This window comes from Protomyctophum bolini (genome assembly GCF_963924005.1).
Source record: "Protomyctophum bolini genome assembly, chromosome: 11".
Taxonomy (NCBI): domain Eukaryota; kingdom Metazoa; phylum Chordata; class Actinopteri; order Myctophiformes; family Myctophidae; genus Protomyctophum; species Protomyctophum bolini.
The window spans coordinates 14230093-14291040 of record NC_137872.1 but is presented as its reverse complement, the minus strand read 5'-3'; the positions used below and the strand labels follow the sequence as shown (position 1 = coordinate 14291040).

At 42.1% G+C, this 60948-nt stretch overlaps 4 protein-coding genes and 1 long non-coding RNA gene across 5 annotated transcripts; 3 read left to right on the top strand and 2 right to left on the bottom strand.

The window, feature by feature from the left end:
• The first annotated feature begins 620 nt into the window (after nt 1–620).
• Nucleotides 621–3650, top strand: alyref (Aly/REF export factor). The gene is made up of 6 exons (XM_080776854.1): nt 621–997; nt 2414–2554; nt 2668–2815; nt 2900–2966; nt 3076–3265; nt 3396–3650. Exons 1-6 carry the CDS (start codon nt 752–754, stop codon nt 3408–3410), a joined length of 807 nt encoding a protein of 268 aa, XP_080632980.1. The 5' UTR covers nt 621–751; the 3' UTR covers nt 3411–3650.
• Nucleotides 3651–5012: 1362 nt separating this feature from the next.
• Nucleotides 5013–29911, top strand: LOC308324130 (rho GDP-dissociation inhibitor 1-like). The gene is made up of 6 exons (XM_080776061.1): nt 5013–5093; nt 17602–17804; nt 19862–19948; nt 21079–21155; nt 21430–21493; nt 27314–29911. The coding sequence occupies exons 2-6, from the start codon at nt 17612–17614 to the stop codon at nt 27511–27513; spliced, it is 621 nt and encodes a 206-aa protein (XP_080632187.1). The 5' UTR covers nt 5013–5093; nt 17602–17611; the 3' UTR covers nt 27514–29911.
• On the top strand, nt 24692–27064 carry LOC308324131. The gene is made up of 3 exons (XR_013964888.1): nt 24692–24780; nt 26629–26885; nt 26928–27064. It is a non-coding gene; the product is annotated as an uncharacterized lncRNA (long non-coding RNA).
• Nucleotides 29912–33039: 3128 nt separating the features above from the next.
• Nucleotides 33040–38007, bottom strand: mcrip1 (MAPK regulated corepressor interacting protein 1). Its single transcript, XM_080775893.1, has 5 exons — nt 37900–38007; nt 35576–35658; nt 34979–35097; nt 34509–34613; nt 33040–33923 (listed from the first exon to the last, which is right to left on the bottom strand). The coding sequence occupies exons 2-5, from the start codon at nt 35581–35583 to the stop codon at nt 33859–33861; spliced, it is 297 nt and encodes a 98-aa protein (XP_080632019.1). The 5' UTR covers nt 35584–35658; nt 37900–38007; the 3' UTR covers nt 33040–33858.
• A 2115-nt stretch (nt 38008–40122) lies between these two features.
• Nucleotides 40123–44775, bottom strand: ppp1r27a (protein phosphatase 1, regulatory subunit 27a). Its single transcript, XM_080775772.1, has 3 exons — nt 43883–44775; nt 43451–43601; nt 40123–41357 (listed from the first exon to the last, which is right to left on the bottom strand). Exons 1-3 carry the CDS (start codon nt 44388–44390, stop codon nt 41234–41236), a joined length of 783 nt encoding a protein of 260 aa, XP_080631898.1. The 5' UTR covers nt 44391–44775; the 3' UTR covers nt 40123–41233.
• Nucleotides 44776–60948: the final 16173 nt, after the last annotated feature.

Genomic DNA, 60948 nt, shown 5'->3' with positions numbered 1-60948 from the left:
GCACTTACTACCAGTAAGACGCGCAAACGCGGGAAGCGAACGCAGCTGAGACCCTGCAGATCCTGTCTGTCTGTCCCGCTAGCCTGTTACTGTATATGTGGACCTGGCCCCTTTTGTGCCCATATATGGAGCTGAGTGATTGCTGATGCAACACACTCCATTTTTGGACGTATAGCGGGACAGACGCACACACAGACAGAAGTTAAAAACTTAACTTAAAAATATATCTTAAAAAAACCCAAATATGTACGATCTGCGTTCGCTTCCCGCGTCCCAATAGACTAGTTCTGATCCATAGCCCTAATGTGCAAAACATTAGAGCTATGGAACAGAACTACCCATAGGCCTACATGGGGAAAGCACCCATATATTGCTGATATATTTGGCCCAGGTCTCGTGACATCAATATGACATCATCAGGGATGATAGTAAATCATTCTCATATAAATTATAATAAAGTATATTGATGATCGGTGACGTTAGGATGATGTGATCATCTGACTGGGATGATACGACACGGAGGCGGAGCCGCACGACATTGCGGGATGGCGTCACAGCTACGCACCTCCCTCTATATAAGCCAGCTGGCGCGCGTCTGCCATCTATTCTCAATCTCTCCATTGTGGTTTTCCCAGGCAGATCGTTCAGTGAGAGACAGGGTTTCGTGTAGTTAGGGACAAAGTTAGAGTCTAGGTTGTACTTTGAAATTTTCTTTTTCATTCTAAGTTTAGCGTTATTAGGCTCGGGCATAATGGCCGATAAAATGGATATGTCCTTAGACGACATTATCAAACAGAACAGGTCGCAGAGAGGAGGAGGCCGCGGAGGCAGAGGCCGCGGTGGTGGCCGTGGCGGCGGCCGCGGAGCTGGCGGCGGTGTCGGCCGTCTTGGAGGAGCCACCGGGGGAGGATTTGTCGGCCGGGGCGGCGGATCCGGCCCCATGAGGAGCCGAGGCAACCTCAACCGAGGTCGAGGCAGACCTACACCGTACAGCAGGGTATGAGAAAAGTTAGAGGAATGGGCAGAAATTCCAGAAAACGGGAGAGAGCCCGTGGCAACCTGAGAAATGCCTGGGCGACATCCTGCTAATCTTCAATAGCTACAACTGGCTAGCATGCTAGTCAACCGAGTGTTTGTCCTCCCATATAAAGAGGAAAGCTCTCTAGAATTGCTTTTAAAGCATTAAATGGAAGTTGTATGCATACTAGTATGTCCTCTCCCCCAAACCCGTTTGTGTTTTCATCCTTTTTTGGAGAAGAGGCTTTTGGAAGCGAGCTAGCTTGTCGGCCATGTTGGCTAACATGCTAACGTTGGATCGTCTGCTAATCTACACAAGGCCGTTGGCGGCGCCATTTTGAATCCTCAGCTCTTGTGGTAGTCCTCAGCGGTCAGAAAGCGGTGCTTTCACCCCTACCAAGTGAAGCGATGGCAGAAGGAGAAGCACCTCACCGAGAAATGCATCTACAAAACCGAAGACCTACCTCCTTTATTGGAGCGTAGCGTTTGGGCCTGGTTGTCCCGACCTGGCGGCCTTTGTTTGGGAGTGGCTGGCGGGTTTACACGACACGGCCCGTCGGGTGGCTTTCAACCGGTGTGGCTGTTAATTGTGGATGGAGCAGTGGACTTTTAACCCTCCTGATAGTGCTTTATTTAAACATACCGACACTACTAAAGTGTGAATTGGTCACTCCAGCTCCCAACCAAAATGGCGTGGCTTCAAAATGGACGCTCGCATAACCTGCCATTGCATAGTACGGATAGATGACCCTTTCCTAGCTTTATTTCGCTCCATCCTCACTCACGGACACTTCTTCCATTCGGAGCCTTTTTATGGCTGTAAATGAACTCTTGGGCAGGCCAGGGACACCTCGAGCAACGCCGGAGGCAACGCTGAGGACAACCAGTGTCTACCTGAGGATCATCTCCCTCGAGATGGCCGTCTAAAGAGGCGCAGATGGCAAGAGAAGAGTGGGCAAATTGGTAGATGGGTGGGCAGTTAGTCGTTTTGTATATGCCTAGAAACTGTGGGGCCTTTGCCATAAGTAACATGGGGATTCTGCCATAAGTAATGTGAATATGTCGTGCTTAGTGTTGGATGTTGACAACATTTGCCACCTAAACCGTTTTAATGGAACCATACATGATGCATAGCCTGCCCTATTTAATAAGAACTGTACTGTTTTAGTTAATTCCTGTGTATTTAATTTCCTGACGTACTGATTTACCTGCATGTAGTAGTGATTGGGTGGGCAGAGAACATTGGGGGGCCTTCATGGGGGAGGGGGAGATGTACACCGGCCCTGTTAGAAGTGGAGCTCCTGCTTGCCCCAACACCTGGCCGTGTGGACTCTGTGATTGACAGAGACAGGCGGGTCCTGAAGTCAGCAGGTGCGTTCTCTTTCATCTGTTGCAGCCTAAACAGCTTCCGGACAAGTGGCAGCATGACATGTTTGACAATGGCTACAATGCCGGCGGTGGAGGAGCTGGCGTGGAAACTGGAGGGAAGCTCCTTGTCTCAAACCTGGACTTTGGTGTCTCTGATGCAGATATCCAGGTACTGAAAGAGCCATTTCAGATTTGCACATCTTGGCTCTATACCTAACTAAAAAAGTGAGCATTGTTTTGTTGAAATGTTATGATCATGACGTGGCTTGTCTTCTTTCATAGGAACTTTTTGCAGAGTTCGGTACACTGAAGAAGGCCGCTGTCCATTATGACCGCTCTGGAAGGAGTTTGGGGACTGCAGATGTCCACTTTGAAAGGAGGGCAGATGCCCTGAAGGCCATGAAACAGTACAACGGCGTGCCACTTGATGGTATGTCTAATTTTCATAATGCATGTCCACATGCTTTGGCCCCATACTTGACAAGGGAATCATTATTTGTCTCGTCTGTTTCAGGGCGCCCCATGAACATACAGCTCGTCACCTCACAGATTGATAACCAGCGACGGCCTCCCATGCAGGGGTATGTGGCACCAACTTTAACCTATTAATTAAAAGCTAAGCTAAGCTCACTGGTTTTCTTGATGGTTGTGTTGTGTAATTTACGGTTGTTTTTCCCCCTTTCTCCCCAGTCTGAACAGAGGTGGAGGTGGTATGAATAGGCGTGTTGGTGGCTTTGGGGGCATGCAGAGGGGACGCGGAGGCCGCGGCGCAGGCGGTGCCAGAGGCCGGGGGAGAGGCGGGCGTGGTGCTGGTGGTGCCAACAAACAGCCACTTTCTGCAGAGGAGCTTGATGCCCAGCTAGATGCATACAATGCCAGGGTATGTTCAGTGGTGAATGGCACAATTTCTTATTAAATTGACTGTATAAAGAACTGTGAAGTGAAAAAGTGAAAGTGTTTTGTGTCCCTTTTCAGAAACTTAATTTGTCTTTCTTTTTTTGTCTCCTCAGATGGACACCGCTTAAGTGGTAGAGCTTATTGTCCACGGTTGTTTTCCCTTCCCGTCTGCACAGAAGGGCAGTTTGTTTGAAAAGTGCAGGATATTGTGTACCTTGTTTTTCTCATTTTAAATGCTCAGTGTTTTTTACCAATTTATGTTTTTGAACAAAAAACTGGTTTTGACTGTAGGTTGGGGGTGGGATTTCCCTTTGCCTGTTCCTTTCCCCTGTAGTTTGTAATAAAACCTGCAGTACATATTAACCATACATATATTGACTCTGCCTGTTTGTGTATTTAATCTTCAGTTAAATAATTTAATATATTGTTGCCCACTTAGTGTGCAACAAAGTCCTTGACCTTCCTGTTCCATGAGTAATGTTTAATGTATGTTGACATGAGTATTGATGGGATGAATGCTGGTCTTCAAAAAGCTGGCTCTTTTAAGCTAAAATATAGATAAAAACCAAATGGCTGGGAGAGTTTATGAAACTGCATATGTGATGCTTAATTTGTAAGTCCAACTTCAGTAATACAAATTGGGTGGAAATGGGCAATTGAGTATTGTATTGTATAGATTTTGAGTGGTGCAACCACTCCTACAACAGCAATGTCCGTGTACACTTATTTGGCAGTGGTCATGAGCATTAGTATATGACTGATTTATTTATTTTTAAATTGTAACTGATACAATTACCATTGATAAACCATACACTACAAAACTGAATGTCCACTCAATACAGAATATTGGTTGTATTTCAGTATGGTATATCTTATAACCACTAGATGGCATCCTACTTCTAAATTGAGTTGGGCTGTGATATTGGACACTAAGTTTAGAATAATGAGTTTAGCTCATATATGTCGTTAGTCGTTACTATTATGATCTCGTTTATCCGTAAAATGTCTGCACAGTAACGTCTCATAAGTTATTCCAATTACAAGGTTGTGTGATGACTGGAAATTTGAATGGCAATGTTCTTGAGCCTAAATTGATTAAATAAAATGTATCGATTTTCCAATGATGTATGTCTAGGTGGCAAACAAACTGCTTTGGTTATTGATATTCCTGGAAGCTAATAGGGCTGTGCTAGTCTCCCGTTACCAGACTGTTGCCTCGCAGATTGTGGAATAGTTGTCTGCTTACAAAAAGTTCTCTAAAGTTACCAGCAAGTTGCAGCAACAACGTTTCCTTCCTGTGTGGCACTGGTATGTTTAAAGCACTTCCACGTCCTAAATTACAATTTGTTATTCTTAGAGAAGGTGGAAGTCTAATTCTAAATTAAATGTAAGTAATCGGATTCCTAACCAGCATAGCATCCCGTTCCATTTGGGTGATCTGGTCACTGACCGTCACTGGTCAGATAATGAAGAAGAATGTGACTGTCAATTTGACTTTATCTTGCAATCTTGGTGAACCTGATTGACACCTGTCAACCTGTGTATACGATTTTCATGCGAATTGAATTGAATTTAAATCTGTCTCGATGTGGAAATGTAATTCATATTACCACGTTTTCTTTAAAATGAGTTAAATACCGGTACATATATCTAGGTTGCAAGATATGTGTGCTTTTACTGTGAAAGTAATCCACCGGAAATGGTTGTACTAATTATGTGAGACTTGACACAGCAGCTTGGGGCTCCTCACATTCACATCGCCATTCAGAACATTTCAGAGGCGCCTATTCCAGCAGCATACTACAGCAACGGTAAGAGCCGAAATCATCGTTTAACCACACTCTTCAAAACTATGACTTTATGTTTTACGGTTTTAGGAGTTGAGTTTCGCCTAGGCAGTTTGGATGGCCATTATAAGTAGTACATATGTGGTCATAAATAATAAGACAGTGTTTGTGAGGTGCCACACAAATTGACACCCAACGAGGAACTTCCAACTCCGATGGTTTCCTCAACTGCTGTCGCATGTTGCTCTACAAAAACTTTCATTTCCGTTACACAGTAAATTTTACTCTGTAACTTTTTTATCACCATCATTCATTTTATCTTAGTATTTTCTGCGAAGTTGGATAGCAGTTGAACTTGAACAGCAGCCAACGTGAGCTATTACCTAGGTTTGATCTGTGAGATATGATCCGCCTGCATAGTGCTTGGAACATCAATTGAGCCTTGGCCGCCCTATTGCTCAAGTATTTATTTAAACCAATTACAAACACATTGATAGTTGATAGGGGACGATGATTATTAACCAAGTTATTTGAGAAGTTTGGTTTATTCATAACATTTCTGACTAGAGTTTATCATGGCGGCTATCACATTTTCTCTCGCACTTCCTGGAACTGACAACGCTTTTCCATGCGTTCCATCCATCGGTGGAGGAGTTTGAATGTTGGATTTCTAGATGATGGCTCCACACCCAGTCTGCCAAATCTAATCAATCATTTACTCTTGAAATAAAAGACTCGTTCAGGCACTGTTGAAAATGCTTGTGACTGCAACTTTCTCTTGCCCGATATCCATTGGTGTGGCGGTGTGTCTGGAGAAATGAGCATATAATCTATCTAAAAATCTCATTAGTGACCTGTGTAACAAACAATTGCACAAACGGTGACACATAGCCTACTCCGTCCGAATGCTGTTAAAATGTTCATGTTGGCAGGTCATGATACTAGTGTTTGCAAAGTTCAAAGACTTCTGCTGCGGCTAATGTTTGTTCATAAGTCCCACACTGAAGGTACAGAGGGTTCTTTCTTTCTTTCTTTTTGAAGGAATTTATCGTACCGAATGACCAACCTAGAGTTTATGTGACTACCATTACTTTATACGCTGTGCATATCGCGATTGATTGGATTATCCACACATTTCATGTAAACTTTACACACTAGACTGTGTGTGTGTGTGTGTGTGTGTGTGTGTGTGTGTGTGTGTGTGCGCCAATATGTCTTGATGTATGATGACTATTAATTCCAATAGTGGAAATTAACAAACAAACATCCAAATACAGATGTGTATTTTTTTTAAGAAGACTAAAAAGTATCAATGTACTCAATGTGCTGCCGGTGCTACAAGTGTGCTATGCTATTTGGTTGTCACTGCTCTGTAACATTGGCTTACTGGAATCCTTTGTCTTTACTTGTTTCCATTCGCCTCAACGTATTTCCAAATGGCTGTGCTGCAAGAAAAGTGCAGGTTGTTTTGTGTTTTATTATTGTTTTCATTTTTGAGGGGCCTATATACAGGTTTAATGTTTGTTTTTAGTTCAAGGTTTGTTTTAAAAACGCCATTGACAATGAAGGGAAACTTTACGTCATATTGTCCCTCATTACGTCATATTGTCTCTTTATTGTTAATGGCATTTAATGTTTGTGTTGGCACCGTTTGTTTTACATCACCATTACATCACCTAATCAACATGAGTTAGACTTTAATATATTAGCGCCCCTCACTTCACACAGGTGTGATTTATTTTGTTGAGAGGAGGAGTATGCACACAATTGGAAATTATATTTAAATATGTATATTTGTGGGTTGTGACAACACTTAAATATAAATAAAAATAATACAATGTATATACCTTAGTATACCCTCCACTACACTGACCTTAAGTTAATGTTACAATATATTATAAACTATTGCACAACAGTTTACACAAGCCCGCTCTACACATAGCCTCCCTTTCCTTCCGTTGTGTGATGAATGACACAGATTCATAGTAGTATATCAAATGGTTCCATAACCACTTAAGCCCTATTTTATACTTCTAAACATTAAAAAACTTTGCCTATAATGATATTTAAAGTAGTAAATACAAAAGTGAAGGCTGTGCTTTTTTTTCTCATGATCTTTGCATTTGACAGCTAAAGAACGATGGCTGTGAAATTCCAGCATACAAACCAATGCTGTATTTCCGCATTGTACTTAAAGTTTGTATTGCTACAAGCTACTGATGGCATATAAAGTGCAAAAGTAAAAAAACCACAGCACACAAAATATTATATTATTGTTAAATTGCTATGACAATATAAGTGTCGTGACTATTTTCTTTGATCAGATGAGGACTAGTCTAGATCTGGTGCAATCAACACTTGTCTTCAAGTTGCCGTGGGAAGATAAGGAAGGACTCCTTGTGGAATATTCATACAGCTATTTAGTCTAATCATTCATGGACAGTGCTGGGACCATATGCCCATGAGGCATTGCGACTTTTATTTATTTATTATTTTAAAGTTATTTTGGGGACATTTTCCAGCCTTTAGTTTATTCAATAGCGAAAGTGGAGAGATACAGGAAATGGCTGAACAGAAAGATGAGGAACAACAAGGCTGTAAGGTTGTACAAGGACTAGCCTTAATGCTATGCACTCTTACCAGATGAGCCACTTAGGCATTTATTTAGACTCTTAATGAAGACAAAAGCTCACTCCTCTGCTTCTGGGGGAGAAAATGCCAGAGGAATCATTTCTATTCTACGAAAGCCAACCATAGTTTTTTTTCCTTTTTTGTTCACCTGTCATGAAGTGGCACATCAGTGGTCCACAGGGGAATACACGTAGCATGCCTTTGTACGAGGTATTTTATTGTTACAACTCCTTATACAAGACGGTACAAAGGGACTTTTACAATTATTTGGGTTTCGACTCAACATTTCAACAACATGAAATAAGTATAAATAACATTAAATAGCATAGCGAGCAGCTATTACACTGTGGTCCATAGCCAGCACATCAGTCAATCTGCCAGTTCCCTCCATTAAAAATATAGTGAAAAAAAAGCTTACATTGGTCTTCATTAGGCTCGGTCCCAGCCTTACTCGTATCATCTGTGAAGAGAAAAGCCAGTGCTCACAATATAAGGCAGAGATTGCATAGCCGGAAGTGTTGGTCCGGAACATCCGTCAGATGAACATTTACGCCGGATAAGATATTTTTGAACAATCACAACACTTGTTTCATGTAAACAGATTTGTAAATTGTCAACGTCATTTCCTTGAGCAGTACTTCCATCAAAATCCCTCTACTTCTGTCAAATTCCAGCAATGCACTTTACGGTGTAGGTCTTGCCCAGCGTGGGCCTTCATTAGCTCTGGTCCATGGCGTTAGAACGGCTTCTCCATAATGCTATGGGACTTTCGAGCCTCTGTGCACGCTTTACAGGCTGCACAGCCTCTCGTCTTCAGTAAAAAATAAAAGTACACTTTCGCTACTCGGTACTCACCAAAACAAAGACGCTTTTGTGGAGTTGAAAGCCTACTTTGCTTAAGTTAGTGGCAACACTCTGTGCCCCCCACCTCACAGCTAAAATATACTTTTTGGCCAAAATGTAAAATATGCCACTGGGTGGAGACACCACTTTGTAAATCTTCAGCGGCGCCATCACAGCGCCACCTTGCTACTGCCCGACAAGTCAGAGGGCCGCATTACACCTTGAGTTACTGGAAATCTGCGCCATGCTCATTGGTTATTCGGCTCTGCAACGTGGGATTCGCCGTTGCATTAAAACATCACTCAACCAGGAAGAGTGTCCCCGTCAGGTGGATTATTTTACATTTTGGCCATAAAGTGTATTGTAGACATGCGATAGGGGGCTCAGGGTGTTCCCACTAAGGAAAGTAGGCTTTCAGCTCCATAAAACCGTCTTTGTTTTGGTGAGTAGTGAAGTGTACTTTTTATTTTTACAGAAGCCGAGAGGCTGTGAAGCGTGCAGTCCCATAGCGTTAAGGAGAAATCCTTCTAACGCTATGGACCAGAGGTCTTCATTACACACACACTAGCCTGTTAATATACCGGTACCTACCCAGGCTAAATATAGCAGATTTGTTTACACCTTTAAAATGTAGTTTCATCATCATTGTATTATTATAGGATATGCTTTTATCCAGCCTGCTGGATAATGGATAATGGAAAAAATGCTATATTTTTGGATAATGGATAATGGAAAAAATGCCATATTTTTGTCCTGCATTGTTCAGTTCTTCCTGTACCTCTACAGAGGCTGTTCCTGGGGGAGGCAGTCAGACTGACGGAATGGAAGCATGTTTCTGAGTAGGGCTGGGCGATATTCAAATCAATATTGTGGATTATTTCAGACTTTTACCTCTATTACGATTAAACGATTATATATATATATAAAATAGCAGACCACCTACTTAAGTTGTGATCTTGTAGTTCGGCTATTTTCACTATAAAGTATATTACAATGCAGTGTTGTCATTAATCAATCGTTGACAATATGACACAAGGGAGAAGCTACTTCTTTAAAAAAAAAAATTAAATAACCCTCATAAGAAGAATTGGTTATATCTTCTAAATATCAGTTTTATCAATATATTTTCAGTTGATTGCCCAGCCCCAAGAGAGACAATTAATATCCTTTTATCATTAAGCTAAATGTTTTTAAAAGCTGCTTTAAAGACCTTAACAAATACAACATTTTGAAAAACGTTATCAAATGATTCTCACCATTTACCTATAAAGTTAAACATGTGGACTAAAAGCCACCTCTCTGAATAGCCACTGTCTTTTTATCCACAATAACTCTGGTTTCTTACTTTGTGTTTCTCTCAAAAAGAGGCACTTACTCTTAACCCATGTGTACAATTACAAGTCAAATTCACTTTCAACAACATCCAAATCAGAAAACACTGTCTCCCTTCCTCGATAATGGAGTGCCCTGTATAATTGCACCTAGCCTGGTTAACTCTTGAAAACATTTCATTTTCAAGAGGGAGTATTATTAGTATTGCCTCCCTCTTAAGAGGGAGTAGTACCAGGCTATATTGCACCAGCTTTGCCAACAGTTTCTGGTGCAAGGCACTTTATCTTTGTGCAGTACGACAGTAACCAGGAACCTGCCCTATTGACCCAGCATTTTCTCTTTCCATTTATAGAACCACAAAATCCCCAGAACACACTTCAAGTGTAAAATCATGCACATCTGTCCTCGCAAATCAAGTGCACCTCTTTGGAGTGAAAAACCCTTTTTCTGCACCATTACAATGTATGTGAGGTTAAACACTCTAGTCTATAGGATGTGAGTCACCAGTGTCTCACCAGAAAAAGGAAGCACCTCTTGAACGAAATCACAGCCTGACTGAACGGCTTCCGGCCAGCAGCGCTAAGATAACATAAATGAAAGACCGGTACCAATGCGCTCACGGTGTATAGCATCAATCCACACATTATAACGACCCAAAGGATGAATCCAGTGCAGACAAATGGGAAGAACTGCAAAGGTTTAGGGCTTTAGGCATTCTCAAGAGAGCCTGACTGACGGGGAGGACACTGTGCATCTGTGTGAGAGGGACATCTGCAGCACAGTGCTAATGCCAAGAGACTGTTGGCACTGTGTAGGGACCAATGACTGCCAACTCAATGCAGGGTTTTGAGCAAGTCTCACGCAAGTTTATATTTCAGACAACGTTGTCTACATCTGCACAGGGGTGCAACAATTAATTCAACTAACTGGTTTAATAATTTTAACAAAATACTAATCAATTTGAATGAAATAATCAATTTGGGAGAAAAATGGGAACTTTCAACCTGGCATTCCTATTTTGGGCATGTCATAGGTGAAAGCCTTCAAAAAGTACAGTAGCTAAAATAATATCAATCTCAAAGTTGTACGCCTATCTCAAAGTTTTACATCGTTAATTAGACTAATCCCTTAAGTTGAGTATGAAAGAATCTAATGTTTTCCATCGATTTGCAATCGATCGAATAATCATCAAGAAAATAATCTATTAGTTATGGCCGTAAACTGGTGTAAAGGGTTTTCCAAATGTATTATTTCCTTTACACAAGATCCTGAAAAGTCCCTGTGCTAGTGTAGACAAGACCACTCACTGTATACTGTTTACTAAGAATTGTCATCATCATTCATCTCTGTCTTGGAGGGGCACACTGAACTCGGTAATTGATGCCTTCAGCTTCCTGAGGGCACAGAAATGGCCAATCCACAAGCTTGTGTTTTTGGCGCCATCGCACAACTAAATGTACAGTAAATTAGGCTTAAGAGGTTTCATCTGGGGAATCCTTGATTTGTGACCACTGACACTTCTAAACAGCCCCAATAAGCCTCGTTAGACGTAATCCCGACCTCTGTACTTTTCTTGTAGTGTTGCTAAGAAACAAGTCGCCTAATCTCCCGTCTCAGCTCCTCCAAAACCCCTGGTGTTTTTTAATGGTGAGCTCTTGAGCCATGGAGCAGATTATCTCGCCCTCAATGCTCACCGGAGGTAGGCCTGTCACAATTATTACATAATCGGCTGACCACAATTATTCGAGCTAATTGCAATTATAATCAATTGTTTCCATTTGAAAAACGGCTGGATGAAATAAATTAAACCAAATATCACACTTGCATCTTTATTTCTATTTTGCTGTCCTGGCTCATAAAAAAACCAAAACACTTTAAAGCTGGTGTCGCTCTTTTGGGCATTTAAGGTGAAGAACATTCAAATGTCATTTTTTGACAGCCCTAACCGGACGCAGCATTGAGCGTTGACGTGGAGAGCCATGATGTTGAGAGGTTCAACAGGAGGTGTTTCTATTTTTAAATCATTGTGAGGATGATTACCCGCTGGGTCTTCCTCCTGGAAGTGGTGCAGTTGAACAATGGCAAGGCCCATGCATGGCTCTGTCAGCCTAGCATGCAGCAAGTTTGTTTGTTTGAGCTGCCTGACCCTTAAGGAGGAATGTATTTAGCCACCGAGTCCGTAATGTCCATATTGTTCAAACTAATCTGTTTTATTGACCTATCGGCGATGTCCATGCTTGGTTAAGCGAGTGAATACGCCTCATTCATTCTTTGCTTGACTGTCTAGGTGTTGACTTGGCTGTAGAACAGATCCTAGCCCTATGGCCACACTAAAGGTTGGCTAATTGTAACCTTGTTACTCAATACATGATGACAGTCATGTGACAATTGAAAGGGACACGTGCTGAAGTAGTACACATTAGCAACAGCAAGCATGATGTCATCATGCACAACGGCGAGCAGGTCCCACAGTTATTTGCGTAGGGCAGGCTATAGTCTATTGTCTTGCTCTGAATGTGCGGTCCTGTTGTCTGTACCAGACTAAACTGATATTGGATGACTTTGGGGGGGCGTGGATCTGTTGTGTTTGTGAACATGTATTTGCTCAAATCTCTGCTGCCGTTATTGCTGTGTTTGTGTTAAACCCACATTTAAACATGTATTTTATTGTCCCCGTTGAACACTTGATTCGGTCCATTGTGGTGGTGTGTAAAACTGGCCATCAAGGTCAACATTTAAACCAGTTCCTGACCTGTATGGTGCCGGGTGGTGATGTGGTGATGTGGTGGTGAGGTTCTCATGACGAAGCTCCTTTTGTAAGCTTACAGACTTTATGATTTTGACAGTCTATTAGGTTTGTTGTTGCAAACCTGTAGACTATGTAATGTGATTCCTGCTTAATATCAGCCCTATCGCACTGTGTACTAGTGTGTAGTATATAACCTTTCCACTGTCACTGTGTGACAGGTGACGGTGCTCCCTGGAATAGCTTTGTGGCAGCTGTCAGATTATACAATTAGGCCCCAAATCTGGACTACAGCCAGAGCTGCAGCGTCTGTGATAGTTCATAGTTTGGCATCCTTGAAAGCTTTGGGATCACTCTATTAGACTTGTATTCTGTCCCTCCATCCATGATGTGCCCATAAGTGATGATGACACAGCTCAGATTCACACATTTATACCAGTGATCAATGTCCAGTGTTCTCCCAGCAGCTCCCCTGCCGTAACCTAGCCTCGGTCCCAAGTTTATCTGCGAAAAGAAAAGGCTGGTCACAACGTAAGGCAGAGAAGCTATCGGCGGATGTGTCGTCCGGAACATCCGTCGGATGTATTTCCCCCGGATTTGATATTTTCCCGACCAATCGCAACACTCGCGGAGAATGTAAACTGATTTGTAAAGCATCAACATAATCTCCTTGGGCGATACTTCCGCTAAAATCCCGCAACTTCCACCCAAACAAATGATAGCCTCTACAGCGTCTTGCCCAGGGTGGCCTTAAGCCTTAACCCCACATTTATTCGCTGTTTCGGCGCCAAATATAGCAGATTTACAAGCTTGCGTGTCAGAGACTTGTAGTGACATAATTCATTTAGCATTACTTAGTCGGGGTGATTCAGCGACTGCGTTCGGGTTTTTATAGGTTTTTGAATGCTAATGATTTGTATACAGTACATGGCAGAAACGAGTACAACCTGTGCAATAACCACTTAAATTTAAAGTTGTATAATCTTATTGCAGTAATTGAATCTTATGTACAATAGGATAACAGTTTAGTAAACTAAAAATGTACTATATTAACAATCACCCCTGTGTGAAGTGAGGGGCGCGCTCTTATCATCGTACCGGTACATCATCATAAAAGTTGAGCTAAGTTCGGCCATAGCCACTTGCCCAAATGTGGTGACCTCATTACATTTGTGACGACGGCTATGGCCGTGGTTTTTAGCCGAAGGATTGTTTTTTGTGCAAAACTAATGCTTGCAATTGTTTCAGAATCATGAATAACCCATAGTTTGACATGGCACATGCTACTTAAAGCATTATTAAAATTAGATTTATTTTGCCTTATATTGGTTTTGTACCCCAACTTTCAACCCCTGAATTTACCATAATCCACAATGTTTCAATAGGTTATTTGGATGACCCTAAGGATCATAATAAAACCTTGAACAATTACTATTGCAATTTATTTTGGGTCAAACCTTAGATTGACTAGCCTATTATAGTTATAGTGGCCAGTGTGAATGGCCCTTTAGGCTGCTCAACAGTGCCACTTTACGTCACCCAGTGGTATTGCAGCTGTTTGCCAGTCATTAGAGTGGTTGGGCACCGCTCAGAAAGGTGTTCCGTTGGATACTTGGATTCCAGTCAGGTGACATTCTTGGCCAGGTCATAGCCCATTTCTCACTATTTTCTTCCTTGGAGGCTCTAACTTGATTATTGGCAGTGTGTTTTGGATCTGTATCATGCAGAAGCCAGAATATTCCTCTTCTGCTTGTGGCTTGTGGTTATCTTGTCGATGTCGGTCAGTATTTTGGCTCCATGGGCATTCATCTATATGTGTCATCTCCCGCCCTCTGATTTATATCACCACACCACTCCTTGACTCCACGCCCTCAGTGAAGGCTTGAAATGTGGCTGGCCATTCCACATACTTTAGGATGGGAGTAGGCCTGTTACCCCAAGGACGGGGAGAGAGTGGTAGAACGGTACCCTAGATGGAGGCCGGGAGAAAGATAGGATAGCCTTATCTGCTCACCCTCCCATGCGCCCTTGTCTCTCTGACATGGAGCCTCATTCTCTGAGAGTGGCATGCGTTCGCACACGCAGCTGAGTTGCCAAAACAGCGTACTGCTGCCGGAACAGGAATTTCAGCTTTTATGAGAACACACGTAGGCCCCGTTTCGGAAAAGGAAAAAAAAGAAGCTTGTTCTCTGCACTCTGTCCACAGGCCTGCCACCTCACCTGCAGGGCTGAAAGCAGTTGTATGCACTCCAGTGTGTTTGCACTGGTGTGATTTACTGGAGCTGTTGCTAGGATGGCTGATAGCAAGCTGGTTTTCTTGTGGGACTGTAGTAGCATTTGTGTACTGTACACCATAGTCACACTAGGGATAATGTGATGAAATGAATTGCCAATAAATGTGAGGATATATGACAAATGTATCTTTAAAAACTCAACACAAACGTATTTTGTCTCAAAGGCCTTTAATGGCCCAAAGAGAGAAACTGATATCGACTGTCCTTAGACCCTGGGCACAGAAAAACTCCATGACACTCACTCACTCACTCCGGCAACTGGGTCAAAAATATAGAGGATAAAGTGCTTTTCCCTGGTCATTTGATATCTGCGATACATTGTCCCGTTCATTTACGGTACATACACATACATTGTAGCACATTTCATATGGCCGGCGTAGTGTACTAGACTCGTATGTGCTTCTATTAGTTGTAACTTGTAATGTTCATGTCCCATGTTTGATAACATGGACTTCCTGTTTCATTGTTGGGTAGGCACTGGGCAGCTTCCTTTTGACCACGTCCTGCACATTCTTACATTGTCCTGGCGTGTGCATTGTTTTAGCTGCTCTGGGGAAGCCAAGACAGGAGGACAGAGCTGGACCATGTGATGAATGATGAGCTCATATGAACATGTGGCATTAGGCTGCGCTCATAGTACTATTGACAGGCGTTTAGCCAGAAAAATAGCATTTGCAGACTAAATGATTGAGATTGAAGTCCCTGTTGGCAGCATATGAACATATTGCTAAAGTTGCAATTATAAGACCTTATACCTTTTTTTTAGAAGACCAAATATTTAAGAAAGAGGCAAACATTGTGAAAATAGCTGATATGCTACTAGGTAATTGAGTTTGTAGTTCGGCTATTTTCAAAATATGTATCTGTGAAACCGAGTCAAACTAAATGTAATGCCTTCAATTACAAATGCTTGTCAGGGTGAGGTCTCCCCGGTTCAAATAGGATTATTTTTGAGGGAATGGCACTGACAAGTTTAGGAGACCACCAGTACCACTGAGTCAAATGAAAGCACTTTCTTTTGCCATCATCGATAAACATTTTATATAGACTTGGCCCGTACCCTTGTAGACCAGATGTTATTTATAATAGCCTGTGTTTTACACAGCATATCTTCATTATTTATATTTATGAGAAATAGAGCGAGCACCATGCGAGATCCACAGCTTTGTAAACCATTCCATCAATACTGACTGATTGATGGGGCTTATCCCATCAAGACTGGGAAAGCATCTGACTTTTGGCTATTAAAAAAATATGTTAATATTAAAATATTAAAATATTAAAAATGTTGCGTCATTACCTGTTGTCTAATTATCTTAAGTCCAATAAAAAGGCTGTAGACAGAAACTCAATGGAACCTTAAGAAATGGCATATTTAATGACAAAATGGGACCAGGTGACGTCTCTTCATATGACTATGAACAGCACTTGAACATGAATAAAAGCATGATACGACGTTATATTGCGAATCTAACTATATTCGCTCCATATCAGTCCGTTGGTAAGGGTGCCCCTCGAAGTGCAGGCCAGCACTGTCCTGGAGAGCTCTGAGGTGTCTCTTGGTTACCTATATAGAAGCTTGTATAGAAGCTATATAGCTTGTGATCTGCCATCTTTGAAAAATCGTGTGCGTGTAATTTTCTTCTTTAAAAAAAAAAACTCAAATCCTTGCTTCTGGGGGTTCCAAAATATTTAGAGATGGGGTCCATGGCCAAATACATATTATGGTGGTCCTTGACATGAAAAAGTTTGAGCACCACTGATTTAGCAACATAATTTTTTCAGAAAACTGTAAGAAATTAGAAGACATTTGTAGAATCGACCTCAGATCCTAATGCGTTAATTAATGCTGCTGTCCCTCCTGTCCATGTTCAGCATCAAGCGTCCCTCTGTGCTAATCGCTAGTGACTGCTAATGGACTGCAGCCGGGTGCCGACATCCACATTAGCGCCGCTGTGGCTTCCTGTTGGCCCGCAAGCCGAGGATGGGGCGGCCGGTGGCCAAGGAGAAATGACAGGCAATGCAGAAGGAGCACTTCTCAGATAATGAATCTGTTTTGATCTCTCTCTCCAGCTGTGGTTTACCTCTACAGTTCACAGCATGCCATGGTTGTCTTCTTCTGTCTGTCTGACTAGCTCTCTGTCTGACTGACCATCTCTCTGTCTAGCTCTCTCTATTTTAGCCATGGCCTCATGTAGCCCTAGACTTCATGTGCCAGCCAGGCTTATCACATACCCTGGGCTGGATCATGGTGTTTGTGTACACAGAGGTATTGACAGCCAGAGCCCTGCCCTGGGTCAAAGTTCACAGAGGTCACCCTCTGGACAAAGAAGTAAATCCGCATATAATCATGCTGCAGAGCCATCGCTGACACACAACATGTGGAGAACGGATTTCATTAAAGCTCACTAGTCACCATAATGGTTTCATTAAAGCTCACTAGTCACCATAATGGTTTCATTAAAGCTCACTAGTTACCATAATGATTTCATTAAAGCTCACTAGTCACCATAATGGTTTCATTAAAGCTCACTAGTTACCATAATGGTTTCATTAAAGCTCACTAGTCACCATAATGCGAAGTGATCTTTCTGCGCGGATCACCGACCAACAACTACAATTGATCACTTTCACATCTCTCTCCATTTATCCTATCCCTCTCCTCCTCCTTATTCTGCTCTTCTAGAATCTAGACCATGGGTGATGAGCCGGATCCCACACCAGAGCAGCTGGCGGCCATCGCAGCAGCCAATGACGATGCCGATAGCGGGATCAACTACAAACCGCCCGCCCAGAAGAGCTTACAGGAGATCCAGGAGTTGGACAAAGAAGACGAAAGCCTCCAAAAGTACAAGGAAGCCCTGCTGGGCAAAGTAGACGTCTGTAAAGGTGTGTGCATTCATTTTTATGGCATAGCCGTGGGCCAGTCCATGCTGCTAAGTGCAAACAACTTCAGACAGCCATGAAATCTCTCTAATGCCTGATGTAGTAGAAGTGAAAGTGAAACTTTATGAGGGGAAACTTGTGATGTTGAGTTGTAGTTAAATCTGCAGACTCGGCATGTACAAAACACCAACATTCTTCTTATCGTCTGTGGGGTAGAAACCTCACATGTCCTAAACTGTTACTGTTAGTAACTCAAAGCAGCCATAGCCACTTGCCCAAATGTGCCCAAAATGTGCTGACCTCATCACAATTGGCATGACGTCTATGGCCGAATTTAGCCCAAGGATTCAGAATCATGAAAACACCCTAGTTTGACATGTCACATGCTACTTAAAGCACAAGGAAAGGATTTTTTTTTTTACATTTTTGCCTGCCATAGGATGTTAATGGTAGGGTCACAAGAAACCCCTATAAAATTTGTCCAATAGTGACAGCCGGTCAGCAAGTGGATTCATGAATGTATGTATATAGACAATATTTTAGGCCAATAAAAAAAGACTATATACCAAATTTCCCACCCCATAACCCCACCTGCCGGATTACAGGGGTCTTCAATGTTTTTCAGGACCCCTTTGCTGAGACTGGGACCCCCACTACATATTGTATAAAATGTGTTGCACTTTCTTTTTTCTTTTGTAAATTCATGCATCTGGAGATTTAACCACTTAAACCATCAAAACATGGTAAACTTGACCTTTCAGCTTCAATCTGTACTTGGCCTTTTTCCCTCTACTCTACACCAAACGTACGCCAAAAATAGACAAACTACAACATTAATTTAGGCTTAGTAACCAATGCCAACCAATACCAATGGCCTGTTAGTACATGTTCATGTTATATAATAATTGTGACAGGCTAGTCTGGGCACTGAAGAAAAAAAAAACAGGTCATGCCATCGTCAGGGTTCCTCTCAGAGCTGCACTGTCAGAGACTGTGGCAGATTGATGATTTCCAGCATAGATCTGTTGACTTGATGCGGTGAGCCCACGGCCCCGCAGACAATTAAAGCGCTGCTGTTGGGCAGAAATCCTCCCATCTCCACATTCTAACCAAGTGTTTTTTTTTCGTGAATTTACACCCTACTGCCTCGATCACACTACAGTGTCACACACAAAGCTTGCAGCGTTTGGAATTTGAATCCTGAGAAGCAACCGTTTTGGACGTTTGATCTTTCCACCCGACAGACAATATGTATGCAGTTTGATAGATGCTCATAACGTATTGTAATTTCTCCTTGTTCAGAGCAGGGAAGGAACAGAAAAATGCTGTACGGTACCCCAAGGGGCCTTTGCACTCCAACCATACACAGTGACCTGAATATTTGACTCTTTTTCTTTTTTAACTGACCAGATTATGACTGGATTGGTCACCCACCTAAGCAGGCAGCCTGTTCAACATTAAACAAGGAATGTGTTTTGTTTCACGCGCGACGCACGCATGCTTTTTTATTAGGAGTGAATAAGTGTTGCAGCAGTACAACACGGTGTGTGTTCAAGTTAGAATCAGGGAACCAGCTTAGTTAATTGTGCCACAGTCTGATTAATAAATAACTTTGAGAGGAAGGTCAAGGAGGAACTAGGAACACATTAAAACGGGGAAAGCATCTGTCTTTTTAGATTATTTTTTTTGAGTGGTGCAACCACTCCTACAACCAGCAATGTCCGTGTGTCTGTGTTCACCCACCTATGTGACGTTAATGAGCACCAGTATGTACGTTAATGAGCACCAGTAGGGGTGCTAGAAACAGAGAGAGTGATAGTGCTGCACTGTTGCCTGCTAATGAGAGAGAGGAGGGGGGGGGGGGGGGGGGAGTTGCACCACTCGGTTCACACAGGTGTGATTATGTTTTATAGCAGATATACAAATAGCAGATATACAAGCTATCTTTGAACATTTTTGAAATTGTTGATTTTAGAAGGTCTTAATGGGTTTTACACCGATTTATTTCGTAAGCTGACATAAATTAATACAGATTTGACCCTTTGTTTGTTCCTGTGTAGTGGACCCCACAGCTCCTAATGTCAAGGTGACACGACTGACCCTGATGTGTGAGACGGCACCAGGTCCCCTGACCCTCGACCTAGAGGGTGAGTAGTAGTCAATGCTGTATTGTAAACTAAATACATTTACTCAAGTCCACAGCTCAAGTAAACTTTGGGGTACGTTTACTTGAGTATTTCCTTTATAATCTGAGGCAAGTATAGTATTTTTTTACTCCACTGCAATTAAAACGGCAAAAGTTTAGTTAATGTAGCATCATGATCATTTTAACCTATTTATACATGGCTATTCTGACTGCATTAAACAACATTAAACTCACTTTGACACTATTTGCCACTCACTTTATGCATGCACAATTGCACATACTCTCTAGCTCTCCCTAAGCCTCCACTCTTGAGCATATTGAATGGCTGTAGAATAAGGGGTTGTTTTTGGTGTAAAGATAATTTGGCTCCCGTAATATTTTCCATGCGAACACACGGGAGTGAATGCAAGGAAGGGGGAGGGGGTATTTATTTTTCCTCTGCAAGCAGGCATACTAAAATAATGGAAATTATCAGCAATAATTGTTTTCCTCCAAACATGGCAGGAGTTATTCATTAACAGGCCAATTAGTACTGACAATGATGACTTTAAGTGGGTTATGGAGACTTGGTTGATGAGGCTGCCATGCAAACTACTAGGCCAGATAAGACACTCTGCCACCTGGTGGACAGATCTGTTAATACCCCATCCCTTTTAAAACTGTTCCAACTTTGGTGAAGCTGTACCTTCAATCTTCTTGTTCTGTCTTCACACAAGAATAATAGCTGGATCTGCCCCAATTGCAACATCATCCATCCAGGCTTATACTTATTTTACATCCGTTTATGCTATATTGTTCGTTGTGTGTTTTTTGGGAAACGTGCTATTTTTATTCATACAAAAAGTAATTGAAATGTATTGTTTCAACTGTATGCCCACAGTTCCCAAAGTGGGGTATGCAGACCCCCAATTCAGATTTTTTTATTTTATTTTTTTTGCCAGTGAATTTTGGTAAATGTGATATGTGAGTTTACCATAATCACAGTAATCCTTAATCATATTCCATCATTCAAGGGCTTTTGGATAGAAATGAAACGGCCTCTGCAGTACGTTAACTGAAAGTGACTGGAGTCTGAGTGTGTAGATACATTACTTGGTCTATTTTCTTCCCTCTTTTGCTCTGCTCTGTCAGGCGACCTGGAGTCTTACAAGAAGCAGTCATTTGTGTTGAAGGAAGGAGTGGAGTACAGGATCAAAATCAGCTTCAAGGTGAGGTGCTTGCATGTGCATGATACACAACATTCTTAGGGCTGTATTTTGCGTGTCTTAAGTACCAGGTCTTATTACCTAACTTGAGTAAAATAAAGACCTGGAGGCGTGATCAATGCTCTTTGGCCACTCAGAATAGCCAGCAAATACACAGCAAATGTTTATTTTTACTTTTATTTATTTTTACACTGTATGTGCTTGTTCCACCGTGCTGGCATTGGACTATTTCAGAACAGGATGTGACATCACAGCTGGCCTTTTGTTTCTCCTATAGGTCAACAGAGACATCGTGTCGGGCCTGAAATATGTGCAGCAGACCTTCAGGAAAGGAATGAAACGTAAGGGCCTTTATCTTCCATGCATTCTTTCTGTCCAGTGTTATGTCCTAACCTAGCCTGGGCACCATTTCATTTAAGGTATATGATCCTGTCGGGAGCGGATGATATCGTTACCCATGTCCCGATGTTTAGAGTACCAATAGGGGGTGCTGTTGCACCACTCGCTTCAGACTGGTCTGATTTTTCTTCTTTGCTTGGGGGGGGGGGCTCTGGAACAATTTAATTTGGCATGGGTTCACCGCGACCAAATAAATATCAAAGGCTTCACTCACACCTAAGACACACTTGTGTCCTGTGTGTTCTGTGTGTCATGGCAGCTTCAATGCATTTCCAATGGGAGTCACATGGTTGCATGGCTGTCTTCTGCCCTGCCTGGTGAGGTGACCACCGAACTACAACATGACGTCACAAGCTGCGGTGAAGAGCAAACCACCGACCCAGTCCTTTTCTCCGCTCAATGTTATTTCAGCTCCGGTGGCCTTAAGACACTTTTAGAATGGGCCTCGGGTCTAAACAGTCTGTATGGTAGAGTTTGTCATGTCCATTATAACTAGTACATCTGAAGTGTTTGGAGCCTGGAAGTGATCTCCCTACACTTCCATTGAGTGTCGGGTATGACACCTACTGGTGTAAAAGTAGTACTGCTGCTTGTCACTCCCCGACTCTTGTGTTATCTAATTTAACATTTGTGGAGTTGGTCACCTGACCAAAAGCGGTTGACAGAAACTGGTCGACATGTTCTGTTGCCCCAACAGGGGCAGAAACAAGGCCACAACCACGCTATTTACACACACTACAACTCGCTTACAATTCGCAAACCTGGCAACACTGCCCTGTGTTCATGCTGTTGTCAGAGGCCCGCCCCCGGCTCACACGTCACTATTTTCTCCGTCTCTCAGCTCGCAATCGGCAGCCATCTTGCTTTTTATTTATATGGCCGAGTCGATCGGATCGGATCGGCCGTGCAAAATCCACCGATCCGCGAAACCGATCTCCAAAGCAAAAATCTGCGCCGTTTACATCCAAATATAATGTGTCACTTTCTCGGTTCTGCACCGCTTAATGGAGAAGTATAGCACTGGCAGCGCAACGAATACCCCCCCCCCCCCACACACACACACACACACCAGGGAGGGAGGGGGGAGAGAGAGAGAAAAGAGAGAGAGAGCGAGAAAGAGCACGCACGTCTTCACCCCAGCGAGGGAGGGAGACGGAGAGAAAGGGACAGAGCTCATCATCTCCAGTCCAGTAGTTAGCAAAGGGAGCTAAGTGCTAACTATAATCCCAATTGTTAGACAAGTAGTGTGCCCTGGCCTGACACAACTTTCTTAGAAATGTGCATGTTGCAGCCAGCCAGTAAGATGAGCCTATGCAATTCACGGTTTTCGGGAGGGCGGGGGGGCAGTCGGTTTGGGGGGGGTTCCCGACGGCTGCGCGTCGCTTCCTCCTCTGACAGAGGGGAGGCGAGTAAGCGACACAGTCAGAAGCCCCCTTTGTTCAATCGAAGGCCCCCTCACTCAGACACACAACGTGTGTTGTTACATGTGAATGCTACAGAATTCTATAAGTCACCACTTTTGGTGTGACACACAGTTTCTGTTTACAATGCGTTGTCAACACGTGTTGAGTTGACAAAGATTGACATATTTCGGATAAGACTGATAGTTTCTCCGTTAGTAATTAGGCTGAGGCACACAGAATCACACTACTTTTGGATTTATTGGGATTGGCTTTTTGGGGAAAAGAGGGGGAGGAGGTGATCAAGCAGCTCCACAAGACCACAACATATTTGGTAGGCTCAAGGCTGCATTTATTTTCCTTTTTTTTTCTCTCGAGGGTGCATGGGATGATGGGAGCCCCTCCAGCAGGCTAGGGAGCTCCGCTCAGGCTAGCGGAAAATGACCGCGGGCGCGGGTTGCCAGGTTTTTTTATAAGTAAAATAAAAAATAAAAATAAATAAATACAATTAAATTAAAAAAAATATTACAAAAGATCGGGATCGGGATCGGAATCGGCCGATCTTTAAAAAAAACCAGGGTTGCCACATACCGTGGATGTGAGAGTGAAACAAGCAACCAGGTCTATACAAATGTTAAGAGGCCAGTTCAAAGTAGGTAAATCAGAAATGGTCCGGAAATTAGTCTTAAAATAATCTATTATCGTGTTGACTGTCAAACTTTGTTGTCTAATGTTGTTTCAGAGCAGTGGAACTCAAACATTTCCATGTCAAGGACTACCAATAGCCAAAGTAGCTTATAATGATCAGACTTGGCAACACTGTCTCTAGGTTGAACGTTCTACTTTACAAGCTCACACATATGAAATATGTTTTTTTTAATCTTCAAACTGAGACATATTTTATGATAATACTGTTAGCACAGTCATCATACTCCAAGAGCATACAAATGGAACCAAATGGACCCTGATTTTCCCAGAGAGCAAATGGTAGCAAATGGGGGTCTGTGGCCTAATGCATTTCAAACTGGGGGTTCTTGGTATTATATTCTCTGCATATCTTATCAACTTGGGGTGAATATTTCACCACAATACTTTACTGAATATTTCACACGAATATAACACAAGAGTCAAATGTACGGTCAAATGTAATCACAATATAGGCTACAGATGTAAATATTTATGACACAGTAAAATGTCGAAAATTAGTGCTATCCCCCCCCCCCACACACACACACACACACACACACACACAGTCACACACACGACAGGCAAGGCTGTTGTTTGCATCGTTAGCAGGCAGCAGCTACCTTGGCACTGCTCTCTGTGACTGTAGTTGTTTCACCATGTTTGCGTATTTATGAGAAATAAAAAACACTTTCTGTTATTATAATAATTCTGTCAACTCCCGCAATTTCCTTCTTCCCATATTGCGCTGCAATGTAACTAGGATTCGCCGGCCGAAGGCCGGCGAAATTCTAGTTACCAATAAAGGTAAAAACATCAAAAAGACGATACATATTTTTTTTGGCAAAAAAAGTGAGAGTAAAACAACATGGTGTTTTGTTTGTCTTCAGTGCACTCTCTGTGTGAATCCATGCAAGTGTGTTTGACGTTGCTATTGATTTTCCCAGGCTCCCACTTGTCGTTTACTTTGGCTCTACCTCAACAAGCAGTTGATGTCCAGTTACTAGTTCAGCCTAAATATTTATCACATGTCAGCTGGCCTCCTTTTTTTGTCCGTCTTAACCCATTTTGACCTGAGATCAGATTCTAAAAATGTCTTCCAAATCCTGACAGTTTTCTGAAAAAGCTATGTTTCTATGTCAGTCGTTCTTCGATTTTTCAAAAATAGCAGACCTACAATCTCTGCTATGAGCTTGTAGATCTGCTATTTTTCAATAACACTAAAAGGGGTTAAAGGGCAACTTACCAATATTTAACCTGAATGCTATCGTTCTACTGTGTATGAGGACATGCAAAATCTGACATAACGTGACAGTGCATCCTGTGTCTCGATGGCTCCTCTCTCAAAGACTTTTTCTCAATGAACCAGGTTAATAATATCTGAAGTCATCATTTAAAAGTCTGCATCAACGAGGGTTAAATGCATTCTGTTCTATGTTTGTTGGAGGGAAACCAGGCGGGGAGGCCGATCGCTGTGCTCTATCATCTCCAACGGTTGTGGCAGTGCCTATCAGCAGGGGTTGTTGCACAGGAGGAGTATGTATAATGCAGGCACTACGTCCCAGGGCTGGACTGGGACAAACATTCGGCCCGGGATTTTTCGCGTGAATTTGGCCCAGACCGGCCCACCACAACCAGCGTGCAGATAGCAGAAACTCTACCGCCCGCTCCGTCGCGGCACACGCAAACAAACAAGCCCTAATACCACCACTTTTACAGAACAACATATAGGCCTAAATGATACAAACCAACAGACAACTACACAACCCTTTTGTAGAGGGTTTATTTGTCACTCACTGATACAGGTACAGTGACATTATCATGATGGCACTGGCAGAATGGCAGCACGCCCGGGACCTTTCCTGGTGGCCTGCCGCCTATTGGCCTGCCTGTCCAGCCCTTCTACGTCTTCCCAGTGGCACCGACGCGTTATTATGGATCCAGCCTTACCTGTGTCTGATTGGCGCCCTGGCAGGCATAGATTTGCTGAGGTTAGGTATAGTTTACTGAGGTTCGGTTTAGGCATGGTTTTACTGAGGTTAGGTTTAGGCATAGTTTTACTGAGGTTAGGATTAAGGTTAAGGTATAGCATAGCATGAGAACTGTCAATCACAGTGACTACTGCCCTTTTAATGTTTTTTGCAAATCGGACATTTTTGTCAGTCAGTGTAACACTCAAAATCCCCATACATAGGAAAGCCCCCATATATGGTGCCCATGTCTCGTGACATCATCAGGGATGGAGATGTCATAGTAAATGCGACCTGCTGTTGCAATTAGTCTACTTGCCAGCCCATAGAGCCCCATTGTGAACCCGGACATTTTGAGTACCCTAACGTTTTTTATGTTAGAAATGTGGAGGCTGGCAAGTAGACCATATAGACGAATCCACAGAGCGCTGCCCTGTAGTTGTCATCAATATTGTCCAGCAACTCTACATCTGACCTCAAACCCTTAGATCTCCATATATGGATAATTGGATATATGTCAGAACCTGTTCTGAGTCTGACCCTCCATAATGTTGATCCTTCCCCATCCATCCTTCCACTTCGATGTCTCCCTTTTTGACTGTTACCTGTCCATTCAAACTCTAGACGGGCCTGCCCCAAAGTTTTTAGTGCAGCCGTGCCCGGCAGCCTGCGAAAACGGGAGAGTTCTCAACAGGCCGAAAATTAAGGCCCAGTCCTCATCAAACCCTGTACACTCGAGAATGTCCCCGCTACCACCCTTAGATCTCCATATATGGAGCTGACCTGCTCTGACATTCCATATGTTGATCTGACCATCAAATCCTGTACACTCAAGACACACTATATATGGCCAGTACAGAATTCATTCCATGTTGATCTGACCTCCCATGCCAAAGAGTCAGTGCTCTTCAGTTTTACTTCACCTTTATTTAAATTGTATCGAATTGAAAGCGAGAGAGGATAGTTGTTTAGAGTTTACACTAGATGGAGTAGGAATGCTAAAGTTTAAACACCAAAGTACAGAAACGATTCATTCATTAATTAGTAAACAATATCCTGAAATATCATTGGTACTATCATTGGTATTTACATACTCACCTTTTAATCATTCTCTAGCTGACAATTTAATTGCAAAATAATTTGATCACTTTGGAAATTAACTATTACATCTTTGAGTTTGACATACTATACTGATGAAGACAGCATGTTGGCATAACGATGACAAACTTGTTTCTCTCCGCTTTTCGCTGCGGTGAGTTGGTAAACCGGCGAGTTCTCCGGTATTCCTCTATACTACTGTCTATCAGCGTCTCCGTTGCTAGGAGGGTATTCCTCTATACTACTGTCTATCAGCGTCTCCGTTGCTAGGAGGGTATTCCTCTATACTAAATATGTTCCCCCCTCGATGATGTCAACGATCTTAACCCATTTTGGGCGGGAACCCCTTTTGGTGTTAGCATTATGTTATGCTTTAGCTATTGAAAAATAGCAGATCTACAAGCTCTATGGGCTTGTAGATCTGCTATTTTTTTTTAATCGAAAAACTACTTTTTCAGAAAACTGTCAGAATGTAGAAGACATTTTTAGAATCTGATCTCGGGTCAAAATGGAATTTGAACTCACGACCTTGATGTTGAGAAACCGTGACTTAACCTCTCCGTTGCTCTCTATCTCCTCTCTCTGCCTCCTCCGCTTCCTTCCCGCATAGTCGACAAATCGGACTACATGGTGGGCAGCTATGGGCCACGTCCGGGCCAGGAGTACGAGTTCCTCACCCCGCTGGAGGAGGCGCCCAAAGGCATGCTGGCCCGTGGCACGTACAACATGAAGTCCAAGTTCACCGACGACGACAAACACGACCACCTGTCCTGGGACTGGAACCTCACCATCAAGAAGGAATGGGACTGATCCTCTGAACCAGCCCACGTACACACCCCCAACGCCCTGCCGACCCTACACTTTCTACCGTCAAATCCCTCTTTCTTTTCTTAAACGGTAAAATGGAACTCTCCAGAGTGTGCAAATGTAACCAAATGGTGACGCTGTTTCAACCCATGTTCTATATAACAAGTCATCGTTCACCAGCAGAAGTTGTCAGTTCTCCGTGACAGATCTTGGTAACTGACCTGCTCACTGACAAATGGTTGTGATAAACCAACATTGCTGGGTGAGATTGCCTTTACTTAATAAGGCCTCCCGGCTTCCTGTGTGTTTTTTAACCGTGTTTCTTGGAGAAGTCCTTCGTGAGTTCTTCAGTAAAGACTTTCCAACTTTCAGTGTACGCGTATCTGTGTTTGTGTCTTTCCTCCTGGACGGCGGGTCCATTTGGTTAACATTCGTAGACTCTAGAGTTAACCAGTGTATCATTTGAACACTGAGGATTTTTACTGTGTACTTTGTCTGACTGCCATCATCCTCCACAGCGTCTTGTTTCTTGATGATGTTTATTCGTTGATTAAAATCAATCAAGATCTTTGCTCTCTCTCCGTCCATTCCCAGCCTCACTCTTCCAGTCGGGACTCCTCACGCACGCCTGTTTATTATGGTCTATTGCGTGCAAGTGGCGTGCATTTTGAAAGCTTTTCCGAAGGTGCGCCACCGGCACGCAGCAAAGTATAATGTCAGGCTTCACTCATTCCATTCTCACTCCACTTCCATCATCATTCCTCTCCAGCCAAAAAGAAACTCCCTCCAATCGTTGGACCAATGTGTACACTCACTGTACGGAGAAAGCAAACGATGTGCACTGTCATGAATTTAGTGGTTACAGTTTGTGTGTGTATATACTGTATGGTTAAACACAGGATAACAACAAAAAAAGTAATGTTAACGATCAATATTAATAATGATCGTCACTTCCTGTACCTTTTTGTAAGAGCCTACTCACTCCTTTTCTGTTATTGAGACCACCTTCCCCCACCCCAACGGTGAATATATTTTGTAATTTTCTTCCCCCAGATGTGTTTTATATTAATGTAGCGGACCGCAATCTGCCTTTTGGAAAGACTGGTAAAGGGAGGTGGGTGGTGGGGGGAGGAGACATTGGCGTGAACATGCACAGCAGCTATGTGGACCACTTGGCAGTCACTACAGAAGACCACTTGGAGTGTTTGTGCCTGGTTCTGCAGCTCTGGTCTACCAAGTGGTTTAGCATCCCTCCAAACTGCAGAGGAGGTGTGGTGGAGGGGTTGCCGTATTTACCTCCAGCCTGTGTGAGGCGGCGCTATATAGCTCTGCGTTTTATTTTCAAGGACCCCCAGTTTGGTATGCTTTAGTCACTAAAGTTTAGTGCATGGACCCGCATAACTCTGAGTGTCCACCGTAAGCGTCCGTTTGGTTCAATACTTAGCCTGGGGGTCCTTGGAGCCCACGTTGAGAACTGCTGTAATATAGCCCACCCACCTCTGGCTCCCTGCTGACGGTGATGCTGTTCCTCCTCTTACCAATGTGTTGAGTCAGTCAGCAGTCATGTGACCTTAAAAAGAGAACCATTTTATGAAAGTCGTCATGTAGACTACCTAGTAGCTGTAGACCTGTTTGCCTTCAGAGTATATATTTGCCAGGGCATCTTGCTAACCGGGGGGGGGGGGCTTAAGTGCAGGTGCTACTTGTGATGCCTTGTTTTTATTTTCTGTTCCCTTCTGACCCTGTTAAATGTCCAGTGTTTCCTTGAATGAACCATTTTCTAAAATTATGTTATTTTGCATAGTTTTATTGTCAGGGATGTTTGCTGGGACCACAAAGTGTCCTCTGGCCACCATGGCCAGTTTTCAAGTTGTAACACTCCCATCAGCCAGAGAAAAGCCCTCACTTTGTGGCAATGGTGTGTATGTGTTTTTGCACTGGTGGGCAGCGAGGAATTTCACACAAGCGTCTGTTAAACCGCTCACCTCGGGTTACTCAACTGCAGGATTACCAACCCTGACTGTGCCTCTAGCCTTTTAAAATGGCATGCTGTTCTCTATAGACCTCTTTTGCTGTCTTGTTGGGGCACTCAGGATGAAGCAGAACAACCTAAAAGTACAGTAGTCTATCTCAATTTTGACTGTGTATAGATAGACTGAGGCTTAATGTATCAGGCACGAGCAATGCATGCTTTGAGTTTCAAATGACACAAATGTATTCTAGCATGTGACCTTTGTTAGTTTTGATACACGCCATAACCTCAGGGCAAGGCTGGATCCCATTGCTTTATCTCTTGTTTCATGGACTGATTTTCTGTATGGGCTGGATTTGATGTGTGCTACTTTTCTGCGCTACCCGAGATTACTGCTTACCCTGTCCACAATAAAGTGTTAAGACTGGGCCTACTTGTGTGCTGTTGTTATATTCACCAATATAAATCCAGAGAGTGAGTGTCTGGTAATGAGAAGGTCACTGGGTTGCCTTCCTGCCTGCCAAGTATATGTGTTGATGTGTCCCTGAGCAAGACACTTGACCCCTAACAGCACATTGTGACCTGCACAGCCATCAGCTGACTGAAGCTGAAACTGCATTTCACCTGCGAGATTAATAACTTAAAAAGAGCAACATTTTTGACAAGTTTCTGACTGTGTGGGACCCTTCTTTGTTTTTCAAAGAACCTTTTTAAGTATGCTTTATTGCCCTATATGCACCTGTCACTAGCCTTCTGAGGTGTGCATCTGCCTTTTGCTAATGAGATTAATAACCTAGCATTTCAAACGTTTATCCTGGCCAAGATAATTGTGATTGATATTATCCCAAACAATAGTAAAAATATATTGTACTTAAAATGTCAGTAAAGTATACTGGAATCAATTGCCCAGGGAAATGCCTCCCCAGCCGGATTGAACAACTACCGCCCAGCTGCACTGACCTCGCTGGTCATGGAGTGCTTTAAGAGGCCACCTTGGACCTCGCTTCACCAGACTTTCCACCTCCTTGGACCAATAGTTATTTCCAATAGCTCCAACACCATCTCCCAAGTTATAGGCTACGTGCCACCCTGGCACCCTCCCGTCTCAACAATAAAGGTGAAGGGGGAAACGTTAGCTGCACCTCAAAGGGCAGGTGGCATTAATAGACATATATCTATGGCAGCACCAGCACAGTGTGGAATGCTTGTTGCTTTTTTTTGGAGTATCTGTACTTTACTTGAGTATTTGTATTTTTGAATACTTGTGACTTTCACTCCACTAACGCATTGTGCCTGCTTAGAGTGAGTTATGCAATCAATATCACTTGGGTAATTTTCCCAGACATTCTACTGAGACTCGACTACATTTCAAAGACAAATGTACTTTTGACTCCACTACATTTCTAGGAAGAGAAATAGTACATAATGAACTACTTAAGTCCTATTTCAAACTGAAAATATCAGCTTTACATCCGTATAGGCACAGAACACCTTTAAACTGTTTTCACATGCCATGTAATAAGCCACACTAAAAGCAAACATATTCTGATCTGATCTAAAATCGGCAAGGTTCCCATGTTGAGACATTTTTCTTTTGCCTTTATTTATCTTGTATGTTTTCTTGCACCTGTTTAACTAAGCTTTTAATCTATTTTACATACACTTGCTTAAACCACCAGCTTAGTGGCCAGCTTGTTCTGTCGGGCATGTCCAAAATATTAACTTTTCAGGGAAATAAAACTAAAACAAACCAATCAATTCCCCTACATGTAACCTGAGTTTTCTTGCAGATAATGTTGCATACAATCAACTTGCATCTTCCAAGCAATCTTATTTACCTTTTACCTTGTAGCACTTTTATAGCGGCATAAAGCTGAGTCATATGATTTATTTCAGTCCCATGAATTCCGCAGTGAAGTTGTTTTGGGGGATTTATACATATTTGGAGTCTCAAGTGGCTGCACGGGTCATTTCTACACAATCACACATAACTTTCACATCCCTCTTGGCAAGATGTAAAAATATAAGAATCTCTGTTCATGATGTGACCATGAATAAACTTTAAATTCTTACAACCCTGACCCCTTTCCTATCTGTCTCTTTTTCTGTTAGTTTAACTTTAATTCTTTCTTAGGCTTATTTATTTTGTTTTCTGTCTCACTTTTTCTAATACTCGATTTCATTTTTAATTTCATGCTTATATCATTCAGCAGTTAACTTTATATTTTACATATTGGATATATTGTGAGGCCAATACGTAAAGTAAAAGTAATTGAGAAGTACATATTTAATTTTTACATATTGAATGTTCGCTTGAACATAGCAAGCAGTCTGGATCCCAGGGGGCTAGTAACTACAATTTTGAGGTCTTCTTTTTTTGCACTTTGGAAATTGCGGAAATGGTAATTGCGGAAATGGAAATTGCGGAAATGGTAATTGCGGAAATTGCTGAAATTTCGGAAATTGCCGAAATGGAAATTGCGGAAATGGAAATTGCGTTTACTCCACTACATGTCAGAGGCAAATATTGTACCTTTACTCAACTAAAGATTATTTGAATAAGTTGATTTTGAAATAAACACTTAATCTACAAACTCACAGTGAGTTGCATCTTGTGAGGTTGTAGATCTATTAACAGATTATTTTGTATACATTGAATTTGTGAGTACTTATTTTGATGTACCAGACTATTACTATTAATTACTGTAACTGAGTAATAAGTATGTACATTTACTTTTACCCAGGAGCAGTATGGGTTGGCGCCCCAGCCTGTGTCTTCCGTGAGGAAGAAGCCCAACAAACCCACGGTGAGGCCTTTAGGAGGGCCATTCAAGCCTCAAGAGGAGCCTGTGGCACCACCAAGGGCAAGGTGGAGCCTGCGGAATCGTTGCGGCTCGAGAATCCACCATTCCTGAATAAAGTGCCTGGTGCTGGGAGTCTGGTGCAACGCACAGGGCCTGACCTGGTGAGAGCAGGAGTGGACCTGGTGAGACGTAGGAGGGGCCCGGACAGGAGTCAAGGGGTGAGTGAGGGGTATGATGTTGGGAGACCCGAAACCCGATGACCTTGGGATACATCACTGAGGATACGTCCCAGGTGCATCCATTTATGTATGTATTTTGTTAAATATTAAGTACAATTTTGAAGTATTTTTACTGCACTGGAGTAATACTAGGTCGAAATGACCCCACCAGTGCAGTATAGTATTTGAGAAATAGACACAAGGCATAATTTTAGTGGTTATGTTACTGTGTGCCAGCATGAAGTTAAGTGTATAGTTGTCCATGCTTGCATAGAGGAACACTAATGAACAGACCCAAAATAGACCTTTTTCACAGCAGACATTTTGACCTGCCATAGAAGAGTTTATTACCTAAGGCTATGTTTAATCTGACATGTCAAAATGGCTGCAGTGAATGGCTTATTTAAACAAATTAAAATTTGGTTCATATTTTTTCTTTTTTCATGTGCATAATTGAGATGTTAGATGGTGATAATAAAAAGCATGTGCAGTACATACAGCATTCCATTTGGTGTCTATTCAACATCAAAGCAAGTATTGTAAAAGTCTTTTATTAGATTTTTTTATTTCAAGGCTGGGAAGTCAACCGAGGGGAAGATCTCTACTTTAAGTCCTTAAGAGAGAGGGCAATTTATATTAAAAATATTGGCATTCTACATTGTATTTGGCTTCCACCAACACTCACCCTTATGCCTAATATTATACTCTATCGTACGACGGTGATGCAACGTGTTGTTAGCTTGAAGATCTGTTTTTGTCAGCAAGTGACACTGTCATGCGATGGAGTATAAACTGAGCTTTACAGTCTGTCTATTTTAATATGGCCATTCCAACACTTCTACAATTTATCTATCAAACTATCTTCCAAAAAAACAAAAAAAATAAAAGTCAGCCCTTCAGAATTTGCCTCCAAGGTCAAATTAGTAGATTTTTTAAAGAACCTGGTGTTTCTATTTAAGACTGCAGTCTTTCTGTTTCCTGTGCAGTGTTTGTGAACAGTTTGTGCCTCGGTTTCATGAAAGTATGTGTCAGTCCCGTTCACATAAAAACAGAATGCATATGAACAATTTGAGTTTAAAAAACAAATTTGATCCAAGAGGGGGGGGAGAACTTCCGTTTTTGAAATCCCAGTCCTCTTGCGTTGCTTGGTATTGGTATGGATAAAGATAGAGATAAAGAGAGGGGGGAGAGAGAGAGAGAGAAGCAGAGACAGAAACAGGCAGGTGTATGGTCCAGAGTTTAGAGAAGGGATCAGCTGTCTGAGCTACACTGGCCAAGAGGGCTGATAGGGAAAAGTTCCAGAGGATCGCAGGCGGAGGGAAGAAAAACATGTGCTAGACCATCACAGGAAAGACTAGGACTTCTTGGCATCCTGTGTGTTGCGTTTCTTGAGGTCACTTAGGTCCACTGGTGTGAAAGCTGCAAGAACAGACAGAGAGTTAAGACAGTGTTATTGTATTGGGTTTGATCATTGCTAGTCGGAATCACACGTCAATGTCTCTAGGTTTTTCCAAAGAAAAAGTCTCACTTTGGCTGGGCTGTAACAGAAGTCCACAGTTGCTACGTGGTTGGTCTATTCATGGCTGTCTCTCTAACCACTTAGAAACTCAGAAATGTTATATTTATATCTAATGGAGTGGTTATCATGAGACTAGATCACTGCTAAGCCGGTGTTCAGACAGCTACCGACTTGTCAGTCGCTGAACTTGGTGACACGTCGAAGGCAGGGTAAGAGCTGTTTCAAGTCATTGCAGATTAAGGTGTCTCAGAGTCAGACTTTATGGTGGTCAGATTACATACAGTCAAATAAAGTCAAACATGCTACTTGCTCTATTTCGTCAGCCAACAAGAAGTGGACGGTGGCCTAACAAAGTCAGTGCTCATGAGCCCGTTACACTGAAGGATTACCGCTGACTGTTGACCATGACCAGTTGCCGATCTGCTATATCGGGGGATTTCTGGTCAAGTGAAGTGAGACATAAGTTGTAACTGTCACGCACTTACAATGTAGGTTAGGATTTGGGTTCTTTTCAACATATTCCTGGGGTCCACGGTCATTGCGTTCACTGTTTTGTGTTGATCTCATGTCTCGGAGAACACACTGCCAAGCTGTGAAGGAGGACAACAGAGACAACATTAAATCTGCTTTTCATCCCCTTTCAGGAGTCTCATCCGACATCCTGTGCTGAGAATCGTGTGTGGCCAAAATGCTGAATGTATTGGTAAAAAAGGTATGCTAGTGATATTTGCTTTCTTACAGGCAAGAGGTCTTATAGACAATTTTATTTGTGTCGCATGTTTCATCAATGGAGTTACACCATCTCTCACACTCAATAAAACTAAAATAAAGTGTTTCTACACTGAAAACTATAAAACCACCAGAAAAGAAACCAGCTAATATTGTATGAAGAAAAGACAAAGTAAAATGACGGCTTGGTTAAACCTATGCCAGCAGTATCTGAGGTTTCACTTACTATCATGGATAAAGCGCACATTCTCTTCATGTGCAGGAGTGAAGAGCTCCCCACTGTTAGTAGGGGACCGGGGACTGGAAGTCCGTTTATAACTGTTCACCATCCTGGGAGCAGATGAGCTTCACAAACATGAGAACAGCAGAGATTAAAGCTCCAAATGCTTGATTTTCAATTACTTAATTATGTGGACAAAATAATACATTGCCATTTTGAAAGATTACAGTTGCATTTTCATGTAAACTTCAAAGACAAAAAAACTGAAAAATGCCTCAATAGTCAAATGTGCACAGCAGTAGTCATTTAAACCACAAAGGCCGCTTCTCCAACACTACAACAAGTGCTCCTCTTTATTTGAGTAGAACTAGACAATTAGTCATTGGTGATATATTATTTATGTGTTTACAGAAGCTAAACGTGAAATCCAATCCAATAATTGATATCATTATTAGTCCGATTTGGAAAAGTAAAAGAACATATTAGTGCTTGTTAAATGCAGGATGATACTAAGTACTTAAATCTCTAATCTAAAGTAACATTACATAACACCACAATTTTGTGACACCATTACGTATAGCCTGTACGTAACTGTCCTCAGACCTGGTCATTCTGTTTGCAGTCTGCACTTGCTCTTTGCTCCTCTGTGGCGAATGGATACTGGACAGGAAGTTTCCAAAAGTTTTCTGTTGGATAAGAAGGATAATAGAACATTTAAAGTTAAAGTATGATTATTAGGCTAAACATCAACACCACCAACTTAGTACAGTTGTTTAGTGGGTACATTTTATTCTGTGATTATCAAGCCCCTTTGTTCTGAGAAGATCATTAAGTAAGTAATCTAGTCATTAGTAGTTTTAATGCTGGGGTCCAGGGACCAGCAGGTGTCAATGAGTACTGGTAAATAATTTCCGTATGGTATTTCCTAGTGAAACAGGGGTTGTATGCATCTCAGCGATGGGGCAGGATTGAACTGCACTGGAACATCCAGACGCAATTCAGAGGTAAACGTCTTGTATCTGGTTATGATGATGGTACGATCGTCGATGACCCACTTGACACGTAGATGTCACGTTGGCAGTGATTATTAATCAAGTATTCAGAAACATATTTTTTTGTGTAAGTGTGACATTGAAGGGAAAACTTACGTCATATGTAAACAAGCAAATCAGCTAACCAATCATGTTGGTGGAAGCACTTGGCCAATAAGGGACCAGACCACCTTATGTAGCAATGTCAAATGTCCGCTAACTAACATAAATTGATGTACGATGACAAGAGTGACCCTCATTTCACACGGGTGTGATTGTTTTACTTTCAAAACAGATTGCAAGTGGCGCAGCCATGTCATTCAAGATACAGTACCACCCTGGTGTCTAGCATAATGCATCTTAGCTGTGTATGTATTTCTGATAGACAGGTGCATATCATCATGATATTGGTTAGCCCCTTTCGGCACCCTCGGTTAGCTTTTCTGAATTTTGTATGCGCTACCCTAGGGTCCCTGACAGCTTATTCCACCCTCCATGGGATGCAGATTTACATACCCTCTGTTCATGGAGAGCAGCGGCGCCGCTTGAGTGTTGGTGAGATGTTTCAAAGATGCATAACACAGCTATAGGAGACAACGGAAACGTGTACGAAACCACATTAACCGCCGATGCCTTTTTTTAATTTTATTTTGCTTCGCTGAACTTCTCTCTCTTCCTTGACTTCCTTGTTGACTTCCCATTGTACTGCCTCCCGAGCGGCGACTGGCTAGCTTGCACGTCCTAGTTACTGCCTCTGATTGGCCGACCGCGTGCATGCAGGATGTTTATAACATAGACATATGTCGTATGTAGACGGCTCTGGAGCGTATGTGCTCAAGGGAAGGCAAAAACTTCAAAAAAAGATAAAAAATACTTAACGTCATCAGCGTTTAATGCGGTTTCGTACACATTTCCGTTGTCTCCTATAGCTGTGTTATGCATCTTTGAAACATCTCAACAACACTCAAGCGGCGCCACCGCTCTCTGTGAACAGAGGGTATGTAAATCTGCATCCCACGGATGGCGGAATAAGCTGTAAGGGACCCTAGGGTAGCGTCCAAAATTCAGAAAAGCTAACCGAGGGTTCTGAAAATGGCTAGATATTGGTTAACTTTAAATTGGTGGTAGTAGTAGTACCAGCTAATCTAAGAATGCATGGCGTTTTTGTTTGACAGGACTCAGGAGAATATATATATAAATATATATATTTTTTGCATCCATCTATGTAGCCATTATGACCACCTCTAAAGGTGGAATGACCATACTTTCCCTTTCAGCTGGCCTTTAACTCTACCAATAACCACCAATATTAACCAAGGGTCGAAGGGATGGTATAGACTATAGACAATATCATATTTAATCAATAGCAAAGGCAATGTTCCTTGGGGCAAAATCAAATCTTAGAAAATTGTGCGAGCATGACTTTGACATAGTTTAAAAATACCTGTTTAAAACAACACACCGCGTATGAGCAGTTGAACACCAACCCCGAACGCAAAGCTGCGAATCTAGAGGGCTTTGTTTACGTTTAGGCTAACATTAGCATTGTTAGCAGCAGGCAATTTAGCCAGACAACAATAATAACAAAACATAACTATGATCCGAGGATGGTCATTGACACTTAGTCTAAACCACAGAGAAATACCAGCTGATTTTGTGTGTGTGTTTTTTATGTGTTGACATCGCTATCCCACTGTAATATGGATTAATAGCCGGGCTAACACAACGTTAGCTAGATGCTAACAGACCATTGACGTGCGAGTACACTGATGTCTTATCGAGGCTAGCATCATTTAACTCTGATATTTACTAGAGGGAGGTGACTGGCCTTAAACGAACCATGCACTGCATTCATAATGTCAAACAGTGTTTACAATTATAAGCTATTGCGCAAACCTTTTCTTTGATGTGTTTTTCTTTTTCTTTCCTTATGCAGACAAAGGTGTGTACGCTGTACCCGGGCTGTACCAAGGCCTGGCTAAAAAGTAAAACGTTGCCAATGCCAACCAATCATTTCCGGGCAGGCAAAAGAAACGGAAGTGAAAGAACTCTCCTGTTTTTGTTTGTTTGTTTATTTATGAATTCATCATCATTTTATTGTGTTGGGTACAGTTCAAGGAATGTACAGGTCAATTCAAAATCTGCTAAGAGGATACAACCAGAAAAATCATTATTGAAGACGTTACACAAGTGTTTGATTGATTGAAGCCGAATCTGGGTTGTACATGCTGGTTTGTTGAACTCCCTCTGGTGTTGTGGGTAGGCTATGAACTTCGTTGATGGACTAAACATCCAAGGCTGAGAGTGAGAAAATGACAGCCAGGAGAATGAGGCTGGTCGGTGTCCAATCTGTTAATATTAATGCATCAATCAATCAAGTACTGGCCAGCTAGCCAGATTATGGAGAGGATGAAGATGGAGTGGAGACGCCCTGGAGGGCTCATCATGAGTAGCCATCAACATGCCAACTGACCCAGTAAGTATAAGGCCTGATGGAAATGCATCTTAGTTCAGAGGAGTGAAGTTTAGTTGAATAGAGTTACAAAAGCTTTGTGTGACTTTGATGCAGTGAAGTGAAGAAAAACAACAACATTACAACAATTAAACAAAGCTGTGATGTGACCATCTCAGATTTAAGGATAGTGCCATGATTTCACCATATGCCATGCAATCACGGCACTCCATCTTTAAGATGAGATGAAAAGAAAAACTGAACTAGTCTAAATCAACCCATTTCAACAAACTATAATGAGTAAAATATTAAATTATTTAAATGCAATGTGTTTGTTCAACTTGAGTTGGCTCCCACGTGTCAGTCTTCTTCCCAATAGTTGAGTGCCTGATAGCCCCTCTCGGAACCCTACATAAAGCTTTTATGAAATTTGATGTCGCTTTAGGTAGGGTCCCTGGTCATGCTAAGATTTTCCAATGCGATTGTTGGAACGCGGATATACACAAACTCATCGTTTAGTCGATCGGCGCGGTATTACCATGCTTTTTCTTGTGTTCGTTTACGAATGTGCGAACTATAAGTACCTTACATACCTCTGATAAAATCTCCTGTGTCGCGGAAGCCGTTAAGTATTTTTAATCCATGTTTGATTAAAAATGCGCTTTGATTTCTTCTTGTTTATTTACCGTTTATTGTACCGCCTCCCGATGTGCGGTTGGCTTTGCGGGCTATGTCCCTGCCTCTGATCTGCTCCGTCATAGCTGTAGCACCACTAGCTAGCCAGATAGGCGGTACAATGAGGTGTCAATAAACAAGGTAGGAAGAAGCGACATTTTTAATCAATCATGGATTAAAAATACTTAACGGCTTCCGCGACACAGGAGATGTGTCGGTATGGTATGTAAGGTACTTATAGTTCGCACATTCGTAAGTCAATACATGAATGAACATGGTAAAAGCGCGCAGAAGTCCGTCTCATGGCGTGTTTACATTGTATTTGTGTGTGCGTAACTGGCGGCAGCCCAGCGTGAAACAGGACCCAATGGGTAAAGTCATAAAAGTGTCAGAAACTTTACTACATTCGGGTTCTGCTTGCGGGGCTAAGTGCCTGACTGACACAGTGCCCTGCCAGCTTCATCCTCTCTGACCTTGTCTAATAATCTAAAAAAAAGATTTTTAGATTAAAAAAAATACCAGCTATTTTCACTTTTTGTTATGTGTTTAAAATCACGACCCAAAAATGTTTGGGAAACAGACTATTTCTGTGGGCTTTGATTTTACCCTGGCACTCCCATATTTTCTATGACTCTGGGATGCCATCTAGAGGACATACACAGGACAGCTTTCTCATGCCTGAGCTCAGAAATTTGTAATTTTCATGGCCTACCTAAATTAACCCATTTCAACCAACTATAATGAGTAAACTATTCAATTATTTAAATACAATGTGGTTGTAGTTTTTCTGCATAATTATCCTAATGGTCATTGCCGGTGTGCAAGTTCAGATCAATTGCTCAACCCACTGAGGACAACCATTCGGAACAGACTGACTGACTGACTGATAGTAGTTCATAGTAAATCGGATAGGCAGTGTTGGGTTTAGGGGACGGGTCGGGCCCAATGCCTTTGCATGCCTCATGGGCTCTGGCACAAAGTAGGCATAGACGTTTCTTATTGATAAAATATGTCTTTATTTATGAAAACATGTACAAAAATAATTCTTAAAGAAGCAATTATAAGACTTTTCATCGCAGATATCTCTTATAGTTGCAGCACACACCGTTTCTCATAAAGAACATAACAGCAATACCCAGGAGGGGAAATGGCAGCATGACAATACAAATGCATATAATTGTTATTGTATGATGGCCTACCAATGAAGTAGCTATTTAGTTATTCCTCGCTCTGCCCAGCAGTGAGGCCGCTAACTCTTCAAGTATGACGCGTCAATCTACCTTCAATATGTATTCCGTTTGAACTATCATGTGAAAGGACTTAGTTTCTTAAAAACCTAGTGCTTGATTTGCAAGGTTGATATAAGAAATATATGATACTGTACATCCGATAAAATGCTTGAATTCAACAGTGCATGAGATAAATTCACAGAATTATTTTTAAATATACAGTATATACATATTTATATATATATATTATATATCATGTTTTTACTTGATTACGTTCTTCATTTCTCATGGAATCAATATTAAGACCGGCACCACAGATTATAACATATTTATATCTGTCCCCTCTCCCCTGTTGTATTGGCAGATTGAGTTGAGGTGAAAATCAAACACTTTATGAACACATTGGCAGTAAAGTCATGTGAGGGGGAAGAAATAACAGCTTTAAATAAGTGAAGCTTCAGAAAGACAAAGGCATCTTTACAAAGCATAGCTCAAAAGTCATGGTTATGGTTACAAAACAAAGACAGAAGAAAGTAATTATTTGTATCACCCCCGATTAAAATAACAACAAAACAAAACAGTTATTTCTGGAGCAGAGGCGTGGTCCGAGCACTGGCTATCTTTCCCACCTCAGTAATTAATACCACCCTCTGTATTAATTCAACTCTGAGAGGGTAAAACCAAATGGTCCATTTTGGTTACATTTGCACCCTCTCAGAGTTACAGTACAGAGTACAAACTGATGCATTAAAAGTGAGGATTTCACTGTGGACGGCACTGTATGGTGCACAACATATTGTATGTTTAGCAGTCTCAAATGGCAGTTCAGTTCACCCTGTGCATTCTTTCACACTGAGCTCTCACAGGTCTGTGCTCAGGCACAGATGCCGGTCTCAAATAGTTTGGCCAGATCTTTGCATTCTGGGTCAATGAGGTCTCCTGGTTTCTCCCCACCCTCATTCTCTGCCTCTGTACTAGCTCCCCTGGCAAGCAGGTATCTATGTGGGGAATACAAATGGAAAGATATTGTTAAAATACATACAACACAAAAAAAAGAATAGTCCCTCTCATACACATGTTTGTACTGTAATGATTTCAATTTAATTGAGTTTTAGTGAAAATAAACTATGCTCCTCATTTAGCTGGCAAAATAAAATCACTGAAGAATGTCATAGTTTGTCAATCATATGGCACAACTCAATGTACAATGTAGAGGCTACATTGATTTTGACCTGCAACAAAGCATGCAATGTAAGAGTATAAGTAACCTTGGGAACCAGCTGTTCCCAAGCCATGCGGCTTGATGTACAAGTACATCACCCAGCCATGATGTTCAAGTACTCCCCCTGGACATGATGTTAGTATATCGCTAGGACTTACCCCCAATCTAACCCGTGGCCCATTCATACTCCAGTTTTAGGTGATAAGATGACCACCGAAAACTACAACAACATGACGTCACGCCGCAGTGGTAAGCGACTCAACACTCACCCAAACACATCTCTCTGTTTTTACTAAAACTACAACATGACGTCACGCCGCGGTGGTAAAGAGACTCAACATTCGCCCAAACACATCTCTCTGTTTTTACTAAAACTACAACATGACGTCACTGAGCTGCGGTGGTAAGCGACTCAACACTCACCCAAACACATCTCTCTGTTTTGACTAAAACTACAACATGACGTCACGCCGCGGTGGTAAGAGACTCAACGCTCACCCAAAGACATCTCTCTGTTTTTACTAAAACTACACTACAACATGACGTCACGCCGCGGTGGTAAGCAACTCGACACTCACCCAAACACATCACTCTGTTTTTACTAAGGTCACCTAAAACTGGAGTATGAATAGGCCTATAGGCCAAGCATAGAAGCATTGATTGGGTCCCATTATTCTAGTGGTATATGACCCAGTCCGGGGAATTGAACCCAGACCTCCCAATATGTTTTATACCTATATATGTTGTTTATACCTATATATGCCTAGACATGTAACTGCATTTCATGAGTTTGACCACTCATATCATATGAGCTTTACAATGTACTTCACATACACTGATGCAACCTGCTCATCGGGAGCATAGTGGTTCAGTGTCTTGCTTAATGACAGTATGACACAAATATGTCTGTACGCTGTACATGTAGCAAAGCGTTACAATGAGCATATTCATACTGCATGTTGATAAATTGCAAATCAACTACACTATTGAAAATGGCATAAATGTCAAATTAAATATACTGACTATAATATCTGATATTATATTAGATCCTATTATCTCATATACAACAACTTCTATGAAATACCTTTGTCCTTTGTACATATTCATGAAACCATTTGTTACATTTTAAAATGTAACCGTTTATGTTTAGAGTCAATGTGGCAGCAGGTGATTCAGTCAGACTTAAATTATATTTGTTCTGTCTGAAATAGTACTAGGCTAGTAGCTTGTCTGATGATATATTTGTACTGTCTGAAATAGTACTAGGCTAGTAGCTTGTCTGATGATATATTTGTACTGTGTACTGTGAAGATAATATCATTTTTAATATTATAGTGTCCTGGTTTGAATTGCTCAGTTATTTTAGTTTTTAATGTTTTTTTTGTGGCTTTCGCCTTTATTTTATATTTTGTATAGAGGGACAGACAATAAGCTGACAGGAAATGGGGGAGAGAGATGGGGGAGTGACGTGCAGTAAGGGCCGTCGGGATCGGGAGTCGAACCCACGGCCACACTGCCAGTATCAGGTTGATACTTGATATCTGTGACCTACATGTTGGAGATCTTACTTACTTACTAATTACAATATAGTCACTTTTGGTGAGTGACACCTTCACGTGACAAAGTAGGCAATTATACTTAAGTGCATGTAATATACAGAGCAAGCATATTCAGTTGTAAGTAGATAAAGTAAAGTTGTTGATTAGTTGTTCAAACTATAATTCACCAATGTAGCGGCAATGTGTGCTGCATCTTTCGTTCACGTAACGTAAACTACATTCCAATGAGAAGCACAGCACTCACACAAGCACGCCTTTAGATTTCATTAATGGCACAGGCAGAGCGGGCTGAATTGAAAAAGTAGCTGACCTAGCAATGTCTGGATAGCCATCGCTGCAGGCCATGTGAAGAGGCGTCCAGCCGTCCTCATCTTTCTGGTGAACATCTGCTCCGTATCTTATCAGCAATTTGACCACCTCCAGGTTGCCTGTCAGCACAGCCTCGTGGAGTGCTGCCATACCTAGTGCGTGCACACACACACACACACACGCACACACACACACACACGCACACACGCACGCACGCACGCACGCGCACACACACACACACACACACACACACACACACACACACACACACACACACACACACACACACACACACACACACACACACACACACACACACACCTTGTTAGGCCTATGATAGTTTCATGTCTTTTCTGTGTTTCTTCCATTCCTGAGTGGTCAAACATTGCTTTGAAAAGGTTGGTGGGCCTTGAAGACAACAGATTGAACTCACCTGAATGGAAGACCGTATCCACACGAACCTTCCTCGCCCTCATGAACCGTCCAATCTGCTCCGTGTCTCCACGCCTGACAATGTCCTGGAAGATGATCTCATTGGAGAAGTGCACAGCTCGCTTTGGAGGCTCTTGAACGGGTACTATTATAGGCGCTATTACAGGTGCACGAGTCTCCTTCGCACCTGATTGTCGTGTCGAACTGTATCGCGATCCTTTGCTGTATGAGGGGATGTACGACGTCGATGTGGACTTGTATGGAGCCGTGTAATGTGATGATGATGATGATGATGATACTGATGATGATGGGCTGTGGTATGATGGGGTATAGCTTGTCGGGGAGTACTTTGCTACGGGGGAGTACTTTGCTACGGAGGAGTACGTGGATGAGTAGTTGGTTGGTGTGTAGTGCGTACTAGGAGTGTACTGGCTAGGGGTGTAGTGTGTCGGCGTGTACTGTGAAGCCCGGGTGTACGCCGACGCCGGTACATGGTAGCTGTACTTCATCCCTGTTGTGGAAGCCACAATGCCTCCCCCTGTATGCTGTCAGCCCAGGAGGAGGGACGGGACAAATCCACACGCCAAAATCCAGCCAAAGAAACAAATATCCTTTATTTCCCGTGGCCTTCTACACACTCTTGGAGTCTTTTCTTCACTGAATTTTCTCTTATCCTTTTGGTTCCCAACTTGAGTAGCTCCTGTGACAGCCTCTTCAGTAGACGGTGCACACTTTCCAAAAGCCTTGCCTCCACTTCACTCTGTGTATCATAATCCCTTTTTATCACATATTATTATTTTGTATTCCGATCCTTCCACTTGTATCTCTTGTGTTGTTTCTCCCGTCTACATTTGAAACTGAATTTGCACACAGTCACTTTGCCTTGACACACGGTTCAGTAGTTGTCTGAGGGGGCCGTTCAGAGGGTGTCCCTATATATCCTCTGGTGGGCTATTTTAGGGCCAAATATCGAGTGACTTGAGCTTAGAAATGAGTGGCCCCTGTCCAGCCCCTCCCACGTTATGCTCACATGCTCATTCGTTTCCCTCCCACCCCTATGGCCCATAAAATCTATTGACAATCATAAGCAGAGGAATTGACCCAAACACATACAGTAGGCTACTGTATGAGCATTGCTCAAGTTGTCTAATAATGCCACATATATATATAGACATAGAAACATCGAATCAATATTAAATACCCTTGACATCTGAGTGAAATAAAATGATTTCAGTGCTTCAAATGATTGTTTGTCCAAGGCTTGAATGGATCCGAGTCATTTCCTAATTGTGGAGCGTGATAGGGAACAGCATGGGTCATAGTGTGTGTGAGAGTCACATGTTTCTGAACGATTTATCTATAAATAAACTTCAGTATGACATCAGTAGGAGCTCTTTAGTTTTTAGAATATGCAGTTGATTTGTTGCCAAAAAAAATCTGCCTAATGATGATGTCACTGGTGGACGGATTTCTGAACTGCCCACAGCCTTCCAATGAGACACAGACTGAGTAGGAAAAAATGGTGGTATTTTATCATGAACATTAGTTAGGACCAATTATAGGAAGAGAAGTTGAAAAGTGGTGAAGTGGTCCTTTAAGCCAGAGTGAACTCACATTTGATTTCCAGAAAACAGAGATGCAGTTCATTCACAACGTTTCTACATTTAGGCTAATGTTACTGCTATTTGTTCGTGGCGGTGAATCACTGTGTGCTTATGTCATTAATGTTGTTTTTTCGTGAGGTCTACATAGACATGGTCGTAATTCACATGGAAAATGTTCTGAACTTGCCCTTTACAACCCATATAGACAAATAGAGTCGAGCTATATAGAGGATGTTAAGTGTGGGAGTGTGATCTTTGCCAACTGTCATGTCAAAGGGCCATAAATTTAACTTCTAAATTTAACCATACTCTCTACACGGCATTAAAAAGTCACATGGTTTTGGTAATCACATATCCAGCCCTTAAATAGGGATAATATTTTGTCATACACTGGGAGAATTTCACAGAAATGAACACTTAACAAAAAGAATGTATCTAGGATCTTCAAGACTTTGCATGTGGACTTGGAGACATTTCACAGTAGCTTCCAGCATGGCCCTCATCCACTGGTTTTCTCTTACTAACACTCATAAAGATGCTGCTATGCCATGAGGGGAAACCCTGTGCAGGAAGTTCAGGAACCAGGCTTTATTTATCTCGCAGTGATGCTAATTCTTAATTGAGCCCTAACTCTGTATATTTGACCTATCTGCTTTTCAGTCAAACAAACTGATCAAGTCTGCTTCAAAATGCCAAGGTTTATGCTATCACTTGACAGCTTGACTTTTGAGTAACTACCGGTATACAAACATAAACAAGTTGTTAAAATGTCCTTCCTTTTGGAGCATGCATTTAATGAACCATATTGATCTGAATATTTGCACAACCCCAGTTACCCAAGTTATGTCACATCTAAAGTGTAAATGATCAGTGAATTCCTGTTAGGGTCAGACTGATCCCAGCTGTTGCCGGTTCCTTCAGCACATGTATGTTGCTATAGGCGTCTGTAGAGAGGCGGGAGCTCATGTCTAGACAAATTGAGGTGAGAGTAATTGAATGTTCGCGGCTCGAGGATGAGACCTTTTAAAGCAACTATCGAGTTCCACAGTCTCTTATATGCTGGGTGGGGGTGCGTGGGTGGTAGTGGCCCTTTGTGGTGGGCGATAATATCCCTTCGTAGTTTTCCCTCCTTCGTGTCCACAACAGCACCTCCTTCCATGTCCAGCAGAGACCAGTGGAAAATGTTTGTTTGCCGCACGCCGATGTTACTCTTGGATACGTGCCAGTAATGGCACGTATCTCACGCGTTCCATGTGCACACGCGTCGCGGCCTATATGCATAGCTGATGGCTTATGGCTATGTATAGGCGCAGCTTGCAACCCCCAACCTGCCCTTTAGGATGCATGTCACACCCTGTCAAAATGACCTAGAAGCCCCAGTGTGTTTAAATATTCAGGTGTTTGTGGAGAACAACATTATTGCCACAAGACCCTGACAGAAAGGACGCTTATTCCAAAGTTTCACGTTTCACCGCTTAAGCCTTTGTCGTACAAGCTCACAGCGTGTCGACACATTGTGAGCTTGTAGATCTGCTATTTTTGGTGCACGACACTGACGTACAACAGAGCATAAATGAAGCATTAACAGAGTTATTTGCTCCTTGGTTCAGCTATAAACCCGTGTTGCTATGTGAGCTGACTAGTGGGTAAATATGGCCTCAAAGTATGTCTTACTGGAAAGGAGCTTATGTAGGTTTTAATAAACACTTAACACACCACTATGTGTTTGGGCTCATGTGGTAGAAAGTAATCCAGGTGGTCATCCTCAAGGCATCCTCAACAGGAGAAGGAAAGCTATACTTAATTCATACTTTATTTCATGACCCAGTTGCTCAACATAAATGTATGATTTATGATGTTGTCGATGTGTCAACCACATCATCTCAATGTCCTCTGTCTGTTCCATTCAAGACCTGTATTGCATGGCTGTCTTCATCTCTGCCCTCTGTTTCCTGCCTCTCCACTATCCAATAGAAATAAAACAACAATAAGAAGAAGAATGAAAGAAGAATATAACTAACAAATTGGTCACGACAACCTTTTCAGTTTTACATGCTGCAACATGACATATTTCAGCCATATATGGCCTGATAGTCGATAACATGAACCCAAAGCCAAAATATGGTCCTGTTATCAACAACATGTCACTGGAGCTTATCCGTAGGCTGTATACAAACCACACAGCTACGGATTGCTTAACTCTCTTGTTGACTGACTCATGTGATTATGTGAGACATAATTTCATGTCCTAAAAATAAGTTGCATCAAATGCGGTTTTGTTTTGTTTTATTTTCATCGCTTGTGATAGATTGTAGCAAAAAACTAAAACAGTTCAATGCGTACGCCACTCACAGGATAGTGAGTTGCCGCATAATCTTAATGTCTCATGGTTCAATTCTGTCTGGGGAGATGTGATACATGTCCTTAGCTCCCTGGTGGTGATGTCATACACCCCTCCCCCTTCTCTCTAGCTCTGTCTGTCTGTCTGACATCACGCAGAACAGAAACCGTTTCCTTAAGAACGCCATCGTCGTAAGTACTGTGATGGCAGGCATTTCCATTTAAATGTGAAGTTATAATGTTGTCCTTTTCTAAAGGTCAGTGTAAATGGTAAATGGTGCATTCATAATCATATAGCGCATTTATGCAAAGTGCTTTACATAGATTGTGCATTACATTCACCTATTCACACACTGACGATGACGGCGGAAACCATGCAAGGCACCAACCTGCACATCGGGAGCAAAGGGGTTCAGTGTCTTGCTCAAGGACACGTTGACACTAACTCTGGGGGAGCCCGGGATCGAACTGGGAAGGAACCTCATGGTCCCCATCCGACTGCTCTACCGGCCACTCTACCCCTGATCCACTGCCGCCCCAGTAAATGTAATATGTCAACCACTTTGGGAGTTACACACTCTGCGGTGTGCAGACTTTATTTCCCTTCCCAGTTCCTTTGACTGACACATTTTTCTCCTTCAGTTCACATACATATAGTTCCGCAGCTCAACCTGGATTTATAAAGAGGGCTCGGCAGTCGGCACACCTTCTGCCAAACCGGCACATTGTATTATACAAAAACGCTGCTGCTTCTGTCCCACCCCTCTGCGCGTGGCTTTGTGAGCCTCTTCCCAGAAAGTGCTCCGAACCGAGACCCCCGTGGGGGACTTTCCTGGGGTGATTGCCAGGCAGCATACTCTAATACAAGAACACACCTCGACTACTGGACAATAAACACTGCAGACCTGCTAGTCTCTCGGTGTGGATCTCACCAAGAGCCCAGTGGGAGATACACGCTCGGGCCGAGGATGATCCGGTGACAGCACGCGTATACCGGGCTAAAAGGAAGAGAGGCCTAGAGCCAGAATCTAAATCAGGAGCTTGTAATCCTCAGTGGGTTGTAGAGAGAGAGAGGTATAGAGGGAGATGGAGAGAGAGACACTATGATGCCAGCTGCGGTCACCAGCATCAGTAGTGTTGGGCTGAAGTGACAGTGGAGTGCAGGAGGTCAAGCAGGCCTGTAGAGACGCATCCATGTAGGGACACTAATGATAAGATGACATCAGAGCAGGACGTTCCGCTGCTCTGACCCACAGCTATTGACCCATGCTTGTTGTGACCCAAGCCAATGTAGGCCTACTATTTAACCAATTAAGCCCACAGTATATACAGTACTACAATCTACAAGCTCATGTGGTGACAATTTACTTACTGAGAATATCTTTGCCTAAATAATGGCATGACCAAAATAGTAATATAATTTGAATAATAATTAGTTGGCAATTCATTGTTTGACAGCTGACAACAGCCATGTTTTTAGTAATTAAAAGTGCACTGACAAACAAACAATGTTTTGATCAAACTCAAGCTCCTGCTTCAGGCAAACTAATGTTTTTGTAAAGTTTTTCAAGGCACAACTTAAAGCCTGCTCTTAATATTTAATAAACAAATGCATGCCACATACTGTACACATGTAGTAGCGTAAACAATACATGATTAGAAAATGTATTTATTTTCCATTACTTGGCTCATGCAATTGCATAATGTTGCCATACACTATAGCGTGGCTCAACAGTTGTGTGATCAAATCCTGAGTACCTATACCTAGTAGAGCAGCTATAGCTAGTGGAGTGAAAATCATAACAGCTGCTCGTGGATGATAGAGATTACACAGATATAAAGGGAGTTTGCCCAGTATGGCTTTGAGCATAAATTATAACAATGCTGCTGTCTCCTTAGGCTTAAATGGGCATACCAGCCTTTTAGATATGACGTGGATCCTTTGCCACTCTTATTTTGATACAATTTGATTCCTTCCTTCCTTTATTTTTATCAATTTGTTTTTCCGTTATTGAGATATCAACCTATGATTGTTATTGAAGAGTGATGCCTCTCAAAACATATCTTGCTACACTAATTGAAAGCCCTGCAGCGCCTGTTTATCCGTCCTCCTTTCCGCCTTCTCCTAGCAAACCACTCCGTTTTTTACACATCTCTCCTCCATGCACAATGACAATACCTACTGCATGACTGTCCAGACATAAAGCACTATGTTGCAACTGTCATAATTACTGTACAGACATGAAGCACTATGTTGCATCCATGCAACTGTCATAATTACTGTACAAAATGACAATACCTAATGCATGACTGTCCAGACATAAAGCACATAATTACTGTACAGTTTTTTCACATTGTAGGCCACATCCAGTTCCACTACGCACGCACCCACGCGCACACACACGCACACGCACACAGCAGCAGTACAGTACAGTACAGTACAGTACGATACGGTACAGTACAGTACAGTACAGTATGATACAGTACAGTACGGTACAGTCTGGTACAGTCTGGTACAGTACAGTATGGTACAGTACACTGGCCACCTGGATGGCATGGCGTGGCGCTAGAGTGAGACCAGCCGAAGACCGGTCGAATTCTAGTATCTATAAAGCACCTCAATTAGGTGTAATGTACCACACTTGCTATTGCTATTCTGATTTCAGAATTTAGGTCCATTATGCCACAACCTAAAATTGTTGCCTATAATGACATGCCCAAAATTGGGACGCCAAGTTGCTTGCTTAAAATCGGGATCAAGCGGTTGCATAATTGCTATTACAGATGTTATCAAAAAAGGACATTAATTGCCAATATATCAGCCAGATCGATACATCTATCGGTCAGGCTCTAGGAAAGGACACAGCATGCCTGTAACATTTCCATAGTCCAGAACACAAAGAACATAGAAAGAAGTAGCTGGATGGTAACCGCAAGGTTGCCAGTTCGAACCAGGGCTCCCCCAGAGTTAGTGTCGAGGTGTCCTTGAGCAAGACACTGAACCCCTTAATGCTCCCGATGTGCTGGTTGGTGCCTTGCATGGTTTCCGCTGCCATCGGTGTATGAATGTGTGTGTGAATGGGTGAATGTAATGCACAATCTATGGATAAAGGCGCTGTATAAATGCACCATTTACCATTTACCACTGTATTCATAACAGACTATTTCTATCTATACCTTAAGTAGATTCCAGGGACTCCATCAAGGACCTTGTGGCTGGAGTGGGAGTCACGAGTCCAGAAGGACTGTATTTTTGCAGGAGGAAGGGAATAGGAGTACTGTAGTGTATACATAGGGTACCCATGGTAACTCGTTCCTCTGCAAATAGGTCAGCTGGCTGAGCAAGCCTCAGGGCACTGTTGCTTTTTTCGACTGTTGTTTCCCTGTAAACAGAGTGGGTGGCAGAATTGAGGAGGAAAGGCAGGGATGGACCACTAAGCAGGGGAACTGGGAGAAAATATATATTTCTTTTACTTTTTGGGAGGGGCTCGGGGTGTTCAGTAGCATAGTCACCTTATTATTTATCTGTACCTAATACTATTACATGCAACAAAATAACTCAGATCTTATGTTGTACTTACTTTAAATCTGTCATATTACCCAAGGAATATGATCTGTGATCATGACTATTAATGTGTCTACCTGATCCTGGGATATCTTTCAGTGAAAATCTCAAAAGTGCCCATATTGAGAATTGCTGTTGCCCAGTTGACATAGCATGAACATTTCTGTGCTCTCCGCCCAGTACACCCAGTGCAGCAGTGTCTCTAAGATTAGATTATAATACCGGTAGCCTAATTATTTGGGGGAAGACATGCATAAGCAGAAGGCATAATATTGTTGAGAGTATATTATGGATGTAACAATATTGTGGTATGTTGTGACATTGCAATAACCAAAATGTCTCAATATTATCACAGGCCATGCAATGTCATATGAAAAGTTCCTTGTTTTGTTTGAACAGAGTAATGAGATTGTATACATCCCTAGAGTACAGGAGTACTCAATGTGGGCCTCGATGGTTAACAAATAACACCTAATAGGTGTTAAATATTATCAAAGTATTCGCAGAGTTTGTGCGATTCACACATAGATAATGGGACATTTGTCAATTGATTTATAGTGAACATCAACTGACATCATATGGCATACTCTATATTACATTGACACCTATGTCAATGGCAATTTCCTTTTCTTAAAAGAACAAAATAAACTAAAAACAGAGTTTTCAGCAAACAACACTGTTGTACGACAAAGTGCGGAATTAGGTTTAATTGGACCCATTATGTGTACTGGTATGCAGAAAACCAGTCGTGTAACATGCAACCTACAAATAGACAGGCTTTCAGAGATTTCAGAGCCACCACCATACCAAGTTAGCTAGGCATGCACAGAACATAGGCCAGGGTTCCCCAATTCATTTTCCTCAAGGGCCATATTTTATGCCATTTAATGCCATTTATATCTGGACCCCCCGCCCCCCCCAAATGTCCCGCGGGCCACCTATTGGGGAACCCTGACATAGGCCAACCACAAGTAAATGGACCCGTTTGCTGTGCAAAAGGAGACTGGCAGCCATCTGCTTCTACGTGCACAGCATGACCCTCATGTTTCCCATGCCTCCACAGTACAAAGTCATGAGCACATATAGCTCTGGTCTATAGGCAAGTAGGCTTTCTAATGACACAACCCGCCTTTGTTTTGGTGAGTAGCAAAAACGTTCTTTTTATTTACTCTAAAGAGGAGAGGCTGGTCTGCATTCATGCGAGCGGCAGAAGTTGAGAGTAACATAGCTCTAAATGCAACTCATTAGAGCTATGGACCAGAGCTAGAGCACATAGAAACCCTGGATTATTAGACACACCGATTTATTTGTATATCCCAAAGGTCAAATTAGCCTTCGTGATTTTGGGGTATAAACAATTGCTTCAAGGACATATTTACAACTAGAACTGCACTCTGTCGAGTGCATACTTGTTACACACTAGTAGGCCATAAATGGCCAACTAGTGCGCAAGCAGAGCGCGCAAGTACTTTCGACCGTTATAAACTGTCACTTTTGTTGCATATGCACCGTCCCAGCAAATTGTGCCTGATACAGCAGTGGTGCCAGATTACATACATGTATACATGCATTACCTTTAATCCTCCCAACACTAAAACATATCGTCATTACGTCACCATCGAAAACCAATTACACTCTGGCATTGGGTCCTTTAATCAACATATTTCTTACGTCATCATTGAGAGCTGTAGTTATACATATACACACCATGTAATCTGGTCCCAGCAAATCAGGCACAATTTGCTGGGACGGTGCATACGCATCAAAAGTGGCGGGATGGCTGGGACGGTGCATACGAGTCCCAGGCGAAACTATTACTTGCGCGCTCTGCTTCCGCAAGTACTTGCGCGCTCTGCTTGCGCAAGTAATTAGTATAATATCACTTATTTGCCGATATCTCATTTGGCTCACCAGTTGAAACACATTTTAAACCCATTATCGGCCCTTTTTGCCTTTTTGTTTCCTGTATACGGTTACTGCACTTTGGCTTTGTAGGGCTATATTCCTTTAATTGCTGTATATACCGATACTTTGTTGTATGAGGAATGGTGCGAATGGTAGATGTGCTATTTTCAATATTTTAGAAAACTGTGTCTTAATCTTGACCGGGTATAGCTCATTCGGTAGAGCCCTCGCCTTTGGACCACAAGGTCATGGGTTTGATCCCGGGCATCGCTAACTCAGCGAATGAGTAGCAATTAAGGCTTGGGTGAGGCAAGTTGTGCAGGGATACTGGGAGTACTGGGAGCTGATGGTATGTCTGGCTGGCACTCCACCTCAGCAATCCATCTCTCAGGGGTCTAGTGCAGTGTAACAGGGACAGAGTCCCGCATTATCGGCTGATACCAATTTACAATTTAGGCATTTAGCAGACTCTTAATCCAGAGCGATTTATGGCCGCTACACACCAGAGAATGAGTGTGTGACGCATGCAAGCCTCGCATACGCACATGCGCATTAATAGATCCAATCCTATTTTAAAGCTTGCAAATGTGGGGCTCGCGTTATCCGTGCAGCTGGTGTAGCCGATATCAATTGTTGTACGTGCACACTGCACAATGAATTCCACGCATACGTGCGCTTTGAAAAGCCTGGGGTTGTCTGGGCGTTAGAGTAAGCAAAGACAACACAAGCCAATACATACAATCAAATGCAAACATAAAACCAAATAAACCAAGATCATCAGCCTAACAGTATAGAATATCCAAAGCAAATCAAGGTACATTGAAAGTTTGAAACTATAAACACTATAGAGGGTATGCGCATGCATAAAGTGAATGGGAAATCGAGTGGCAAAGTGAGTGGAAAAGTGAGGTTAACGTCGCTTAACATCGTCTAATGCAATCAGATAGGACTTTTCTGTTTGGATGTATGGGCTGTCAAGGCCAGAAAGTAGTGTTTTGCTACTCAGTAGGCGTTCCTGCATAACTTCCGGGTATGATGATGATGTCACACGCATACCCTCTATAGTGTCGTTTTTTGAGGGTTCGAAAACATTACGTCATTTGCCGCAGTGATCAGCCATCACCGCGGACACGACACATCTCTCTGTTTTTACTCACTCTGCAGAGCTATCACCCCGTTTACTGATTGGTCTAGAAGTTGGGTGGGCAGTTTTGCAGGCACGGGGGGGGGGGGGGGGGGGGGGGTTCGCATCTAAACCAGAGGGAGGCGAGGTCAATGCTTAAGGACATCACCGTGAGTATGATGGCCTCGACTCTTTATGAAGGTGAAGGTGAAAACGTATCACTATGTATGAACCTTGAGTCTCTACTGATTGACAAATAGTAGGTCTACTGCCTGAAGTTCATAAGGTCCACAGGCAGGATAAGAAACACTAGCTGAAGTCTAAAACAAACCACCCATCGATTATAATCTTTTATTTTTTATTGATTTATTATATTTACTACTTTCAGTGTACAGCTTCAGTGAGGGATATATTTATATAGCGTTAATGTGTTATTTCCTGAAACAATCTCTGATTGTGTGATATTATGCTAAATAAAGTGGGATCCATGTATGTACTGAAGTCTCAAACTGATCAAGAATCCACACTAATAATATTAGTACAGCACATAAATGGTCTGGTCTCAGCAGTGTGAGATATTATACTGGAGGACAAGGACAAACAACAGGCATGGACATTTAGTCTTACTGGGAATCTCATTCTCATGTAAGATACTTACAGGGTGCTGTCAGTCATTCCCATCAGCTGTTTACAGCAGGTGTCATAAATGTCTGGAACATTCAGACAGCCTTGTGTACTGACAACAAATAGGTTACCAATCATATGTATCACTGTTGTTGTTGTCGAACACTTTGACCCCTTGACCCCAGGGCATTCACCTTGTAAAGCAGGGGTTCCCAAACATTTCAGCGTGAGACCCAAATATGACACATTTTCCTCTTACAAAAATACATGAACTGACTTAACCCATTTGAGGCCGATTATATGACTGCCTTCTAAATAACTAGTTATCACACTTTCAAGGTTTTTCAAAAATGCAACAAATTGAACAAAGTGAAGCTATTTTTGAATAGCCAACGAAAAAACTCTAAAATAACCTAAATTAAAAATAACCTATCTTCATATAATTGGTCCTCACTAATGCTCATTACATGGTATCATTTCTGTCTATGTGTCTCAGAAGGGTTGTGGACGGTTCAGAAACCTGCCTACCAGTGACATCATCAATGGGGGAATCCAAGCTAATTGTGAAACTGAAGGCTTTCTATTCTTGGAAAGTTAATATGCTAATGCCATTGTCCTTGCATTAAGAAAAAATAAAATCATTTGAAATCATTTGAAAAATAGTGACTATATGGCCAGATTAATTATATGGAGTCCAATAACGGGTGCAAATAGCTGAGCCCACCAAGCAGTTGTCTGGAGGGTGCAAATGTGTTTTTTGTTCCAAGCAAAATAGAAGGAGTTGACAGGCATTGTCCCAATGTTGGCACAGAAAAGAGCAAAAGGTTTGAACGCGGGCACCTCCTGACTGTGCATATCTCCACATAAACACCTCGCCCCCTCTAATAATTTCCAGTGACCCCAAGTAAAACAATATTACATTTCCATAAACTGTCCCTTGGGAACAGTTGGGAAGGATCACAGGTTTTATAGACTGTTTAGAATGGTGCTTCGTGCACAAGCCAATGCTCGCCAGTCAAGGTGGGACAGTAATAAAGTACATTTACTTGAGTAGCCTGTTGCATTTTAAGGACATTCGTCTGTACTGAACATTATTTGACTTTTTAAACATGACACATTTTGGTCGCCACTACATTTCTATGAAGGTTGTTATATTTGTTTCCTTTTAAAGCATAGCTTCATAGCTTCAAGTCAGCCGCTCATTTATAAATGACTTTTTCAAGTATTAATAGTAAAAATTACCACCCAACTGCCACCAGATACCGTTTCATCTAAGTTGAGATGATAAGTCATCTCCACGAATTCTCCATGATGCTTCATGGGGTGTATAATTGATAGAAAAAGAAAAAAAATTGTGTGAACTACTGCTTTCTTCTTACAAATGTGTTGTGAACACAAGCTATACCTACTTCAGTAGTTTAACTCCTTAAAGTACCGGAACTGGAGCAAGTTGACATACTGTATATTTGACCAGGAGTGAGTACCAATACTTTGACTCAAGTAATGGAGTTGTGTACTTTGTTCACCATTGCCCGCCCACACAATGAGGCCCCATACAGTGGCTGACATTGACCAAGTATGAGGAATTCTACCCTGTAAAGCAGCACTGGCAGTAAACGGGCCCAGCAGCTGTCTCTGGCACAACATGAACTACAGTGGTCTGACTTAGCACAAGAGAGGAGAGAGGGGAGCAAGAGCTGGGCCGTTGGACTGTTTGCATGCATGGGATAAAGTTACCCAGGTTGGGCCCGCATCCATGGAAAAGGAGGGTGAAGGTTGAACACAGCGCATGCGCGTGTCTCATTTGTGGATGCTTTATTGCGCAATGAGCCAGTGAGGACAGAGGGTCCAATGCAACCCTCTCTGTTTCTCTGCACCACTCTGAGGATGTGCAAGGTTAGGATGACTTGATTGCTCAGTTCTGGTGGGGCTTAAACAATTATAGAGTGTTGAACAGGTGGCTGTACTAAATCCTAAATGTAACCTTTACTCAGCGCATGAATCCGGACCATGGTGTTTCTGTCTGGACTATAACTTCAGATGACACATTGCACACTGCAAACAAGACAAGGTTTATAGTCAATACTTGATTTGTTTGTGCAATTCTGGCTCTCAAAAAGTTGTAGTTGGTCGGATTAAGCTTGTGTTTGAGAAGCGGAAACTGTAATGCACATCCTGCTTTAGTTCCAACTCCCAAGATCGTATTTCATTTTGTTAAAATAAGTGTTAAATCCTCTATTCACAGTAATATTTGCTATAGCTAAGCTATATAATAATTGATCTATCGAGTGTTTGTGCAATAAGAGGGGTCTCCTCGTCTCTCCAGCTCTTTAGTAAACAGAAAATGTTCAGGTCAGGATACCATTTTCATCCAATCAGGAGAGAGAACTCATACGTGGTGTACAGGATACAGTGAAATTGTAAATGATTGGGGTTCCAGACAAAACTGGAACTAGAACACTATACAACTGAAGATATCTTCTCTCATTGGATGACATTTGTAATCCACCTGAAAATGTATTTTCTCTAAAGAGCTGGAGAGACAGTCTATAGCAAAGATTTCTATCAGCATTGACTTTTTAACAAAAACTTTTTTCTTTTAAGCAAAATATCATCCACAGCACCTTTTAAGTGTTTTGAGATTTGTGAAAAAACAACAACAAACATAATATTTCCATTTATTCCCATATATGTAATGTATAAGCAGGAGTATGTTCCTAACATGACCAAGGGTGGGCAACTTTCTCTCCAACTTTGATGATGGAGAGGCCACTATATTTCCAAACTCATTCCAGGAGGCCACATGGCTTAATGTTGTTGTCGGGCAGAAACATCTTATCTCCATATTTGAACTTTTTTTCCCATAGTAAATGAATGCCCTACTTGTCATTTGTAATTCTAGTATGACACTCAAAAGTAGTAAAAATATCTTGAATTGGAATGCTGAATAATTTTTTCATTGGAATCGTGAAAAGTAACATTTGTATTTAATTTCAAATGCATTTAGTTACTTTTAGTAACTTTATTTACATTTAGTAACTTTATGAACTTAAATACAAATACATTGGATATAAAAAAGGCAATACAATTTTAATACTAGTCATTAAACTACTAATATAGTAACGCGGCCGCGTTAGACTCACTTGTCAGGCTTACCATCCGACTCTATCCCCCACCGGCCGCCCGGTGGTTCCTAAATCCGTTTGGACAGCTGAAATCAATAATGTATCATATACTGTATAGGCCTATGTTTTTTCTTTAACCTGCAGGCTGCATTAAGTGAAGGTGCCCATGTATGGCCCTAGAGGAAACACTATTACACTACTATGAACATGGGAAGATCATGCAAACTCCACACAGAAAAGCCCCAGTCGAGTTAGAGGGTCTCGCTGTGAGGTAACAATTTCCTCCTGGTACATGGCTACTGACGCCTTGACACACTATCCATGTTATGTATGCCCTTGGCAGTAGATGGATAGCATCTCTGTAACTAAGCCCAGGCATGCCATGCTCTGGCCCCATAACCTCTTCATATTGTCACACACTGTGGGATATGAAGCCGGCAGGCCTGATCCTTCTCATTAGCCTGGAGATTACATGAGTTAATTTTAATACAGGAGGAAGACTGGGATGAAGAGACAAAGCTTTGCTGCAGGGCTTGGTTGTGCGATGCAAATAACATCTGCAGATTTGACCTGGTCCTGACCGTCCTGGTCAGTCGATTCAACCTGCATGCACTTGTGTCAGAGAGGGCTTTGCATGGAAACAGAGGTAATGTTAAATAAATACTCATAGTCTAGCTGAGGAGACACAAACCTCAACTGTGTCTGACAGCAGATACATAGTGTAAAAATGTGCCCTCAATGGCCAATTGACAATTTATTACACTTGCAGAGTTAAACTGAGGAACGCTGAGGAATTTGACGTGGATTCACTAAAGTTCAGTAACACTTTTCAAAATGTCGAATGCCTCCATGACATGTGAATGGCACAAACTGAAATTTAAAATGGAAATTATAATGACGGTCACTCTGGGTTGACATTGTCCACATTATGTAATCCTTAGAGAGGTCAATGTAAGAATAGGGCTGTGGATGATTACTGTGAGAAAGGGGTTCATCATTATTATGTAAATTAATCTACCTTACATAATCAAAAGGTAAACATATCACATGACTGGCAGGGGTTGGTTATTGTTGGTTATTGCACAGACCAAATAGGCACAAAATACTTGGAGTTGGAGATCAGTCTATGATCAGATATAGACGGTATCATGGAATAACCTACTGCTATGGAAAGTATGGGTGTTATTAAAAGACAGACTTCAAGTTCAACTTCATTCTTTTCACTTTTCATTCGTTTTTTATGTCCAGCTGAGAGGCTTCCATTGTGCTGCTGCTGCTGTTTATTTATGTGCAACTAGGTAATGTCAGTGCATATTTGGTGGTTGGCTGAAATGTGTTTATGAAGGCTGAGGATACCAACCGTGTACAGACTGTGCTGTAGGTCAGGTAATATGACCTGCACCCCGTGACAACACTGTGTAACTCTGAAGTGTTGTATTACAACGTCTGAGAAGCAGGTACACAGCAATTGTTGGTTCACTATGTGTCTACTTGCTGGTGCCATTATTATAGACACTGAATAGTTTGGTTTTATTGATGTAAAAGAGGTTTTTGGTAAATGTGTTCAAAGGTCAGATGAAACCATGTTGAGAATTCTAATGAATACAGAATAAATGTGCACTACCACACTATATTGCCACAAAATGAAGGCAATATGTAAATTAAGGAATCAAATGTAAAAATGCCATAATTGTTGATTGATTGTCAGCTGTCAATGGTACAACACTATCCTAGTAACCTACTTCCGTGTTCTCAGACACCTACTGTGCACGAGTGTCTGATGGCGGTGATTGATATGGATACCATATGATATGGATACCATAGCAGCCAATGCATCTTCATATTAGCGATAATAAAATAAAATAATAGATTACTAATCAATCCCTATATTTTGGGCAAGTCATTATAGGCTTGTAGATCTGCTACTTCTTCTTCCGTGTTTGACATGAGAGCACAGCTCTGCTATGAAAATGTTCATTCTAATCTTTAGTTTCTTTGTACAAGGCCCTACCTGTAGCTTTGTCTGTCTAAGCCTTAGACAATGAGGTCATTGTGGTAGGATAGCCTTAGACTCTAAGGCTATCCTACCACAATGACCTCATTGCTACATCTGAAGACCACAAACAGAAATGGCCCCATAAGGCCAAGTTAAAGGCAGGATATTCCCAGAATGCATTGCCCAGGAGTCAATATGCCAATTTTAGCAGAGCACCCGATAGCACTTCACGACTCTTGGTTCAGATACAGAAGGGGCTGGGTCAAATTTCGTGGCGGAGACGCGGACACACACACACACACACACACACACACACACACACACACACACACACACACAGACATGTCAAGACAGAAGGACGGACGAAGCGTTCAGCCTCTTCATTAATTGACAGCTTGTCAAGTCCACCATTATTATCTGTGGTGGTGTGTATAGGCTTCAGGTTATAGGTTTCATTCAGAAACATTCCTGGCTGTAACAGGAATACTAAAAACCTGTGGCAGCAGCACATGATGGATTTAGGGAACACAATAAATCTCTTGACAGAGGGCTTCTCTCTTTGAGGAGAACCTCTTGGAGCACCATGCATGGACTGCCGTGGCGTGGAGTGTATGCCGGCTGTCCCAGATGATGTCACAGGAGAGGGCACACAGAGTGCGCTTTAGCAAATTTTCACAGACCAATTGTTTATTGTATGTTGACTTAAAAATCTGTTGAAGTCTGGTTAAAAGCTTAAATAAGTCGAAAGAAAATTAGCACATGTTAATTAGCAAAAGCAAAAATGT

What these genes read in the sequence shown, in the direction of transcription:
- mcrip1 (XM_080775893.1), bottom strand. An exon ending in TGTGCGCTTTATCCATGATA is followed by an intron (nt 34,614 to 34,978) that starts GTAAGTGAAACC and finishes CCTCCTTCACAG; the next exon opens with CTTGGCAGTGTGTTCTCCGA. An exon ending in CCCAAATCCTAACCTACATT is followed by an intron (nt 33,924 to 34,508) that starts GTAAGTGCGTGA and finishes CTGTTCTTGCAG; the next exon opens with CTTTCACACCAGTGGACCTA.
- alyref (XM_080776854.1), top strand. Translation starts at nt 752, where the DNA reads ATGGCCGATAAAATGGATATGTCCTTAGACGACATTATCAAACAGAAC. An exon ending in GACCTACACCGTACAGCAGG is followed by an intron (nt 998 to 2,413) that starts GTATGAGAAAAG and finishes CATCTGTTGCAG; the next exon opens with CCTAAACAGCTTCCGGACAA. An exon ending in CGACGGCCTCCCATGCAGGG is followed by an intron (nt 2,967 to 3,075) that starts GTATGTGGCACC and finishes CTTTCTCCCCAG; the next exon opens with TCTGAACAGAGGTGGAGGTG.
- LOC308324130 (XM_080776061.1), top strand. Translation starts at nt 17,612, where the DNA reads ATGGGTGATGAGCCGGATCCCACACCAGAGCAGCTGGCGGCCATCGCA. An exon ending in GGATCAAAATCAGCTTCAAG is followed by an intron (nt 21,156 to 21,429) that starts GTGAGGTGCTTG and finishes TTTCTCCTATAG; the next exon opens with GTCAACAGAGACATCGTGTC. An exon ending in CTTCAGGAAAGGAATGAAAC is followed by an intron (nt 21,494 to 27,313) that starts GTAAGGGCCTTT and finishes CTTCCCGCATAG; the next exon opens with TCGACAAATCGGACTACATG.
- ppp1r27a (XM_080775772.1), bottom strand. Translation starts at nt 44,390, where the DNA reads ATGAAGTACAGCTACCATGTACCGGCGTCGGCGTACACCCGGGCTTCA. An exon ending in GGATACGGTCTTCCATTCAG is followed by an intron (nt 43,602 to 43,882) that starts GTGAGTTCAATC and finishes TGCACGCACTAG; the next exon opens with GTATGGCAGCACTCCACGAG. An exon ending in GGCTATCCAGACATTGCTAG is followed by an intron (nt 41,358 to 43,450) that starts GTCAGCTACTTT and finishes TTCCCCACATAG; the next exon opens with ATACCTGCTTGCCAGGGGAG.